At 36.1% G+C, this 72,089-nt stretch overlaps 2 protein-coding genes and 3 pseudogenes across 2 annotated transcripts; 2 read left to right on the top strand and 3 right to left on the bottom strand.

The window, feature by feature from the left end:
- The first annotated feature begins 1,376 nt into the window (after positions 1–1,376).
- Positions 1,377–2,337, top strand: LOC145804163 (uncharacterized; annotated as a pseudogene).
- Positions 2,338–29,139: 26,802 nt separating this feature from the next.
- LOC145804531 (putative ALA-interacting subunit 2 pseudogene) lies at positions 29,140–29,926 on the bottom strand (annotated as a pseudogene).
- A 4,657-nt stretch (positions 29,927–34,583) lies between these two features.
- Positions 34,584–39,514, top strand: LOC145804532 (myosin-1-like). The gene is made up of 6 exons (XM_082898771.1): positions 34,584–34,768; positions 34,950–35,075; positions 35,271–35,426; positions 37,704–37,909; positions 38,064–38,198; positions 39,096–39,514. Exons 2-5 carry the CDS (start codon positions 35,043–35,045, stop codon positions 38,107–38,109), a joined length of 441 nt encoding a protein of 146 aa, XP_082754897.1. The 5' UTR covers positions 34,584–34,768; positions 34,950–35,042; the 3' UTR covers positions 38,110–38,198; positions 39,096–39,514.
- Positions 39,515–45,563: 6,049 nt separating this feature from the next.
- On the bottom strand, positions 45,564–46,357 carry LOC145803613 (putative ALA-interacting subunit 2 pseudogene; annotated as a pseudogene).
- Positions 46,358–51,247: 4,890 nt separating this feature from the next.
- LOC145803612 (uncharacterized) lies at positions 51,248–51,902 on the bottom strand. The gene is made up of 2 exons (XM_082896930.1): positions 51,624–51,902; positions 51,248–51,376 (listed from the first exon to the last, which is right to left on the bottom strand). Exons 1-2 carry the CDS (start codon positions 51,900–51,902, stop codon positions 51,248–51,250), a joined length of 408 nt encoding a protein of 135 aa, XP_082753056.1.
- Positions 51,903–72,089: the final 20,187 nt, after the last annotated feature.

Genomic DNA, 72,089 nt, shown 5'->3' with positions numbered 1-72,089 from the left:
ATTGATCGATTATGTATATGATTCTGTGTTTATATGCATTGCTTGTGTATGGGAGGAGATGAGGGATGTACTCTACGGTTTAGGGGAAGATGGGGGATGTACCTCTAAACCGGTTAATGGTTAAGGGAAGATGGGGGATGAACCTAGGGATGCAGCTCATATGCTCTCCCATTGAAGTATTGATATAGCTCATATGCTTATCTGTTGAAGTGTTGAGATAGCTCATATGCTTATCTGTTGTAGTCTTGATATAGCTCATATGCTTATCTGTTGAAGTATTGATATAGCTCATATGCTTATCTGTTGAAGCATTGATATAGCTCATATGCTTATCTGTTGAAGTATTGATATAGCTCATATGCTTATCTGTTGTAGTATTGATATAGCTCATGTGCCTATCTGTTGTAGTAGTGATATAGCTCATATGATTATCTATTGAAAAGTTGTTTAATTTGATATAGCATTAAAATGTATATCATCGTCGTTTGTGAAGTATGGAAGTAGTTTATGTGTTATTGATACAACACCAAAATGTGTATCCACCTTGAATTTCGAAAGTGTTCTAGTGATGAACTATAATCTCATCAAAATGTTTTGGCCAGAGTACTGAACCTTGTTTTCAAACTCAAAGTTGAATAAGAAATGGAAAGTGAATTGTAACATAGGCTTGGCTGTCATGGAATTCTAATAAGATGTAAATGGAAATGTAAGTATTGACCATCTATCAGTTGCTAATCTTTTAGGCATTGTTCATAGTTGGTTTAGTATGTTTCTACTGGGCTGTGGCTCACCCTATATGGGAACATCATTTTCAGGTACAGGTAGCATGCCACCTCCAAGGACATAGCTTGGGAGGCTAGAGGCGGACAGACTTTTGTTGTCTTATTTCCTTTTGATGTATTACATGTAAATTCAAGCCAAGGGCTTAATGTGTAATTAAGTTAGCACTCTCTCTTGTAACCAAGTGTTAACTTGGAAAGCTGTAAGCCCGTAGGGTATTTGCTTTTGTTGTAAACATGTAATACTTTTGTAATGAAATACTCTGATGAATAGATGAATGTGGATCTTTTTTTTGTATCAATGCATGTCTCTATATGGATGGGTTTAATGTTATTATTTTGAGGGCATGACAATTAATATATAAAATTAATTTTTTTTAAAAAAATTTTAGTACTTTTTTAATATTATAATTATTTTTTTGAAAAAATTAGTCTAAGACCCCTCTTCCATTTTTAATAATGAAAAAGATCCATGATATTATTTTATGATGTGTAAAGTCTCTCAATCCTACACCCATATATCACAGAAGAAACTCAAATTAATCCGTAAAGCAGGAGTTGCCAAAGAGGATGAGGTGGTGAAGATGGTGATCATACCACACGATCCAAGCCATTCCCAGAGAGTACATTGGCCGCAAAGTCTCTGCCACAGATAGACACCAAGGCCGAATCCCTACCGTCGTGTTTGCCTAAGACAACGACGGCCACATCACCACCACCACCACCACCACCAGGTCAGCCTCTAGAAAACACCTCGTTACCACTGAGAGGAAGCAGATTCAAGCCATCCTTAACTTTGTTCAACTCCCATTCTTCTGCTCCACCACTTTTCCTCTCCAGATCCGCGCTGGTTCTGGTTCTGGTTCCTCCACTCTCCTCGACTCTAGTATTGTTCTTCCTATCAAGATTCATAGGGATGAGGAGAGTGTGGGAAGATTTTGAATTTGGTGTTTGCTCGGGCTGATGATGGATCAGAGTTGAAGATTGATGTGTCAGTTGTTTTCAAAGGAGAAGATGTTTGTCTTGGTCTCAAGAAAGGAGGTACTTTAAATAGGATAAGGACCACTTTAAAATATCTATACCCAGTTGAACACATCCCTTCCAAAATTGAGGTGGACATAAGCAGTCTAGACATTGAAGATAAGGTGTTCATGCACGATATTAAGGTTCACCCATCGTTGAAGCTTCTCAGTAAAGATGAGAGTATTTCCATATGCAAAGTTGTGGCAACGACATTGGAAAACTCTAAACTTGCACTGTAGGCACCAGAGCAGCACGATACAAGGAATTTGCAATTTTCACTAGCCCAAATCAAGAATTTTCAGATAATGAAATTCACTTAGCTATTGTAGTGCTTTCGGATGCCTAGTGAAAATGATTATGACTTTTGTTCACAACATAATCAAATGCAGGTTAGTTTTTTTTTTTTTTTTTTGGTTAATGACTAGATCATTTTTGCTATTATAATAAACATGTAGGGTGGTGTGAATTATTGTGAAATGTTATTGAACAATTTTAATGAGATGACTATTTTAATGGGACTCTGTAGATACACATCTTCGACCAAGCACATGTTGTGTTTTCTTGGCGGGATTGTCTTTCACTTTTGTGCATAACGATCATTGCTTTTGCTTCATGTATTGGATTGAATTTCTCTACTTTGGACTAGAGAAATTCTCTGGTATGAACTAAATTTTCTCTGGGTTGGTCCAGAGAAATTCTCTAGTTTGGACTGAAATTTCTCTGGATTGATTTAAGAGACCTTAAACATTATGAAAATATTGAATGTCCTTTATGCTATAAAATTTTAATACCAGGGACCCTAAAAAAAAATACCCTATTTTTTTTTTTTGTTTTAAAAAAAAATAATTTTGGCTTAAAAATTATTTAAAAATTCACTAATCCCCTTACTCAGTTTCTAATCTCAACCCTCCCATAGCTTTGTTAGTCTTACCATATGTGGTGATTAAGTCCAAGGAGATAGTTAATCCCCTCACTTATATTCTCAACTAAACACACTTTAGGTGAGTCTCACAGATTATTAATTCAATCCTTCTTTCAAAAGAGCCAAACAAATATGGCATTTGTGCACATCCTTATTCAATACATATATTAGAGGGACAATTCAATTTGTGTCTAGTTCTCTCTCTCTCTCTCTCCTGAAGCACCTCTCTCTCTCTCTAAAAACCTCCTCCCCAGGCCTCATTTTGGACCCTAGCTATTTCTGGCGTTTGTTTGTTAGTTATTCCCTTTGATAAACTTGATTCCTCCATTATTTTTCCACCTAGGTGTGTTTTTGTGTGCTGTTGTAGATTATTTTCTAGTGCTTCGGGGCCGTATAGCTAATTCATTGGGGTAGTGGTGTGTTGCTTTCATCAAGGGATGTCTGGAACAAGGGTCAATATAAAGGAGGTGATTGGTGTTGGACCGGCATAGAGGACGTCCAGGATCTTCATTTGAGCGCTCTTTTGCGAGTAAGAGCTTGAAGGGTAAACTTTGGTTCAGATTTATGGAGAAATATCGATGCTGTGTTTGGAGGGAAACATTGGTGTCGAAGTCGATCCAGATCTATCTGGTTTTCATTCGAGTGCTCCTCTTCAGGTGAGAGTTTGAGGGGTGAACTTCTTCCAAATGGATGGAGGTGTCCCAGCGGTTGGTCGGTGTTTGGATTGTGTGGGCATTGGGAGTGCAACAACATAGGTGATTAAGTTGTGTTCAGGTGGGTGGTTGATCGGTGGTTGGTCGGTGTTTGGATTTGCAGTGGGTGTGTTTGGAAGATTAAGTTGTGGTCAGGTGTTTTCCTTGGATGTGGAGTTTTCCGGTGTTGGCCCATGGAGCTGTTGGCTATGGAGTTTTCCGGTGTTGGCTAAGGAGTTTTCTTGGTTGGATCAGCAGCATAGGCGTGGTGTGGCCTTGGAAGTGCAGCAGCATAGGCGTGGGTCTTCGCGTGGTGATTAAGTTGTGTTCAGATGGGTGGTTGGCTGGTGGTTGGTTCCGGTGTTGGCCCATAGAGCTGTTGGCTATGGAGTTTTCCAGTGTTAGCTATGGAGTTTTCTCGGTCAGATCAGTGGCATAGGCGTGGTGTGGCCTTGGGAGTGCAGCAGCATAGGCGTGGGTGGTAGCATAGGCGTGGGTCTTGGCGTGGTGGTTGATAAGATTTTAGTTTGGGTGGTGTGGGTATTGGAAGTATAGTAGGTGAATAAAATAATTGGGTTGAATAGAGGAGTATTAGCTTGGGTGTTAGAAAAGAAAATTTTAGTTTGTTGAAAAGAGGAATGCAGGAGCAGCTTGGGTGTTTTGGTAGGTTGATTTTGTGGGGACTCATGTATTTTATTTTCTAGTTAAGTCATTCTTAACTTTTTTTGTTTAAAAAAATCATGAGGCCAAGAGGTTGGCTGTATGGATGCGGGTAGCAGTAGTAAGGGTATTTTGTACTTTCTAAATCTCTCTCGGTGCATGTCATCTTCCTGTACCTTTAATTTCATGTTGTTGATGAAATTTTTCTTGGCTGATAAAAAAAAATATTAGAGGGACAATTATAAAATAAAAAAATAAATTAGAAAAATAAGGGTTGGACCATTGTAACAAAATAAATTCTGAATTTTTAATTTTTTTTAATTTAAATCATAATTTTTTGATTTGTTTTCAATCTAAACTAGTTGCATATTTTCATTAACTAAAATTGACCCAAAAAAAAAAAGTATTTGTCATTAAACTCAATGTAAATATACATAAAATATCTAAAATACACATTTTCATTGAGTTTAAGGACTTTTTTTAAAAAAAAAAAAAAATAGACAAATGGTTTAGTTTGAAAAAAAAAATTAAAAAGTTCAGGATTTAAATTGATAAAATTAAAAATTTAGAATTTATTTTATTACAAAGGTCAAACCTTTTTTTTTTTAATTTTTTTTTTGTAATTTTCCCTACATTAAATGATTGTCAAATATCATCTTTTGCTAAATACACAACTCATTAAAGGGTTATGGGACATGTTAATGACCTATAATGGATAATCATTAGTCTTAATATACATGTAAAATGTGTATAGAAAACAAAATATATAAAAAAATGAAAAACACATTAAAATTGTTATTACTTTGATATTTTCTACAACTTAACAAGAACTCTATGTGCTGTCTATAGCGATCCCGGATTTACCCTTGTTGTACAGTGATCCGGACATGTGTCCGTGGAGGTTGGTAGTTGATTATTATCTTGTTTACATCCTTTTTACTTTGTAGTTGAGTTATGGGATGTGTTGGGCAGGTTTGTTACAGGTTGGTTGAGTTTAGAAACCAAAACTAGTTGCCCAGATTTTGACCTGTCCGCTCGAGCGGGGCTTTTGGCGCTCGAGCGGGAATTGCACCCATCCAGTATTTTCTGTGCAGTGTTGGACGCTCGAGCGTGGAGTTGGCCGCTCGAGCGGGGTTGTGTGAGTGTCGCTCGAGCGGGGAGTTGGAAGCTCGAGCGGAGACCTGGTTCTGTAAAAGTTCTGGGAGTGTGTATCCGCCGCTCGAGCGGGATTGTTGACGCTCGAGCGGGAGTCTGTGAGTGACGCTCGAGCGGGGTGTTTGACGCTCGAGCGGGTTGACTGGGTTTAAGTTCCGTGTTTGACTTTTCAAATCACTTTTTCACTTTCTCTTCTCTCTCCTACTTTTCTAAAAACACCATTGTTGAGCCTCTCACTCTAGAACTCTACCTTCTCTCTATGTTTTGATCTAGTAGGAGTGATTTGCTCACCTTTGGCCTTTACAAAAAAGTTGTTGATCGTCGAGGGCTACATTTTAATCTGAAAATTTCGGGATTTGGAGCACGTTGGGTTTTGTCATCTTCTCCCTTGGGGCTCCGAATTTGAGGTAGGGATATCCTACTCCTCTCTATGGATTTTGTCTTTAAATTTTGGTATTTTGAGATGTTGGGGTTGGTTTGGAAATTTTGTGAAAGTTTGGGGCTTTTGTGTTATTTTACAAAAGTTGGGGTTTTATTTATAATAAACCTAGATGCATGTTTGGTATAGAGAAATGGAATAAATGTTGAATCATTGATGAAAATGGAACCTAAGGGTTGAAATGGTAATTATGGAAAATGACCTAATTACATTATTTGATTAATTGGGATAATTAACTGTGACAAATGAGAAAATGAAATGGAATTGTCGAGATTGGGAATGTATGGGGTTAAAGGGTGTAGTTGAATTAATTATCACTCACCGAAATGAAATGTTGATTGAATATCCATTGTGCATTTATTTTCTGTTTAGAGATAACTGCTTTGGGCTATCGGTGGAGGATAGTCGTGATTGTTGTAGACAATGCATGATGATTAGGCAAACGAAAACTAATCAATGGAATGTGTCATGGAATTTGACGGTTGATAGAATACATTAACTGTATGTATTGAGTGATTGTATATAGAACCAATGTGTTTGTATACGTTATATGTAGAGGAGGAGATGGGGGATGTACTCCGCGGTTTAGGGGAAGATAGGGGATGTACCTCTAAACCGGATATTGTTGGGAGAAGATAGGGGATGAACTCCATAGATACAACTCATATGCTTGTCTAGAGAAGTGAGGATAGAGCTCATATGCTTATCTTTGTGAAGTGTGGATACGGCTTATATGCTAATCTGTGAATGTGGGATATTGTCGTTACACATATCTGTTGTGAAGTGTGGATACAGCTTATATGCTTATCTGTGAATGTGGGATATAGTTTTCATACATATCTGTTGAAATGATGATAGAGCTGACATGCTTATCTGTTGAAAAAGGGAAAATGAAAAGTAACTTGGACTCATAAGTTGTATGACATAAATATGTGATTTATGTGAATGTATCAGTGTTGGCCATCTATCAATTGCTAATCTTTTAGTCATTGTTCATGGTTGGTTTAGTGTATTTCTACTGGGCTGTGGCTCACCCTATATGGGAATATCATTTTCAGGTGCAGGTAGCATGCCACCTCCAAGGACATAGCTTGGGAGGCTAGAGGCGGACATACTTTTGTCGTTTTATTTCTGATGTATTACATGTAAATTCAAGCCAAGGGCTTAATGTGTAAATGAATTATTACTCTTTTGTTGTAACCAAGTGTTAACTTGGAAAGCTGTAAGCCCATAGGGCATTTTGCTTTTGTTGTTAACATGTGATACTTTTGTAATGAAACTCTGATGAATAGAAGAATGTGGTTATTTCATTTGTCAATGAATGTCTTAATTGATGGGTTTAATGTCATTATTTTGAGGGCGTTACAACTTGGTATCAGAGCGTACCGGGTTCGAATACTTTGGGTACATGGGAAGTGATTAGGATCACAATGGGTTTTTCTCGCTTGACAGAGACTTAGATGTAGTGTCATATGCTCTGTGCTTAATTGATAACATGCTTATGTGTTTATTTGGGTATGGGATTTAGTTTCTAGGATGTTGATTGGATCCTTGTGTTTCTGGGAGTCTTGTTGGAAAGGCACTTGATCAATGCTGTTTCTAACCGGAACTCTAGTAACGCCTCGGGACTGTCATTATCCGGAAATGAAATTCGTAAGTGCTTATGTGTTTATGTGCTTACGTGGAGTGAATTACAGTTATCCATGCATTAGGACGTGAGTGTTTAGTTTCGGCACATTTATGAATGTGCTAACGTTCTGCATTACCTTTATTAGGATGTCAGGACGAGGAAGAGGTGCTAGGCGTGGTAGACTTGCGAGGCAGGAAATACCGTTACCGGAGGAGGTTCCGGCAGTACAGGAGGGAGTTGGCCAGGCCAATGTGGCCGAGCCAGTGGGTCAGCAGGCCATGGGTGCCTTGGCCAGAGAGATAGCAGGAGCTTTGGGTATTCTTAGAGCTGGGAATCAGGCAGCTGAGGCAGGGCCTTCTTTCTTGAAGAGGGAGTTTTTCCGGTCTAATCCGGATGAGTTTATCGGGGATCCGAAGGAGCCACTGAAGGCTGATGAGTGGCTAGAGCAAATGAGTAAGACGTTCGAGATGCTTGGCATCGAGGACGGAGCGCTGAAAGTGACTTTGGCATCCTTCCAGCTGAAGGGAGATGCGGGTCAATGGTGGAAGTACGAGAAGGCTCGTGTTGGTGGTACTTGGGAGGCATTTGTAAATGCTTTTCAGGAGAGGTTTTTGTCTGCAGCAGCTAGGGAGAAGTTGAGGGATCAGTTTAGCCGGCTTAAACAGCAGGGCTTGTCAGTGGCCGAGTTTGAGGCTATACTTTTACCAGTTTGTCCAGGTTTGCACCTGAACTGGTGGCGTCTGAGGAACGCCCTTGCTATGAGTTTGAGCGGAAGTTGAGGCGGGGCCTCAAGTTGAGAGTTGGTGGGTCTTACATCCGAGAGTATAGACACCTGGTAGATGCTGCTGCTCATATGGAAATTATGATGCAGGAAGAGGAGGAAGAGCAGAGGGGCTCCAAGAGGGGCCAAGATGGCCAGGGTGATGGCAGGAGGCAGAGGGGTTATAACCCTCAACAGCCTCAGGGTGCAGTTTCTAGATCGACCTTTCCAGTGCCGAGTGCAGGCTCGGGGAGAGGCAATCAGGGGGAGTTTGCTTGTTACAAGTGTGGCCAGCTGGGTCACAAGGTTTCAGTTTGCCCGCAGAAGGGTGGGGGTCAGAGAGCTACTTCTTCTTCAGCTAGACCGCAGAGTCAGAGTTTGGGCAGGGGGCAGCCCTTGTCTTGTTATCAGTGTGGACAGCCTGGGCACCTGAAGAGGTTTTGCCCGCAGTTGAATGCCACTTCGGGAGCATCTGGTTCCAGGCAGACGCAGAGTTTTCAGCCAGCTCAGTCTGTGCAGGCCTCGAGGGCCAATCCGGGGGCTTCGTCGTCCCAGTCTGTGCAGCAGTCTTTTGCTCCTAGAGGTGAGCAGGTAGACCAGGGGCCTACGGGGCGCGTGTACGCTATTACCGCGCAGGATTTAGTACCAGCTCCATCGGTAGTGAGAGGTACTTTTCTGTTTTGCAACTCGGTTGCTAATGTGTTGATAGACACGGGTGCATCTCATTCTTTTGTATCTGCTGCATTTGCATCTGTTTTAGAATTGGAGTTGGCACAGTTAGCATCTCCTATTTGTGTGGTATCGCCTTTGGGTGGTGAGTTGATCCTGAAACAGGGTGTTAGAGGTTGTGAAATAGAGGTCGCCGACCATAGGCTTCCTTTTCCATTTGTTGTCATGCCCATGAAGGGTTTTGATGTTATTTTGGGTATGGACTGGCTATCGTCATACCGGGCTGTTATTGATTGCTACCGCCAGAGGGTCACGTTATGTACCTTGAGCGGGGAGTGGTTCCATTTCTTGGGAGACCGGGTTGGTAGTGTTTTGCCACCGGGGTATGATTCGCGAGGGCGAAGTGAGCTTAGTGGTCTACTTGCTAGCTTTAAGAGTGGTGAGTGTGATGAGACCCAGATTGTATTGCCGAGGGTGGTTTGTGAGTATTCGGATGTCTTTCCCGAAGATCTTGTTAGTTTGCCACCTCACCGAGAGATAGAGTTCTCTATTGATTTGGTGCTCGGCACGACGCCGATTTCTATGGCACCTTATCATTTTGCTCCAGCAGAGTTGGTTGAGTTGAAAGTTCAGCTCCAGGAATTGTTAGATAAGGGTTTTGTTCGCCCTAGTGTTTCGCCATGGGGAGCACCGGCCCTCTTTGCTAAGAAGAAAGATGGTGCCTTGAGATTGTGTATTGACTACCGGAAGTTGAATCGGGCTACGGTTAAGAATAAGTACCCTATGCCCCGTATAGATGATTTGTTTGACCAGTTGAAAGGTTCCCGTTGCTTCTCTAAGATAGACTTGAGATCGGGTTACCACCAGTTGAGGGTCAGGGAGGAGGATATTCCGAAGACGGCATTCCGTACGCGGTATGGCCATTATGAGTTTCTGGTGATGCCATTCGGGCTTACCAATGCACCGGCAGTCTTTATGGACTTGATGAACCGGATCTTCCGGGAATTCTTGGATCGATTCGTAGTCGTTTTCGTGGACGACATTCTTATCTATTCACCTTCGGAGGGGGAGCACGAGGAACACTTGAGAGTGGTGCTTGAGTTGCTTAGAGCCCATAGGCTGTATGCCAAGTTTGGGAAGTGTGAGTTCTGGCTGAGGGAAGTCAAATTCTTAGGCCACGTGGTATCTGGGGAAGGAGTGTCTGTTGATACATCCAAGGTAGAGGCAGTGCAAGATTGGGCACAGCCTAAGAGTGTGTTTGAGGTCCGCAGTTTTCTGGGATTGGCTGGGTATTGCCGCCGGTTTGTGAAAGATTTCTCCAGGTTAGCGTCACCGTTGACTAGACTGACTTGGAAGGGAGTCAAGTTTGTGTGGAGTGAGACTTGTGAAAAGTCGTTCCAAGAGTTTGAAGTATCTGTTTACACTGAGAGACTTGAATTTGAGGCAGAGGAGGTGGATGGAGTTCACTGAGGACTATGATTTTGAGTTGCACTATCATCCGGGAAAGGCCAATGTTGTGGCCGATGCCCTTAGTAGGAAATCCATTAGTGATGTAGCTAGTATAGCCATCCGAGAATGGGAGATGTTGGGAGCACTTGGCGAGTTTGATTTGCTACTGGGCGAATCCGTTGAGGCTGCGACCTTGTTTTCTGTTGTTGCGCAGCCTACACTTGTGACACGAGTGTTAGAGGCACAGAGAGGCGACCTTGAGGTAGAATCCTTCCGAGAGAAGATCTCCTTTGGGAAGGTTGAGAAGGGTTTGACGGTGTATCCCGACCTGAATGTGAGATACCGAGACCATTTGTTTGTGCTGGAGTCTTGCCGAGAGGAAGTACTCCGAGAGTTTCACCATTCGCGCCTTGCGGTGCATCCGGGAGGTACTAAGATGTATCAGGATTTGGGTCGCCAGTTTTGGTGGCGGGGTATGAAGAGAGATGTGGCTGTTTTCGTATCAAAGTGCCTTACTTGCCAGCAAGTGAAGGCCGAGCATCAGAGGCCAACGGGTTTGTTGCAACCCTTGCCTATTGCCGAGTGGAAGTGGGAGCATGTCACTATGGACTTCGTTGTAGGTCTTCCGAGGACTCAGCGGGGTAGTGATGCTATTTGGGTGGTTGTAGACCGGTTGACTAAGTCGGCGCACTTCATTCCTATGCGCGTGAGAGACTCGGTAGATCATCTTGCCGGCTTGTATATTCGGGACATATTGAGGTTGCACGGGGTCCCAGTGACGATCGTCTCAGATAGAGATCCTCGTTTTACTGCCAGGTTGTGGCAGAGTTTGCAGAGTACGTTGGGCACTAAGTTGACCTTTACTACGGCTTATCACCCTCAGACTGACGGGCAGTCCGAGCGTACTATTCAGATCCTCGAGGATATGCTTCGGGGTTGTGTCCTGGACTTCAGTGGGACGTGGGAGAGGCACTTACCCTTGGTAGAGTTTGCCTACAACAACAGTTTTCAGTCTAGCATCGGTATGGCACCGTTTGAGGCCTTGTATGGCCGACCGTGTAGGTCTCCAGTGTGTTGGGCCGAGGTGGGTGATGCACCTTTGTTGGGTCTGGAGTTGGTTAGGGAGACGATGGAGAAAGTTGAGCTTATCCGTAGGAGGCTTGTTACTGCCCAGAGTCGTCAGAAATCTTATGCTGACCGTAGGAGGAGGCCTTTGGCGTTTGAGGTAGGTGATCATGTCTTTCTAAAGATATCACCTAGGCGAGGCTTGATGAGGTTTGGGAAGAGTGGGAAGTTATCCCCTCGGTTTATTGGTCCCTTTGAGATCCTTGAGAGGATTGGCGAGGTTGCTTATCGGTTAGCCTTACCGCCGCAGTTGTCCGGAGTGCATGACGTGCTTCATGTGAGTATGCTTCGGAAGTATGAGCCAGATCCATCACATGTGTTGGATTGGACCGATTTAGAGGTAGATGAGGATGCCTCGTATGAGGAGAGACCAGTTCGGGTCTTGGATAGGCGAGATCAGGTCCTGCGTGGCAAGACCATTCCTTTGGTGAAAGTCTTGTGGAAACATCACGGAGTGGAGGAAGCCACTTGGGAACGTGAGTTGGAAGTCCGTGAGAAATATCTGAACTTGTTTGTTGATATGTAATCTTGTATTTGGATTTTGAACTATTATTGAACTTAAGAACTTTTATATATGTCTTAAGTTGTAAAACATTGAAAAATGTTTGGTTTATTGGAAGTATGTTTTGGAACTTGCCTGATATGGAAGTTGAATGTAACATTATATATGTTGAATATGTTGTTGAAATTGGAAAGGAAATGCGTAATATTGATGCATGTTGAAAGTACATATGTTGTTTACATATTGTGAAATGCCTCTTGTTAAAGGGATGGGATGACCGGTAATGGGTCGAATTGTTGAATGTTAAAGTGTAACATTGTTTAAAATGGAGGAAAACCTGTTTTGAAAACTTGTGTTTAATTTCGGGGACGAAATTCTTTAAGGGGGGGAGGTTATAGCGATCCCGGATTTACCCTTGTTGTACAGTGATCCGGACATGTGTCCGTGGAGGTTGGCAGTTGATTATTATCTTGTTTACATCCTTTTTACTTTGTAGTTGAGTTATGGGATGTGTTGGGCAGGTTTGTTACAGGTTGGTTGAGTTTAGAATCCAAAACTAGTTGCCTAGATTTTGACCTGTCCGCTCGAGCGGGGCTTTTGGCGCTCGAGCGGGAATTGCACCCATCCAGTATTTTCTGTGCAGTGTTGGACGCTCGAGCGTGGAGTTGGCCGCTCGAGCGGGGTTGTGTGAGTGTCGCTCGAGCGGGGAGTTGGAAGCTCGAGCGGAGACCTGGTTCTGTAAAAGTTCTGGGAGTGTGTATCCGCCGCTCGAGCGGGATTGTTGACGCTCGAGCGGGAGTCTGTGAGTGACGCTCGAGCGGGGTGTTTGACGCTCGAGCGGGTCGACTGGGTTTAAGTTCCGTGTTTGACTTTTCAAATCACTTTTTCACTTTCTCTTCTCTCTCCTACTTTTCTAAAAACACCATTGTTGAGCCTCTCACTCTAGAACTCTACCTTCTCTCTAGGTTTTGATCTAGTAGGAGTGATTTGCTCACCTTTGGCCTTTACAAAAAAGTTGTTGATCGTCGAGGGTTACATTTAATCTGAAAATTTCGGGATTTGGAGCACGTTGGGTTTTGTCATCTTCTCCCTTGGGGCTCTGAATTTGAGGTAGGGATATCCTACTCCTCTCTATGGATTTTGTCTTTAAATTTTGGTATTTTGAGATGTTGGGGTTGGTTTGGAAATTTTGTGAAAGTTTGGGGCTTTTTGTGTTATTTTACAAAAGTTGGGGTTTTATTTATAATAAACCTAGATGCATGTTTGGTATAGAGAAATGGAATAAATGTTGAATCATTGATGAAAATGGAACCTAAGGGTTGAAATGGTAATTATGGAAAATGACCTAATTACATTATTTGATTAATTGGGATAATTAACTGTGACAAATGAGAAAATGAAATGGAATTGTCGAGATTGGGAATGTATGGGGTTAAAGGGTGTAGTTGAATTAATTATCACTCACCGAAATGAAATGTTGATTGAATATCCATTGTGCATTTATTTTCTGTTTAGAGATAACTGCTTTGGGCTATCGGTGGAGGATAGTCGTGATTGTTGTAGACAATGCATGATGATTAGGCAAACGAAAACTAATCAATGGAATGTGTCATGGAATTTGACGGTTGATAGAATACATTAACTGTATGTATTGAGTGATTATATATAGAACCAATGTGTTTGTATACGTTATATGTAGAGGAGGAGATGGGGGATGTACTCCGCGGTTTAGGGGAAGATAGGGGATGTACCTCTAAACCGGATAGTGTTGGGAGAAGATAGGGGATGAACTCCGTAGATACAGCTCATATGCTTGTCTAGAGAAGTGAAGATAGAGCTCATATGCTTATCTTTGTGAAGTGTGGATACAGCTTATATGCTAATCTGTGAATGTGGGATATTGTCGTTATACATATCTGTTGTGAAGTGTGGATACAGCTTATATGCTTATCTGTGAATGTGGGATATAGTTTTCATACATATCTGTTGAAATGATGATAGAGCTGACATGCTTATCTGTTGAAAAAGAGAAAATAAAAAGTAACTTGGACTCATAAGTCGTATGACATAAATATGTGATTTATGTGAATGTATCAGTGTTGGCCATCTATCAATTGCTAATCTTTTAGTCATTGTTCATGGTTGGTTTAGTGTATTTCTACTGGGCTGTGGCTCACCCTATATGGGAATATCATTTTCAGGTGCAGGTAACATGCCACCTCCAAGGACATAGCTTGGGAGGCTAGAGGCGGACATACTTTTGTCGTTTTATTTCTGATGTATTACATGTAAATTCAAGCCAAGGGCTTAATGTGTAAATGAATTATTACTCTTTTGTTGTAACCAAGTGTTAACTTGGAAAGCTGTAAGCCCATAGGGCATTTTGCTTTTGTTGTTAACATGTGATACTTTTGTAATGAAACTCTGATGAATAGAAGAATGTGGTTATTTCATTTGTCAATGAATGTCTTAATTGATGGGTTTAATGTCATTATTTTGAGGGCGTTACACTGTCATTAGTATAATATTTTTTTTAAAACACGTGATTAACATGAATGAATCATTATTTCTTCTTTTGGTACCTTCTCTAAAAATTTTGATACTTTATCCAATATAATAATTATATATTTTATTAGTAAGGGTGTGATGCACTTAAACATTAAAGAATGAAGCAAATCCATGAACAAAATGGATGTAAAACGACATATATGTAATAAAAAAAACTTACATATTTTCCAATGTACCAAACACGTGGTAATAAAACCATAATTCAATCAGTAAACATTAACACTATCTAAAAATAAATTTAAGAAGAACATATGTGAATCGGTTACTCCAATTAATCTCATGAACTTTCTAATACACTGATAGGTCTTATTTGTTTTGACAATCTTACCGTGAGATCCTATTTTGAATTTTGGTATGATTTGGTAGACGTTTCCACCCTCTAAAAAAATTTCTTACTGTAATTTTTCCAAACGTAACAATGTAACACTTTAAAAAAAAATTCTTAGTATATTTTTTTCCAAACATAACACTTCAATGCAACACACTCCAATGTAACACTCAAATATAACACTTAAAAAAAACCTCTTCAGTGTACTTTTTCTAAACGTGACAATGTAATACTCTAAAAAAAATTTCTTAGTGTATTTTTCCTAAACATAACACTTCAATGTAACACTCAAATATAACACTTAAAAAAATTCTTTAATATACTTTTTCTAAACATAACAACATAACACTTCAAAAAAAATTTCTTAGTTTACTTTTTCCAAACATAACACTCCAATGTAACACATAAAAAATTACCAAAAAAAAAAAATTTACTTAGTATACTTTTTTCAAACGTAACACTCAAATGTAAGTGTACTTTTTTTAAACGTAACACTTTAAAAACGTAACAATCCAATATAACACACTAAAAACTCCTTAATGTGTTTTTCCTAAACATAACACTCCAATGTAACAATCAAATCTAACAAAAACTTCTTAGTACACTTTTTCCAAATATAACATTCTAATGTAACACTAAAAAAACATAACAATCCAATATAACAGCCTAAAACTCCTTAACGTATTTTTCTCAAACGTAACACTCTAGCAAACAACAACAATTAAGGAGATTATAATAAAAAATGAGTCATTATATACATTCAAAATAACTAAATAGATTACAAAAATAAAATTATGAAACTAAATTGAAATATAACTCCAACATATAGGATTTATCGGCAACTTTCCCTTTAAAAAAATGTGTAAACATCACCAGCTGAAAATCATGTAATAGTTACATTTGTAACAGGTTATAGATAAGATAAGAGGGTAAATTAACCAGTGAAAATCTTATATCTTTTTTCAACATTCCAAACATGTGTTAATAAAATAGTAATAATTCAATGTGTAACCATCACCAGGTGAAAATCATGCAATTATAACATTAGTAATAGGTTATAAATAATAAGATAAGTTACACTTTGTTCCCTTCAATTTTATAATTTTTCTATTTTGACTCATTAAATATTTTTCCCACTTTTTGCCTTTATACTGTGTTTGGTTAGGGGATTTGGGGAGGGATTTGGAAAGGAAAAGGGAAAAGGTGTGTGAAACTAGGTGAAATATAGGCATGTTTTATTCACATTTCACCTACCTTTTCCATTTCCCTTTCCAAATCCCTCTCCAAATCCCTCAACCAAACACAGCATTAACATTTGTAATTTTTTTTTAAAAAAAATTTGCTTCCAAAACTAACTTCCGTCTAATTTGAAATGAAAAATGCCACATTGGCATAAAAATAGGTAAATTACACTTACCCCTCACTTAAGTTTCATATTTTTTTAACTTTGGCCCTTAAAGTATTTTTTTTTTCTCACTTTACCCCTTAACATTTGTAATTTTTCTCAATTTACTCCCAAAACCATCTTCTGTCCGATTTTGGGACCAAAAACTCAAAATTTCAAATCCAAACCCAAATTCCAATCCCCTCTCTTCTGTAAAAAAAATATTTTGTTAATTTTTTTTCCAAACTAGTTTCTAATTTTTTTTTTATTTAAAAAAAATGTCACGCCCCAAATAATTAATACAAAACAAATTCACCAACCTCTAATCACATTATCCTGTTTCCAAATCAACCACTCCAATGCTTAATATATGTAGAGAATATAAAGCTTCAACATGGACATCGTCATCAATCTCTAGCATGTGTATTCATTAAACATCAAGAGATTTACAAAAAATATTTCACATGCGAGTATATATTCAACATTCCTAAAATATGAATCTATAGCATATGACATAATATGTCAAGTACAAATTAATGCCCTCAAGGGCTATAAATTCCAAGACTTAAACCCGGTTACACAAAAGTGGTTTTCAAATCCATACATATAAAGTCTTTGGCTTGTCAAAATAATTACAACAAAAATGAAAGAGCCTTGTGCTCTCAAACCACATTCCATGCCTTTAACTCGGCGGGATCACCACATCATTTCCTGTACAAAATCTCATAGGATCAGCACAAAGCCCAATAAGAAAATCTTAACAAAGTATGTACATTTTATACAATCTCTTGAGATGAATGCATATGCCATGCTATGCTCAAAAACATATATCTCTATCTTTTGACACTTTTGTGCACAATGCAATTTGAGAATTTAACAATTCAATGTAGTTTAAAGGGAGCGGTAAATACAACTTAGGTATTCTCTAGGTTGGTATTTACAAGTAGGCATAACAAGCACTAGCAATACCCACTTTACCGGTTTCTAACCGGAAGGCACATGATACCTCCTTCGTGCGTGTTTTCAATCTTTTACAATGGACACTCAGACCAACTTAACCATTATCAACTACATCCCCTATCCGGACTTACCAACGTATTTACCTCAAGACAAATCCAGAATGATTATTGTTTCAAAAACAATTTCCTTTCTCAAAACAATATTTTTCCAATGCAAGATTCAAAATCAAGTGCATTAATGATAAAATTGAATGGCAATGCAATAATAAAACAATGCATTAATATAGTCTATTTTCAATTTCACCACACAATTTTTCATTGTGATCAAATTCCCACACTACAAGAATTTACACTTTTGGCGACTAAAGGTTTAGTTGCCAAAAGTCATCTTTTAGTCACCAAAACTATTTAGCAACTAAATTTTTTGGTTGCAAGAGTAGTCGCTAAAGGATTGTCGGGAAAAGGTAATTGGTGACTAAAATTATTTTAGTCGTCAAATGTATTGAAATGCCGACTAATTTTTTAGTTGCCAAAAGAATTGGAAAAAAATTCAATATCACCTTTTCAGCGACTACAAATATTTTGTCTCAAAAAACCTTACTTATATCTAGCTACTATAAATTTAGTTGCCAAAATTGTTTTGGTTCCTCCTATTATTTTTTTTTAGCTACTAAATATATTAGTCGCCTAAAGCATGATTGTATTTTTAGCTACTAAAAGTTTAGCTGCCTAAAGTCTGACATTTTTTGCTACAAAACTTGTAGTTGGAAAAAGTGTTGTTGTTCATCAAAAAAATTTTGGCTACAAAATATTTTAGTCACCAAATGTCGGATTGTTTTTGGCTGTGAAGGTTTTAGTCGGCAAAAGTCTGGTTTTCTTTTTGGTTACTAATTTTTTAGTCACTAAAAGTTTGAGTTTTTTAGCTACTAAGCTTTTAGTAGGCAAATATTTTTTTTGTTTTGCCTACTAAACTTTTAGTGGGCAAAAGTTTGACATTTTTCACTACTAAACTTGTAGTCGGCAAATGTTTTTGTTTTTTTGGCTACAAAATATTTTAGTCTCCAAATGTCTAATTATTTTTTAAGTTTTAGTCATCTAATGTCTTCTTTTTGTTGGCACTAAGCTTTGTAATCGCCATAATTGTGTTCAGAAAATTTTTATTGGTTTTAGCTACCAACATTTTAGTCACTAAAATAAGTACTTCCCTTTTTACTACAAATTTTTTAGTCGCCAAAAAAATGTTCTTATGTTTCATTACAAAATTCTAATTTCTCCACAACCTATTGTATTCCGTATGGTGTAACTATTAAAACAAATTATAGATTATAGCTTAACAGATTATAAATTATGACTTTAATCAGAAGCTGTTAATCTGTTTGGTGTAACTGTTGGATTATAGATTTAAGTTGCTGAGTAGTGTTTGTTAAATAAGCTGTGAAGTATCTTTTTCAATTAACTTTTATTTTTGCTATTCACTACTCGTCTACATTTCTCATAAAAAATAATAATAATAATTTATAGTCCATTTGGGTCTTTTTTTATTTTAAAAAAAAAATCTAAGAGTAAAATCGTAAATTAACATGTCCACAGCAAAAACTGATAATCAGAAGCAAGAAGTGAGCAGCTTCTCAGAATCAGCTTTTTTAAGTTAAAATAAGTTGTTAGAATTAGAAGTTGTTTAAAATAAGTTTAACTAAACAGTCCAAAATAACTTTTCTAAAATTAGAAGCTATAAGTTGGCTAAAAAAAAGCCCAAACAAACACCCTCTATGTATATAATCAAAACAAAACATATTTTATCAATCATTCCACCCTGTAAAATTATCAATCATTCCACAATCCATATTACTTCCAACCATCCAAAAATGAATAACTTTAAATGTATATATTCTATACAAACCAACTATTGTCCAAACTAAAATTATATTTCCATACAAAAATTCAACCCTCCATATACAAAAAATATATTTACTATCATGCGGTATGGCCATTTGGCATGGTACAAATTACCATCGTAGTCTATACCATGACAAAAGATGATCTATATGCCACGTCAGCAACTATCCATTGGATTACAAAAGTTATATGTATCAGTAATACTAATCTACACAAAAGTAAAGGACTACATAGTTAGCAGGATTACATAAAAGTATATAGACTATCCACAAGTCCACATTAAAAGCCATCTACAAAAAACAAAAACAAAATTGCACCCATTACAAAATATCAATTGATTCAAACATAAGAAAACAGTTGTAATAACATGCATTTAAGGTAGAACAATATATAAAAGTCTTTTTTTGAAATACAATCATATGTACATATCATGAAAGATTTATTCCAAACTTGATTTCAATTTACAAAAAAAAAAAAAACAATTTTTAGGAGCATACCTCTTCATAAAATAAATGCTTATTGCTAGAATGTTTTTGTTGTAAATTTATTTTAACTCTTCTTCATTTCCATTTTCCTAGTCAAAGTAAAATAAATGAGTAATCTACGGGGTTATCTCCATAACCATATCATGCTTTCTTAATACGTTCACCACCCAAATGACCACCGTATATGACGAAACAATGGCATCATTTACAATCAAAATGTTGAACATTTATTGGATGTCAAACTCTTCCTTTTTCGAATAAGTTTATGGCGTTTTCGGTAGTAACTCCCAACCTACTCGTGCTATTTACATTTTTTCTATTGTAATAGGTCCTATTTGTCATGGGGAAGCTGGCCATGACATTCCTATGGTGGTTTTGGGTTTTTTTTTTTTGCATTTTCGCCCCCTTAATGTCATTTTTCAGTTAAGTTTTAGGCGTTTTTAACTCTAACTCCCAACCTACGTGTGCTAATGACATTCCGACTATTGTAACAGGTCCTATATGTCACGGGGAAGCTGTCTGTGAGATCCATACAGTGGTTCTGGGGATGTTTCACTTTTTCGCACCCTTAATGCCCTTTTTCGATTAAGTTTATGGTATTTTCGGCTCTAACTCCCAGCCCACACGTGCTAATTACATTCTGTTAGTTGTCACAGGCCCTATTTGTCACGGTGAAGGTGGCCATGACATCCGTACGGTGGTTTGGGGGTTGTTTCGCATTTTCGCCCTCTCAATGCCCTTTTTTGGTTAAATTTAATGCATTTTTGGCTCTAACTCCCAACCTACGTGTGCTAATTACATTCCATCTATTGTCACAGGTCCTATATGTCACGGGAAAGCTAGCCATAACATCCATACGATGGTTCTGGAGTTGTTTCACATTTTGGCACCCTTAACACCTTTTTTCGGTTAAGTTTAAGGCATTTTCAGCTCTAACTGCCAACCTACATGTGCTAATTACATTCTGTTAGTTGTCACATGTCTTATTTGTCATGGGAAAGCTGGTCGTGACAACCGTACGGTGGTTCAGGGGCCGTTTCACAGTTTCACCCCCTTAATGACTTTTTTCGATTAAGTTTAATGCGTTTTCGACTCTAACTCTTAACCTACGCCTACTAATGACATTTCTTTTATTGTCATAGGTCCTACATGTCACGGGGAAGCTGGCCGTGACATTCATACAATGGTTCTAGGGCTATTTCACATTTTCGCACCCTTAATGCCCTTTTCCGGTTAAGTTTAAGGTGTTTTCGGCTCTAACTCCCAACCTACACGTGCTAATTACATTCCGTCTATTGCCACAGGTCCTATTTTTCATAGGAAAGTTGGCCATGACATTCTTACGGTGGTTCGGGGGCTGTTTTGCAGTTTTGAACCCTTAACACCCTTTTTCGGTTAAGTTTAATGCGTTTTCGGCTCTAACTCCCAACCTACACGTGCTAATTATATTCTATCTATTGTCACAGGTCCTATTTTTCATGGGAAAGCTGGTGGTGACATTCATACAGTGGTTCAGGGGCTGTTTCGTAGTTTCACTCCCTTAACGTCCTTTGTTGGTTAAGTTTGATGTGTTTTCGGCTCTAACTTCTAACCTACACGTGCTAATTACATCTCGTCTATTGTCATAGGTCCTACTTGTCACCGGGAAGTTGGCCATGACATCCGTGTGGTGGTTCGGGAGCTGTTTTGCAGTTTTGCCCCTTCACGCTTTTTTTTCGGTTAAGTTTAAGGCACGCTAATTAAGGTGTTTTGCCACAGTTCCTACGTGTTTTTTTTTGGGTTTATCATTTAACGGAATTCCATCATTGTGATAACATGGGAAATTTGCATCATTAAATATTCTCTCTGCTCCTCTCCTTTTTTACATAATTAATGATTTAGTTAACAAATTATTGTCACATTTCTTTTCTTCTCTTATTTGTATAATGTCAAAACAATTCCAAGTTCTCCAAAACAATATTGTCAATATGTGCAGTATTTTTGTAGAACTTTTACTATCATATGAATGAAATTCTTCTTACCAAATAGGACGATAAAGCAAGTGCAGCCATACTGCTTCTCACCTATGTTTTGTGCCATTTAAGCAATCGACACACGGACAACGAATGTCATCCTATGGGCCTAAATTCTTTGTAGCAAAGTCAATAAATGACTTAACACCTTGTTGATACTCTTTACTTTTCGACCTATCTTTTATCACCATCCAACTCTTGTCCATCTTTTGAACCCTATAAATCAAGTAAAGATTAATGTAGGAATGGACACCAAATAAACAAAAATACTCAACAATGGAATTGAGTGTTTTTTTATCATCATTCAACTGTTGTCCATCTTTATCTTTTAGTTTTCACTTATTTACAACGTATATTACAATTTGAAAACACATGCCTTAGGAATTGTATTCAAAAGTTAGGGCGAAACAACTAACTATTTGGACTATACAAGTAGAACATAAACAAGGAGGGCTAAAAAAGAATGAAAAAATTCACCAAGCACAACCATCGAGTAGAAGAAACAACCAAGCTATCATCAAAGGTAGAACCATAATCGATAAATATGAATTTTAAAACCAACACTTAACTGAAGAGCATGATTTTCAAAAGGTCAAATAAGGTAGCAAATTTCAATTTGCAGGCCAAATCAAATATTTACACAAGAAGAACGATGGCTTGATTGCAAATCTTAAAGGTTCCAATGGTATATTTACATTAATATAAGCAGATGTAGAATTTATGCTCTAATCATTTAGATATTTACCACACTTCAGTACTCTCACAAATTTACACACTCAAAAAATATCAATTGAACTTTTCACAACCAGCAAAATTTAGTCCAACCAACTATAACATGATAAGGTTTTGGATTTTCAGTTTTGAGCTTGAATTTGGGATTTATGTCTAGAAATCAAACCCTATAACAAGTGTGAGAAATCAACATAAAATCGTAGAGCAAGTGTGAGAAATCAACACAAAATGAACGCAAAATTTGGCATTTTGAGTTAAGAAATCAACCCTTAATTTCCTTTTCTGCTTTCTTTATGTTGGTAGAGTAAGGACCCAAACCCTGCATAAATCAAAACAATAGAGCCAATTTAATAGACACCCAACAAGCTACAAGCAATTGGTAATGCTCAATGAGCATCATTTCCATATATTTCCCTACTTAATTTCACACATTTCCTTACTTTTAAATGATTGATTCAAGTTGCCTTATCTTTCAGTTGGTGTTTTGTTGAGAAGCCAACTTGGATCCATTTTGTGCCCATGCAGTATGAGTTTTTCTCTTTTCATATGGAGTTCTTCTTTCTACATATTTTTCTCAAGATAGCAAATCAAGAGTTATTTCCCTCCTATCATATGGAGTTCTTCTTCCTACATATTTTTCTCAAACTACTCTTCCATTTTTCCTTATTGTTGTCATCATTACTAGATCTCTTTCATTTTCTTCATAGATATATTGAATCTGATCCCACTTTCTATTTCTCATTTCTAATTATACTACTAAGTTCGCGTATGTATTTCTTCCATATCCATAAAATGTATCAACCAAACAAGTTGACAATTTTAAGTAATTAGGTATCAACAATAGCAATGCTTAAGTCTAAAAAGTCACCAACAACAAGTTGAGAATTCAGGATCCGTTACAGAGGAACATATATTTTTCAAAGCCGGAAACAAGAGCTAATTTTTTTATGGCCTCAAACTGTTATACTCTCCACATTTCAAATCACAAAATTAAAAAATATATCTAGAAAGAAAAAGCAACAACCTCCATAGTTACCCCAAATGACTGAACCCATCTAAGATTCAATCTAAAAGACCAGATCAATTAACAAGATATTGTTAATACAATGAACAATTTGAACAAAACCTAAATGAGACTATTTTATGAATAAAATAAAATTAGGACACCATTTTGTTCCTCATAATCAAATGCAAAATATCAGTAGGCCATTTCATAAGTTTAGATTATTCATGAACACTCCAATAGAATTGGCCACTGGCAGAGGGTTGATGAGTAATTACAAGTTTCATAGAGAAGTTAATGAAATGAAAAATGAAAATGAAAAGAGAAACACTTATACTGCATGGGCACAAAATGGATCCAAGTTAGCTTGTCAAAGACAAAACACCAACTGAAAGACAAGGCAACTTGAATCAATCATTTGAATATGGGGAAACATTTGACAGCATAAAGGGAAACAAACAAGCCTTACTATTGATGGAAAAGATATAAAGATCCGAAGGCCTATTATTGAATAACAAACAGGTAACAACACAACACAAACATCTACCAAAAATTGAAATATTAATCACTGTGAAACAATTCGCCTCAAAATCTGTTGCTTTTGTATATTTCAGATGGCAACATTAGGGCAAACAAAAAAAGCCCTACTATTAATGGAAAAGCATATGAAGATCTGAATAAACAAGAAATACCACACAAAAATCTACAAAAAATTTGAATAATAATCACTCTGAAATAATAGGTACAATTTATTATGTATATTTCAGTACTTGAGAACAAATCCAAATAAAGCAATGACATCTAAATACAGATTTCATTCTCTCAATTTAGTTTTCTATGTAACCAAAAAAATGATAAGAAAATAACCGACATCGAGATATGAAGTGAAATTAGGGTTTCAAAAGGGGGGAGACTGTATATAAGTTTTAAGAAGAGCGATGTCGTCTTCATCGAGAGAACGGGGGAAGACGAGAGGACGATATAAGTTTTGAGATTGAAATACATATTTTGAGTAAGAAATCAACCCACAATTAAACAAAAAAAAAAAGTCATATAAAACCCTAGAGCAAGTGTGAGAAATGGGGAAATAGGGGAAGAGAGAGAGAGAGAGAGAGAGAGAGAGAAAAAAAAAGACTGAGAGTGATAGAGAGAGAGAAAAACACTTGTGATTTAGTGGTGGTGGTGATTTACAGCGGTGGTAATGTGCGACGGTGGCGAGCGACGGTGGCGAGCGCCGGTGGTGAGCGACAGTGGTGAGTGGGGGTGAGGTTTGGTAGTGTCAACAGAGAGCCAAAAGTGTTTGATACGGGACAGAGTGTATATCGTGTGTTTGTGTGTGTGTGTGTTGGGTCGGTGGACCCTGATAAGTACTGTTCACTTTTTGGGTACTTTCATAATTCTCATGTGCTTCCATGTAACCCTAATTCTATACTTATAAATAGATGAGGGGGCGCTCCTTTTAGGTTAAGAGAGAGTTGTATTTTTTTTATTATAGTGAAAAACCGCAGCAGCTGTGGATGTAGCCCTATTCTGGGGTGAACCGCATAAATCCTTGTGTTCTTATGTGTGTGATTTGTTTGATTCTCTTTTCTTCTTTGTTTGTTTTCATATCTTAGCGATCTTGGTTAGGAAAGGTCAATTTCCTAACAACTAGTATCAGAGCATTGCTTCGAGTGGGACCGATGGCTAAAGATGAAAAGGTTAGAATCGATAAATTCAATGGCACATATTTTGGATTTTGGAAGATGTAGATTGAAGACTATCTGTATAAAAAAAAAAAAAAAAAAAAAAAAAAAAAAAAAAAAAAAAAAACTGTATGAGCCCCTTTTAGGAATGAAACTAGAAAATATGAAGGATGATGAGTGGATTCTTCTTGATTGCTAAGTGCTAGGTGTTATTCAGCTAATGTTGTCTCGTAACGTTGCTTTTAACATAACGAAGGAGAAGACTACAACGGGTCTCATGGTGGCACTCTCAAACATATATGAAAAACCCTCTGCCTCAAATAAAGTTTATTTGATGCGTAGATTGTTTAATCGAAGGACGAGAAAAGGTACTTCGGTGGCTGAGCATTTGAACGAATTCAATATTATGGTAACACAATTAAGTTCTATATCTATCGAATTTGATGATGAGGTTAGGGCTTTGATTCTTCTATCTAGTTTGCCAGAAAGTTGGAATGGTACTGTAACGGTAGTAAGTAATTCTTCGGGAAAAGAAAAGTTAAATTACAATGATATTCGAGATTTAATTCTGAGTGAAGAAATTTGTAGGAGGGAATTAGGGGAAACATCAGGTTCTGCCCTGAATATAGAAGCCAGAGGAAGATCAGTAGGAAAAAACCCGAACTACAATAGATCAAAATCCAAACACAGAAGCAAGTCAAGAACTGGAAAGGGACGGAGTTGCTGGAACTGTAAAAAGATGGGACATCTAAAAAGAGGTTTCCCAACATTGATTAAAAGCAAAGGTGATCAAAATCAGAAGTCTGCTAATGCTGCAATGGAGGAAATTTATGATGCTTTGATCTTAAGTATTGACAGCCCTCTTGAATCTTAGATTTTAAATTTTGGGGCATCATTTCATTCTACTTCACAGAGGGAAATCAAGGACAATTACGTTGGTGGTGATTTCGGGAAGGTTTATTTGGCTGATGATGAACCTTTGAAGATTGTGGGTAAAGGGGATGTAACAATCAAGTTGCTAAACAGATCTGTTTAGAAGATACAGAATGTCAGACATGTGTCTGGTTTGAAAAGAAACTTGATTTCTGTTGGACAACTTGATGATGAAGATCATGTTCAAACCTTCATGGGTGGTTTATGGAAAATCACCAAAGAAGCCATGGTTGTTGCTCGTGGTAAAAAAGAAGGCACCCTTCACATGACTACAAATAATAGGGATGCAGTAGCAGTTGCTGGTGAGAAGGAAGACTCAAATCTTTGGCACCAAAGGCTTAGGCATATGAGTAAAAAAGGGATGAAGGTATTTGCATCTAAGGGGAAACTGTCAGATTTGAAATCGGTGGACATTGACTTTTGTGAGGATTGCGTCTTTGGCAAACAAAAGAGGGTCAGTTTTTCAAAGGATGCCAGGAAATTGAAGTTGGTTCATACAGATGTGTACGGACTTGCACCAGTTTCATCTCTTGGAGGATCATCATACTATGTTACCTTTATCGACAACTCAACGAGAAAGTTATGGGTTTATTTTCTAAAACATAAATCTGAAGTTTATACTACTTTTAAGAAGTGCAAAGCCTTGGTGGAGACTGAAATAGGTCTGAAAATTAAGTGCTTGAGATCAGATAATGGAGGGGAATATGAAGACAATGAGTTCAAGAAATATTGTGCAGAAAGTGGAATTAGAATGGAGAAAACTGTTCGAAAGACACGTCAACAAAATGGCGTTGCAGAACACATGAATAGAACTTTGAATGAACGTACTAGAAGTATGAGAATACAGGCCCGATTACCAAAGATGTTTTGGGCAGATGCAGTTAACACTGCACCATATCTGATTAACCGTGGTCCATCTGTTCCATTGGATAGAGAGTTACCAGAAAAAGCTTGAAGTGGTAAAGAGGTAAATCTTTCTTTTTTGAACGTATTTGGCTATGTTTCATATGTGCATATAGATTCTGCTGATAGAAGTAAACTTGATTCGAAATCTATTAAATATACTTTTATTTGGTATGGCATTGATCAATTTGGTTGTCAGTTTTAGGATAATAAAAATTGAAAAATAATCAAAAGTAGAGATGTCATATTTAATGAGAAAGTAATGTATAAAGATAGGGATAAGTCTGCATGTGAATCTAAATCTGTTACTTGTCATGAGCATGTTGAGTTAGAGGAGATTAGTGAGAATGATTTGAATAGTAGGATTCAGAATAATCCTGAAAATCTTATTCCACAACTGAACCACATACTCCTAGTCCTAAGTTGAGACAGTCAGAAAGAGAATCTAAACCTACACAGCGTTGGTCTCTATCTTTACATTATTTGTTGTTGTCTGATGGTGGTAAACCGGAAAGTTATGATGAGGCTTTGCAGGTTAATGATTCAATTAAGTTGGAATCAACTATGCAGGATGAAATGGATTCACTCATGGCAAACTAGACATGGGAGTTGACTGGATTACTAGTGGGTAAGAAAGCTTTGCACAACAAGTGGGTTTACAAGGTCAAACAGGAACATGATAAGAGTAAACGCTACAAGACCAGATTAGTTGCAGAGGGATTTCAGCAAAAGGAAAGGGTTGACTACACTGAAATTTTCTCTCTAGTTGTGAAGTTGACCACTATCAGATTGGTGATGGGAATTGTGGCTGCTGAGGATTTGTATCTTGAGCAGATGTGTATGAAGATGGCTTTTTTCCATGGTGATTTGGAGGAGGAAATTTGCATGAAGCAACCACAAGGGTTCTTGGCACGTAGCAAAGAGGAGTTTGTATGCAAACTTCAAAAAAGCTTGTATGGTTTGAAACAGGCCCCCAAGGCAGTGGTATAAAAAGTTTGATGGGTTTATGTGTAGCAACAGTTGTAACGCCATCAAAATAATATATAATCCCATCATCTAACAGTTCTATATACATGATAGATAAATCACATTTCCATACCTACATCAGAGTTAATATTACACAAGGGGTATTTCATATAAGTTCCAAACTGTTTACAACATAATAAAGTGTCCTACGGGCTTACATCTTTCCAAGTACTAACTTAGTTACAAAAAAAAGAGTACTAACTCTTTTCATATAAAGCCCTACGCTTGAATTTATATTTAACATCAAATGAATCCACAAAATGGAGTCTCCAACTCCTAAACCTTCCAAGCTAAGACCTTAGAGGCGGCATGTCACCTGTACCTAAAAATGGTGTCCCAAGAAGGGTGAGCCAAAGCCCAGTAGAGATATGCTAAACCAAATATGAGAAATAACTAAAACGTTAGCATTCGACAAATGGTTAACATTTGTAAACCAACTTACACCTTTTTCACAGGCCAACAACAATTACATCCCTATCTCAATCCACTTCCATTCATTTACCCAAATCAATTCATAGACATGGTTCATTATCTATCCTAACAATTTAAATGAGACTACAACTCATTTCATTAATACTTCAATTATCAACAATTTAAAATGAGACTAAAACTCATATTATCAATACTTCAATCATTAACGTTATTCAAAAGTATTAAGATTTCGGAACTTTCACCCTGAACACTCTAGCCAACTTAATTGTCAATGGAGTCCATCCCCTATCTCCTCCCAAACAAAGAATACATATACATTGTATTTAAACACATTATCATATACAATGATCAATTATAGCACATATTCAATGTGTTAATCCAACCGCCAGATTCAATGACATAATTCAGTTGATTAGTTTCAATTTACCTAATCATCATGCAGTTCTACAACAATCATAACTATCCTCCACCGATAGCCCAAAACAATTATTAATAAACAGGTAAATAAATCTATCAATAGATAAATTATTACATCTTCCATAAGTGAGTGATTTATCAATCTAACTACACCATTCAATTACATTTCCACCCAATTTCATCATTTCCAATCCAATTATATATTCCCATAATTAATTTCATTATTTTGACAAACAATTCATTTAATCCCAATTAGGCATTTTTCCCTCTTTCTCAAATAACAACCCCGAGGCTCAATTTCATCAATTATACACAAATAACCCCATATTCACAATAGAGTCCAAAATCGAGAAACCTCTCTTTTATAATTTCAAATCAACCCTAACTTTTCCAAAACTCCCAAACACCACCATCTATACGAAATAACCAACATTTATGTCAAAACTCATAGAAAGGAGTAGATTATCCCTACCTCAAGCCAAGAAGCTTTCAAATTTTTCGGCAACAGAAATTAATTTTTTCTTGGAGCCAAATGACGCCTTTTCGGCCCTCTACGTTTTGATCCTAAGCACTTCAATTTACAACCTCAGCAGAACCTTCCTCTTCTTTTGTCATTATGCTTCCTTGTCGGCAAAGGAATATTTGGGTCCAAAATTCCACCACCAATCAAGGTCCCGTTCTGAAAATTGAAGGGATAGACTTGCTTTTCAAATTTGTGATCTCAATCACTCTTCCAAGCAATGTTCTTCCTGTTGACCTTCAACTCCTCTGTCCCATGAGAAAAGCTATACGTATCATTGAACAAACTCCATGCAATTAAACCACAAGGGACAATTGGGAGATCACTGTTGGACTCTTCCAATTTACAAGAACCTGTGCCATTTTACTTTAATCCATATAAGAGCAGATGATCACTTCTACTTTTGACATACCGTCGGTGGTTTTGGTAGTAGTTATCGAGCTGGTAGTAGATGTAAATTAGGGCCTTCATGTATTTGGGAACCTTCAAGAACCGAGAACAATTTTTTTTTGGAATTGAGCTATCTTTAATATGTGCCACCTTATTGCTTGTAAATGGCTCTGGTACACAATCAGCATCATATCTGTCCACAATTTCCACAACACTGTGTGACGCGTGAAGAGAAACAAGACCAACAGGAATAAAAATGACACCCATCCAAAAAATGTCGTAATGACCCATGCTAGAGTTAGGACAGGTTTACAAGCTGGGAGACTTTGTTGGGTAAATTGATATATAGCGTTTGATTGACGAGCTGGAATTGATGAGTTTCTATACGAACTGCTGAGCTACTTCCTCCATCCATATCTATCAAATTCAAGTCTTGGACACACAATCCTTCAGGGCCACTGATCTTGTAATCACATTGGGGGAGATCCATAAGGCCGAAAAATGTATGTACCAGAACTATGTGGATTGAAGTGGTGTTCCTGGCAACACTTTCTTGTTGAATGGGAATGTTTCAGCCATGTGTGTTTAATGGCCAACAAAATATATATATATATATATATATAAAACATCCACATGCTGCCCTTTTTTTTTTCGGTGCCACCAACTCAACATCATGATGTTGTTGAGCAATTTCTAAAGCATCAGCTAAGTGGTGGGTCCTATTTCTTTTTCTTTTTCTTTTTTGGTCATTACAACCTACCCTCCTTAAAGAAATTTCATCCTCAAAATTAAACTTAAGTAATGTAATACATTCTACAGTCACCCACATACTCACTCAGATACTTACCATTGCATCAGCAAAATTCTTTGACCTCTACCTGAGCCACCAACTAGTACACCAGTAACGAACCAAATCATGACTTGCACCACAATTGATCATATAAACTCTTACTAGTATAAACCATTAAGTGATTCTTCTATCCACATCGATAACCTATAGCAACGAAATAGGATCTAATCCCTTAAGTATAACACAAATTTTGACAAAACGGCTCCTCAAAATACCAAGACACCATACCTTATTAGTGATAATCCAACTTCAACGAACTATCTCCATCGCCTAATGCACATTGTATCCCAAGGCCAAAATAACTATCACTGCTCCGAGACCTTGACAAAACGAAATAATAATTCTTCAAAAGCACTAACCACCAACTCAAATAGTGACCCTCAACCATCACAAAACAGACAATACCCTACTAACACTATTCTACATCACACTAATTTTACGATAACCCACGAGATCAAACCCAAAGTAAACAATTCTTACTATACTAACTCACTTATTGACAAGTATTAATACTGCTCTTTAGGCCAGTTAACTGAATAATCAACCTCTCACTCTAGAAGTATACAAAACCAATCACAGTAAGACACATATAAAGATTAACACTGAAACACTACTACAAAAATAGTTAAAGATCACACTTTGATAAAAAAAAAAAAAATCTCACTTTTATTGAAAGTGTGATAAAAAAAAATTAGATTGATATTTTAATCACATTTAATTTGATTTAGTGTGATAATATTTATTTTTTATGTCACTTTTCAATTAAGTGTGATTATATATATATATATTTTATCACACCTTCTAATTAAAGTGTGATTATATATACACTATTACTTTTTAATCACACTTTTTAAATAAGTGTGATTATAAATATATTTTTTAATCACATATTCTAATTAAAGTGTGATTATTTATATATTTTTTAATCACACCTTCTAATTAAAGTGTGATTATATATACGTTACTACATTTTAATCACAATTTTTAAATGAGTGTGATTATATATATATATTTTTTAATCACACATTCTAATTAAAGTGTGATTATTTATATATTTTTTAATCACACCTTCTAATTAAAGTGTGATTATATATACGTTACTACATTTTAATCACACTTTTTAAATGAGTGTGATTATATATATATATATTTTTTAATCACACATTCTAATTAAAGTGTGATTATTTATATATTTTTTAATCACACCTTCTAATTAAAATGTGATTATATATACATTACTACTTTTTAATCACACTTTTTAAATTAGTGTGATTATATATATATATATATATATTTTAATCACACATTCTGATTAAAGTGTGATTATTTATATATTTTTTAATCACACCTTCTAATTAAAGTGTGATTATATATACATTACTACTTTTTAATCACACTTTTTAAATTAGTGTGATTATATATATATTTTTTAATTAAAGTGTGATTATTTATATATTTTTTAATCACACCTTCTAATTAAAGTGTGATTATATATACATTATTACTTTTTAATCATACTTTTTAAATAAGTATGATTATATATATATATATATTTTTTTTAATCACACTCCCCAAATATGTGTGTTTGCATAAAATATTCCAATTTGATTTGTATATAAAATATACAATTCCCATTTTGTTTTAAAAAAAAAAAAGCCCCAATACCAAAACACAAATTTAAAAAAAAAAATTTCAAAATACATTTAACTCTTTGGCTACTTCTAATCAAAAGAAAAGTATAAGGTTAGGGTTCATCACAAGGCACGAGAGAGAGAGAGAGAGAGAGAGAGAGAGAGAGAGAGAGAGAGAGAGAGAGAGAGAGAGAGAGAGAGAGAGAGAGAGAGAGAGAGAGAGAGAGAGAGAGAGAGAGAGAGAGATGGAGTGCGTTCAATACTGTTGGGGGCAGAGTGTTTCTTACGGTCGCCGTTTTCGGAGACCTCTCTCTTATCACCCTAAACCAACACTACAAGAAAAGTGGGCTTATGAGACGGAACTTTTTGCGACGGCACAACTTGGCGTCGCAAAAAATGTGACTTTTGGAGACGGCACAACTTCCCGTCTCAAAAAATGTGACTTTTTGAGACGGCACAACTTGTCGTCGCAAAAAAAATGTGACTTTTTGATACGGCACAACTTGCCGTCGCAAAAAAATAGAGTATTTGCGACGGCAGAAATTGCTGTCACAAAAAAAAAAATAGAGTATTTGCGACGATACCAGCTGCAGTTGCAAAAAAAAAAAAAAGGAGAGTTTTTTGCGATTGTAATACGTACCGTTGCAAAAAAAAAAAAAAAGTTAAAATATATATATATATATATTGTGGCTTTGAGACGACTTCATATATATATAGTCATAAAATGGTTTAAATAAATGCAACGGTATTTTTCTGTTACAAAAAAAAATAAAAATAAATAAAAAAGACGTTGCCTTACTCTTTTGAACATTTCTCTTTTCACCTATTTTTTCATCTTTCTATCTCTCTTCTCTTTCTCTCTCTCACTCATAACTCTTCTCTGTCTGTCTGTCTCTCTCTCTCTCTATGTGTCTCTGTCTCTCTTATCTCTCTCTCTCTCACTCATCACTCTTCTTTGTCTGTCTGTCTCTTTCTTTCTCTCTATGTCTTTGTCTCTCTTCTCTTTCTCTCTCTCACTCATCACTCTTCTCTGTCTGTCTGTCTCTGTCTCTCTCTCTCTCTGTGTCTCTCGTCCATCTTTCTTCTCTTTATCTCTCTTCTCTCTCTCTTCTCTTTATCTCTCTCGTTCTCTCGCTCATCTCTCTCTGTCTCTCTCTCGTTTATCTCTTTTCGCTCTTTTTTTTCTCTCTCTCTCTCTCTCTCTCTCTCTCTCTTTGTCTATATCTTTTCATCCATTTTTTCATATTCCTTTTTCTCTTCTCTTTCTCTCTCACACTCATCACTCATCACTCTTCTCTCTCTATCTGTTTGTCTATCTGTCTCTTACTCTCTCTCTGTGTCTCTCACTCATCTATCTCTTCTCTCATCTCTTTTCTCTCTCTGTCTCTTTCGCTCATCTCTCTTCTCTTTATCTCTCTCGTTCATCTCTCTTCTCTTTATCTTTCTCTTTATCTCTCTCGTTCATCTCTCTTATCTTTATGTCTCTCTCGCTCATCTCTCTTCTCTCTATCTCTCTCTGTCTCTCTCGTCCATCTCTCTTTTCTCTATGTCTCTTTTCTGTCTCTTACTCTCACTCTCTTTCTCTTTTTCTCTCTCTCTCTCTCTCTCTCTCTCTCCCACTGTGTTTGCGTTGCTCACTCTCTCACTCCAGTCTTCTCTATTTACTGAGCTCCCTCTCGATTTATCGATCCACTACAAGAAAATGCACTTTTAGCGACCACTTTGTCTCTCTCTCGCTCATCACTCTGTCTCTCTTTCTCATCTATCTCTCTTTCACTCATTTCTCTCTCTCACCACCCATCTCCTTTACCACCTTCACCACTACTGCAAACGTCATTCCACTACCACCACTATTTCCACCGTTGCTACTTCACATTTACGACTACCATTACTACTACTATCGCCACCACTCCACTACCACCACTACTGTCACTACTACTACCATTACTTCTCTTTCACCCCTGCCACTCCATTTATACTACCACTACCACAACTTCACCACTAATCTCTTTCGCCATCACCGTTACCACCACCATCATCTCTTATCCACCACCTTCACCACTACTGCCGCTCATTTTCATCTACCACAAAAAATTAGTTTATGATTTTTAGTAATAAAAAAAATAGGCCGTAGAAAAATATTTTTATTGACTACAAAAAATTAACTTTTATTTTGGTGGAAAATATCTTTCATTAAAATATATATTACCCATACTTCTACGAAATAAAAAATAATAATATTTTTTTTCATTAAAATAAAAATGAAACAAATAAATTTTCAATCTTAGTAACTAAAAAAAAATTTTAAAAATTCATTAACTACAAAAAAATATATATTTTAACAAAAAATAAATTTATTTATTTATTTATATTTTTTATTTTTATTTTTCATTCCCGCCTCTTTATTTTTTTACATTCCCGCTTCCCCCTTTATTTTTTTCCCACCCCCTCCCCCAACAAAAAAAATCCTCAATCTCAAACCCAAAAAATCCCTAATCTTTTCGTCCCTCTCTCTCTCTCTCTCTCTCTCTCTCTCTCGATCGATCGATCGACGGCGAGCGGCGGCAAACGACAGAGAGCGGCAGACAACGAGCGAGCGGCGGCGGATGACTGAGAGCAACAAACGAGGCTGCTGTGTGAATGGAAAGGGCTCCAGAGTGCAGGAGCAGCAGCAGCGTCGTCGTCGTCGTCGGAGCAGCGTCGTCGTCATCGGAGGAGCAGCGTTGGCTTCCTCTTCCGCCACCTCAACATCTCAAAGGAAGTCCCAAATACAGAGGGAAGAGATCCCACTTGGTCAATATCAATATCAGTAAGTAACTATAGCTAGACATTTCTGTTTTGCTTGAGACGAGTGAAATGGTCAAACCCAAAGCTGATAAGGTATTATGTTCAGCACATGAGTTTAAGGCTTGAAGTGGTGATACTTAGCTTTCTGGCTGCTGAATTTGTCGCAATAAATGTACTTAGATGAGAAGTTGCTGTCTCTGTAGGAGTTTAAGAGAATTTGGGATTTTAAGAGAGAGAAGAACGGACAAATAAATGGTGACCTAGACCCTTGGGACGAAGCATACTTCACAAGGTTGATGAAGTCTTCTGCTTACAGCTTGGACTCCTTGGTAAGCAACATGCTTATGTTTTCTGTTTTCTCACAGTCCACATAATTCTAGTGGATTTTGTGGTCGACCGATGACTTTAGGCAATTCTAAGGTTTTTCCTATGTTTAGAAGATTTCTGGGTTGTGATTGTTGAATAATTTATTTTATACTTTAGATTCAGAAATTGCAATGATTGTCCTTGATTTTTTTTTGCAGGTTGTAGCATCATATTTTCCTTTGACACAATGTATAGAGGGTTTGAAGGTGTTGGTTGAGTTATTATTTGGTGTGACATTTCGTAGTATCCCTCTTGCCCCTAGGGAGTCATGGCATACAGATGTGCTTAAAATGTCCCTTTATCACCCCGAAGAGGTACATATAAGACTTCCTTTTAAAAGTTATAGTGCTTTAATCATTTAAGAAACTACTGAGGTATAAATGAAAAGGTTATAAGTAAAATGTTTGTGGCTGGTATATAGGAAAGGAGATTTGTTAATTTAGTGAACCAAATTAATTCCTTGAAGATTTGTTGAGATATTTGGAATTAATTTTGTATGAAATGAATTTAGTGCATAAGTTTCTACCTTCAAACTTAATGTTGAGCATGGTATGATGGAGCTTTCTACCACCATGATAGTGGAATGGCTCAGTTTATTTCCCATAGGCCTTCATAGACAATCTAGTTCACATTTCGGCTTGCAAATCCATGTGAAATGTCCAGTTAGAATTAATAGTCTACAAGAATTTTCCAAAAAAGTAAACTGCTGTTAATTGTGGATGATGTTTAAAATCAAGCCATTTGCTTCTTTTTTTTTTTTTTTCTTTTACATAATAAGAAAACTGGGTTCATTATGCTTATGATTATATTGAGGTGAGCTAAATTAGTGTTGCTTCTCTTTTTTCTTCTGATATTTATAACATAGTAGAAATTCATAGAGTGTAACTGCCACAATTAAAGAAATACATAATTAATTGTAATCAAAAGACCAACAGCTAATCAATAAACTAATTATTTTATTCATAATTTTTTTTTTAATAAAAAGAGACTTTGTAAACAAACAAGTGGGTTTCTGGAGAAGAATCGTGATTTATTACACTTGGATACCATTCAACTATTATCTTCTTGCAAATGCCACCTTCCTCAGGTATTTGCATCGTCTTTGCTTGCTCAATCTGAGAAGCCTGTTGTTGGTGCACTATATAAATCAGGTGGAGCAGACTCCCAAAAGTTAAGTGTTGTAGCAAAATTTAAGGTACATTCACTTTCTAGAGTTTTGTTTGTCCCAAAGACTGATCATGGAATTTCACATTGTCGCCATTTATGCTAATTAGAATAGCATGAATGTCTGAGAGGCATTATGTGACATTTAGGGCACTTAAATTTTATTTCTTCTTTTATTTTTTTGCTTTCTGTGCGTATGTTTTTTGATTTGCAATTGAAGTAGCAAAACAAAGAAAAGGGTGTCTGGGCCATTTACATGGATAGTAATTTTCTTTAACAACCCATTCTATCAAATTAAAGAGGCACAACATGACTTATTCGAGGACATAAAATTTTTAAATACAAGATAGCGAATCAGAAATGTCACCAAGTAATGAGAGTATTAGTAGCATGGACACTTCTAGGGAGGACCTGTTTCCATTTTGACAACAGTTTTTAGAGTCTCTAATAAGACCTATGTGGTGAATCTCTTAGCATGACAAAGGTTTGACTTTCTTGGGAATGCAACCCACCACCCCAAATATATTTTGAAACATTTCTAAGAGGTGTACATTATGTATGGCATTTGTGGGATTTCGTCTTTCATATTTTGCATTTGTATGTAGAATTTTTAGATATTTATTTACATCACATTTTTCTTACATTATATGCATCAAAAGTATATGAATAGTAATATGATTTGGTGTCCTTATCGTGTGCATGTCCTAGTTTCTTAGGAGTTGCTGTGTTAGCATATTTGTGATGTTGTGTTTGTCCCATGTGTGCGCTACATTGATGAGAGAAAAACAGATAGTATTCCTAAGTTGTACTATAGTGGGTACCAATCCTGCATGGCTAAGACTTTTGGTTTCAACTCTTGTTAAGAATGCTTCAAGAATCGAAAGTGGTGTTAACTCAAAGGCATCATAAACCATAAAAGGAACTTTTTGGACAAAAGCTTAAGCAGTGGCAAGGATGGATTTGAACTTCTTAGGTGAACTTCAATCATATTGAAAGCGATATTTTACTGAAGTTTAAAGTAGTGGTGACTGATGAACCACTTATGGGGTGTATTGTTAATTAAGATCATGTACAAATTGATTACAGAGGTTTGGCCCATGTTTCTATGACTAGTCTTATTTATGATCCAGATGTAGATTCCAAAATGTAGGAATATTTCTTTATAGAATGTGAAATATGAATATTTTTCTATGTACATAAGAGTTGGAGGTTACATATGTTGTAGCCTTGAAATAAATAATCATCAAATTTGTGTCTTAAATTTGGGGTGACTCTTGGTTTTTCATATGCACATGGGTTTGTGTCTGATACAAATGATGGATTAGAAAATTGTAGAAAATTTAGGGCCAATTGTTCGAATATCAAGATCTGGCATTCAAGATGAGTTAGCTTCTTTAATTTGATTCATGTTGTTTGCTGATATTTAGGGCCAATTGTTCCAATTAATGCAACGTTTAGAGAGTACAACACCACATTCCATTCGTTGTATCAAACCCAACAACGTTCAATCTCCTGGAATGTATGAACAAGAACTTGTGCTGCAGCAACTAAGATGCTGCGGGGTCCTAGAAGTTGTTCGAATATCAAGATCTGGCTTTCCTACCAGGATGACTCATCAAAAGTTTGCCAGAAGGTAAAGAAATATGGTGTCATTTTATTTAATTTTTTTAGTTCTATTGACATGCTAAAAATTGTGTAATAAATTCTCAAGCATTTGATTTTTCTTGTCTCAATGATCCTTTTATTTTTATTTTTATAATGCCATCTTTTCATGTATCCTGCATTAGGTATGGTTTTCTTTTACTGGACAATGTTGCATCGCAAGACCACTAAGTGTTTCAGTTGCAATTCTTCATCAGTTCAATATTCTGCCTGAGATGTATCAAGTTGGCTACACAAAATTGTTTTTCCGCACTGGCCAGGTAAGATGTACACTTTCAATTGACTCTGCAATCTAGTTTATTCAATAAAGATGCAAATATTTAGTTAATCCTACTAAGGCCTTCATCCTAGCAGGGTAAAAGTTGAAAATTTTCTGTACATATGGACGGGTTGGCCCAAATTGAGTAAAAACAGCTTGAGTTGAGCTGCCTTTTTGCATAACTATAGTCAGTAGTAGCTTGATGATAAAATAGATATCACACCTTCAAAAATATCCAAATGGATACGTTGCAAAATATTGGTATTTGCTTTGGAAGACCATAGAAAAATATATAAATATCAAAGTAAAAAATCAATGAAAAAGGATATATTCAGGTCTTGAACGTACAGATATATTGCAAATTTCATGGATTGAATTTTGATTTTTTTTTTCTGATTTTTTAGATAACCAAATAAAAGTTTTAAAATTTTTTAAAAATTGAAGTCAGAATTTAAGAATCAAACATGGTGATTAGTTTTTGTTACAGTATTAAAATTTATAATTTTTTTTGTATTTGATGTTATAGTAGTTAAATTTTTATTTTTGTATTTGATTGAGATGTTTAATTATCCATCTGGGATTTGATGACTAACAAAAAAAATGTTATATTTGATGCTATAGTAGTTAAATTTTCAGAAAAGATTGGTAGCTCTAATCTGTGGCTCGAAAAATGGCTCAAATTTTATATGCACTCACATATCTTTCTACACCTCCATTGTTCATCTCAGTTTGCCTTTCACATATCTTTAATGCTATGAAATTGTACTTTGTAGTTCTAATTTAAGCTCATTTACTTGACCATGTTAGTCTCATTTATAGGGGCTGCTATGGTTTTCCATGGGTTTTAATACTTTATTGCAAGCCAGTAATGGAAATTTCAATTTTTCATTTTTTTCAGTGACAGGACAAAATATTATTTGTTGGCATCCTTTGTTCTACACATAAAGCATAGTGAGTCCAAGGATTCCACTATAAGCCCAAGAATTTTGCTGTCTGGTCCTGCAGGTGAACAAGACCATCTCCTTGTCCTAGAACATTTTACGATCTCTCTTACTCAAAATAAGTTTGAGTCTATGAGTGGAGAGGTTTTTGAGTGATTTTTACCCAAATTTAAATTTGATATAGGTTTCAGTCAAGGGTTGGAGATGCCATTTTATCACTGTGTATTCTATATTTAATTTTCGTTTTGAGACTGAATAGTTATTGTTTGTCTTTTATTTGTAAATATTTTAGATTCATCATGATATGACAGCTCATTTATCTCACTATTTTGTATATACGGGCCATAATTTGTATCTAACGGGAAATCAACTAAGGAGTGACTGTAGTGATGTCCCGATCATACAAGCATTGCAGAGAGGTGTTAGAGTATTTGAGCTGGATATCTAGCCGAGTTCCACAAAAGATAATGTCAATGTTCTTCATGGAAGGCAATGGTGCTAATTTGCAAATGGTAGTCAATTCTAATATGGGAATTTTGAACCCCCCAAGTTATACTTTAGGATTATATCTCTATGTGACTTTGTATATGATGGTATCTAGAACATTTTTTTACAAATGTGCAATTACCAGTATGTGTATACCCAAGGAGCTGAGTTGTTTTTCTTCTTTCTAAGGAAACTCTGGCCAACCTCCCAAGCGTTTAGAAGAGTTTCTAGGAGCTCAAATGGAGAAGATGATGAAGAATGGTCACTGGTATCTGAAATGCACTCAAGGTATTTGCACAATTAACATTCAATTGCATTTCTTTTGTAGAACATTAAATATTTGAGATTGGTAGAGCCTCTTAAACTAAGTTGTTGGTTATAGTAAAATTTCTGTTGAATTTGCAATTTATGTGGGTAAAGTGACATTTTATTTTTACTCGCTTCATGTCATGCTAGAGGTATTTAATGTTAAGACATTTGAAGGGGTGTGATCAGTTGGACTTTATCTTTTGTGAGACTAGAACAATCTCTACAAATAGTTAGTTTATTCATATGCTTCTAGCGGTTTCTGAATTAATTTGTGTTTTCATTTTTCAGGTTAGAAATTTCTTGGAGAGATGCAAAATATGGTCAAAGAATTCAAGAACTTAATTTTTCAAGTTTTTTCGTTTTTTAATATATGTAAGCACAGTGTAAAACTTTTTATTTAATCCCTCTATATATAATTTTGAACATATTTAATTTTCATTTATGAAATATATGACGTTATTTCATTCAATATGTGATTGTGATTCAAAGTATATTATATAGTGTGTATTACATTATTGAAATGCGCGTACAAAAATAATATTGATTATTCTTCAAATATGTCAAATTCTTTTTTTTATTGTAGATTTTATTAGTTATTAATCACACTTAAAAGATGTGATATAAATATTATTAATCACACTTAAAAGATGTGATGAAATCATTTTTAATGACACTTAAAAAGTGTGATTAAAAATGACCCCTTTTAATCACACTCCCAAAGACCACACATGTGATTTAAATGTTTTTAATCACACTTAAAAGGTGTGATCTAAATATTTTTAATCACACTTAAAAGATGTGATCTAAATGTTTTTAATCACACTTAAAAGATGTGATGTAAATATTATTAATCACACTTAAAAGATGTGATGAAATCATTTTTAATGACACTTAAAAAGTGTGATTAAAAATGACCCATTTTAATCACACTCTCAAAGACCACATTTTAATAAAACTTAAAAGGTGTGATTAAAACACATACATCACACAAAAAAAGTGTGATCTTTATCTGTATTTGTAGTAGTGAAACATTTCTAAAATTCCCAAATAGTTAAATAAAAAGACTAACCTCGCTGAATTAAAATCAATTACAACCGTAGAAACATAATCATGGTATGATAACACAGCCTCCCAATTAAACATAAGAGATTCACCCTTTTCCATAACACATACAATGTACACGCTAATATCAAAATAACATTTCTATTACAACTCTCAAACATCGATAAAAAGGTTCGAATACTTCTCACAGACTTTAGCCTCACGTTCCCAAGTCGCCTCCTCAACCCCGTGGTGTCTCCACAACATTTTCACCAAGGAACAAATACGAACAAAAGATACACACACATTTGGAGAGTATGCCGTTACTGACAAGGAATATTCTGACAATGGACGTCAGCGAGCACATGCCGTTACTGCGACGAAATCTTCCATAAGTTGACGTCATCGTGCGTAAGCAAAACACGCAAAAAGGAAATAAAACACAAATGCAGGGATACGGGGTTTCGAACCCTCGACCTTAGGCTCAACCTCTCCATCCTTAGACGCTGAACCAGACCACTTAACCATGTCACTCTTGTGACAAAAATAGTCGAATAAATGTATATAACGCGTAAATATACAATATAGATACATATATGTATACAAATTTCCCGCTTCTCTCTCTTCGTTCAAAAACTGCGTCTGACACGCGGCCTTGCTTTTGCGTCAGTTGGCCGACAAAAGCAGACCTCCTCGATTTGTAAGCTCGCCTCGGCTCTCTCTCCCTCTTGTCTTCTTCTCTTATGCATTCTTCTGAATCAATATCTTCCCTCTTCTACTTATTCACTCATTTCTCCTTCTTCTTCATCATTCTCTTCCATCTCCTTCTTCTTCATCACTCTGTTCTGTTCTTTTTCCTCAGTGAGAGAAAAAGAGACTGAACGGAGGAGAAAAATTGTCCTAAAACTCAGTCTATTCTCTGCTATTTCTCTGACTCTCCTTTCTTTCTTTTTACATCTCTCACCACACATGGCCTCATCTCACCCCTTCACGCTCTTTTCGGACCTCAATGATCCAAGCTCTCATGGACCAAGTGCCCCTGCTCCTACCCTTCCTAACCTTCCTGGACCGAGTGCCCCTGCTCCCATTCTTTTTAACTTTACCATGATGTCAATTGAGCAAATCATAGCTGCTCAATTTGACATTGAGGCCAACCACTTCACACTGAGCTCTTGCATGGAAATAGTGCTTGCGGTTACCAAATTATCTCACCGGCTGCAGAATAGGACCAGTGAAGTACAATAGTTAAACTCCCAACTTTTTCTGCTCCAGCGCATGTATAAAGATGCACGAGCAGAGATTTGCGCCCTAAAGGCGGAAAACAAGGAGTTGAAACGAAAGACCACCGTCATGACCCGATTCGGAGCACCTTCATACTTCGCCTTTGACAACCAGCAGGGAGTCAACTCTCTCGGCTATCCTGCACGCACTGAGGCAGAGCATTCAAGGGTCTCCCAAGGCGACAAAAAAAGGAAGAGCTCGGCGGGAGAGTCGAGTAAGTGAAGTCGGCATGTGGCTATTATCAAAACAAGATCTCTCTTTTTTTCTTTTTTTTTTTCTTTTTTTTTTTTTTTTGTGCCTCTGTAATCGGGGATGTCATCCCTTGATTTCAATAAAATTAGTTTTTTTTTTTTTTTCTAGTGCACTAATTTACTTATTATCCATCCAAAGTGATTATCTCCAGACTTTTAACCAATGAGAACACCCTTCCTCTAAAGCCATAAATCAATGATATATTTTGTAATTGCAACCGTCACATGACAACTAACTCATCTCAATATTAAAATGAATTCATACTCAGTTACCCAATTGAATAAAACTAACACAAACAATGACTCCAAATATTTCATCCCATGAGAACCTCCATCCGTCCCCTAGTACAATCATATTCTTCCATGAAGTATTCTGAAAACAAAATTCACTGATCACCTTAGCCTCAACTACTTCACTTGAACAAGAAGAAACACCAACCTTTACGAAACATAATGTAATCATGCCAAACACACTACTCAAAACTTCTCAGCCACAACTGTAGTTGCCCAACCAAACAATTTCTGTATTATTTTTACCTATGCACTCCATTTCTTTCACTCGACGAACCAACTAATAGTTTACGTAAACTTGTCTACATCCACCCATACAATTTCACTCCAACATAGAATTTACCAAAACGCTCTCACAATGCACTTCGAGTCCACACAGAATTCATTAAGACTAGATATACATTCTAACAATACTAAGGTACTCCCTACAAATACTCATAGTTGTAGTGACTTTGAAATCTCCTTTGAAGTCTCTAGTCAGCTCGCTTCTACCCAAATTCTAAAAGATATAACCACAAGCTATGATACCACTCATTCAGCTTTTAGTGGCTCCTTAGGATCTCCCACCAAAAATATCCGAATTGGTCCGGAAGAACTCCGTTTTTAGAAAGAGTGGTCCTGTCTCTGTAACTGGGGCAGTTGGGGCCTGTGCTAGGTTCTTAGCCCTCAGTATGTTCAGTACCCCTACTATCTCTCGTGCCAAAGCACCCATGGCCTATTGCCTAACTGGCTCAGCTACATTTGCCTGCCCTATTCCCTCCTCCTGCCCCGGAATCTCATCTGGTATTAGCATCTCGTGCCTCCTAGGCCTACCATACCTACCACTTCCCCTTTTGCGTCCTGACATCCTAATAAAGGTAACACTCAAGATTGGCACTGTCACAATTGTGCTGAAGCTAACTCACTCACGTCCTAAGATAATGGACAATTGTTAATTCATTCCACATAAGCACATAGTCACATACGCATTTACAGATTTTCTTTCTAGATAATGATTGTCCCATGACGTTGCTAGAGTTCTAATCAGAAATAGCAGTGATCAAGTGCTCTTCTTACTGGACTTCCAGAAACTCACAGACCCAATCCACATCTCATAAATCAAACCCCATACCCATATAATCACATAAGCATGTTATCACATAGCACTTTATCATACAGATATCTCTATCAAACGAGATAAACCCACTGTAGTACTAACCACTCCCCACATACCCAAAGTATTCGAACCCGGTACGCTCTGATACCAAGTTGTAACGCCCTCAAAATAATACATAATCCCATCATTTAATAGTTCTATATACATGATAGATAAATCACATTTCCATACCTACATCAGAGTTAATATTACACAAGGGGTATTTCATATAAGTTCCAAACTGTTTACAACATAATAAAGTGTCCTACGGGCTTACATCTTTCCAAGTACTAACTTAGTTACAAAAAAAAGAGTACTAACTCTTTTCATATAAAGCCCTCGGCTTGAATTTACATTTAACATCAAAATGAATCCACAAAATGGAGTCTCCAACTCCTAAACCATCCAAGCTAAGACCTTAGAGGCGGCATGTCACCTATACCTGAAAATGGTGTCCCAAGAAGGGTGAGCCAAAGCCCAGTCAAGATATGCTAAACCAAATATGAAAAATAACTAAAACATTAGCATTCGACAAATGATTAACACTTGTAAACCAACTTACACCTTTTTCACAGCCCAACAACAATTATATCCCTATCTTAATCCACTTCCATTCATTTACCCAAATCAATTCATAGACATGGTTCATTATCTATACTAACAATTTAAATGAGACTACAACTCATTTCATTAATACTTCAATTATCAACAATTTAAAACGAGACTAAAGCTCATATTATCAATACTTCAATCATCAATGTTATTCAAAAGTATTAAGATTTCGGGGCTTTCACCCTGGACACTCCGGCCAACTTAATTATCAATAGAGTCCATCCCCCATCTCCTCCCAAACAATGGAGTCCATCCCCTATCTCCTCCCAAACATTGGAGTACATCCGCTATCTCATCCCAAACAAAGAATACATATACAATGTATTTAAACACATTATCATATACAATGATCAATTATAGCACATATTCAATGTGTTAATCCAACCGTCAGATTCAATGACATAATTTAGTTGATTAGTTTCAATTTACCTAATCATCATGCAATTCTACAACAATTATGGCTATCCTCCACAGATAGCCCAAAACAATTATCACTAAACAGGTAAATAAATCTATCAACAGATAAATTATTACATCTTCCATAAGTGAGTGATTTATCAATCCAACTACACCATTCAATTACATTTCCACCCAATTTCATCATTTCCAATCCAATTATATATTTCCATAATTAATTTTATTATTTTGACAAATAATTCATTTAATCCCAATTAGGCATTTTTCCCTCTTTCTCAAATAACAACCTCAAGGCTCAATTTCAGCAATTATACACAAATAACCCCATTTCAAAACCCCATATTCACAATAGAGTCCAAAACTGAAAAACCTCTCTTTTATAATTTCAAATCAACCCTAACTTTTCCAAAACTCCCAAACACCACCATCTATACGAAATAACCAACATTTATGTCAAAATTCATAGAAAGGAGCAGATTATCCCTACCTCAAGCCAAGAAGCTTTCAAATTTTTCGGCAACAAAAATTAATTTTTTTCTTGGAGCCAAATGATGCCTTTTCGGCCCTCTACGTTTTGATCTTAAGCACTTCAATTTACAACCTCAGCAGAACCCTCCTCTTCTTTTGTCATTATGCTTCCTTGTCGGCAAAGGAATATTTGGGTCCAAAATTCCACCACCAATCATGGTCCCATTCTGAAAATTGAAGGGATAGACTTGCTTTCCAAATTTGTGATCTCAATCACTCTTCCAAGCAATGTTCTTCCTGTTGACCTTCAACTCCTCTATCTCATGCGAAAAACTATACGTATCATTGAACAAACTCCATGCAATTAAACCACAAGGGCAATTGGGAGATCACTGTTGGACTCTTCCGATTTATAGGAACCTGTGCCATTGTACTTTAATCCATATAAGAGCTGATGATCACTTCTACTTTTGACATACCGTCGGTGGTTCTGGTAGTAGTTATCGAGCTGGTAGTAGATGTAAGTTGGGACCTTCATGTCTTTGGGAACCTTCGAGAACCGAGAACAATTTTTTTTTTTGGAATTGAGCTATCTTTAATATGTGCCACCTTATTGCTTGTAAATGGCTCCGGTACACAATCAGTATCATATCTGTCCACAATTTCCACAACACTATGTGAAGCGTGAAGAGAAACAAGACCAACAGGAATAAAAATGACACCCATCCAAAAAATGTCGTAATGACCCATGCTAGAGTTAGGACAGGTTTAAAAGCTGGGAGACTTTGTTGGGTAAATTGATATAAAGCGTTTGATTGACGAGCTGGAATTGAATGAGTTTCTATGCGAACTGCTGAGCTACTTCCTCCATCCATATCTATCAAATTCAAGTCTTGGACACACAATCCTTCAGGGCCACTGATTTTGTAATCACATTTGAGCGAGATCCATAAGGCAAAAAATGTATGCACCAGAACTCTATGGATTGAAGTGGTGTTCCTGGCAACACTTTCTTGCTGAGTGGGAATGTTTCAACCATGTGTGTTTAATGGCCAACAAAAAAAAAATAAATATTACATCTACATGCTGTCTTTTTTTTTTTTTCAGTGCCACTAACTCAACATCATGATGTTGTTGAGAAATTTCTAAAGCATCAGCTAAGTGGTGGGTCCTATTTCTTTTTTTTTTTTTTTTTTTTGGTCATTACAACAGTTTTACAAGATGTCAAGCAGATCATTGCTTTTATTTCAAGAGGTTTGACAAAAGTTATACTATTTTGCTCTTATATGTTGATGATATGCTTATCGCGGGATCCAGCATTGAAGAGATAAAAAGATTAAAGAAACTTTTGTCCAACCAATTTGAGATGAAGGATCTTGGAGTTGCAAACACAATCCTTGGTATGAGGATTCACAGGGACAAGGCAAATGGTACTTTGAAGTTGTCACAGGGGGAGTATGTCAAGAAAGTTCTTAAAAGGTTTAGCATGGATGGTGCAAAACCAATGAGCACTCCATTAGCTAGCCACTTCAGACTTACCAAAGAGCAGTCTCTGAAGACCGAAGAAGAGTATGCTTATATGGAACGTGTTCTATATGCTTCAGTTATTGGTAGCATAATGTATGCTATGGTTTGTACTAGACCAGACATTGCACATGCAGTGGGAGTGGTTGGTAGGTACATGAGTAATCCAGGCAAGCAGCATTAAGAGGCAGTGAAGTGGATCCTTAGATACTTGAGTGGTACTACAGACATGGCACTTTGTTTAAGACGAACAGGCATCGGGTTACATGGTTATGTTGATGCAGACTTGGCTGGTAATATGGATAACATAAAGAGTACCACTGGTTATGCTTAGACATTAGGTGGTATAGCAGTGAGTTGGATTTCACAATTACAGAAGATCGTGGTTCTTTCTACAATGAAGGTTGAGTATGTTGCTATTACTGAAGCTGGGAAGGAGATAACTTGGCTACATAATTTCCTAACAGAGTTGGGTAAAACGCAAGAGATGAGTATTTTGCATAATGATAGTTAGAGTGCTATTCATCTTGCAAAGAATCCTGCTTTTGATTCTAGGAAGAAACACATTCAGCTGTGATACCATTTCATTCATTCACTTGTAGATGATGGAGTCTTGTCTCCTGAGAAGATCCAAGGCAGTAAAAATCCAGCAGATATGTTGACCAAGACAGTCACTATTGACAAACTGAAGTTATGTGCAACTTCAGTTGGCCTTCAAGATTGATGAAGGACAATCGAGTTGTTGCGGCGTTCCTCTATGTGATGAAGATGATAGAGAGCTTGTGTTATCAGGTTCCAAGTGGGAGATTGTTGGGTCGGTTGGCCCTGATAATTACTGTTCACCTTTTGGGTACTTTCGTAATTCCCATGTGCTTCCATGTAACCCTAATTCTATACTTATAAATAGATGAGAGAGCACCTCTTTTAGGTTAAATGAGAGTTGTATTTTTCTGATCATAGTGAAAAACCATAGTAGTCGTGGACGTAGCCCTATTCTGGGTAAACCATGTAAATCCTTGTGTTCTTGTGTGTGTGATTTGTTTGATTCGATTTTCTTCTTTGTTTGTTATTTCGTGTCTCACCGACCTTGGTTAGGAATGGTCAATTTCCTAACAGTGTGTGTGTGTGTGTGATAGAGACATAATAGAGAGCCAAAAGTGTGTGTCAACAGAGTGTGTATCGGGCGCCAAAGTTAATTCATTTCCCTCTAAAAAAGAATATTCAACCTTTAGCGACTATACTTTTTTTTTGTCGCCAAATAATAATGAAAAATGACTAAATGTTTTGTAGCCAAAGATTAAGTAATAGCGAGTAATATATTGGTAGCCAAAAGTATCGTTTAGCTATTATTTTTCTTTTTTCGTTGGCAAAAATTGAATATATGGCGACTAAATTTTTTAGTCACCAAAAGGTCTAAAAATGTCCCTATTATTTGGCGACTAAACTACCTTTTTATCGGCAAATAATTGTATACGGCGACTAAACCTAGAATTAGTAGCCTAAAATATAGACTTTTGGCAACTAATATTATTTAAGTTGCCTATTACTATATATTTAGTGACTAAATTTTTTTTTAGTCGCCAAGAAACAATATATCTCGACTAAAATGACATGGTAGCTAAACCGACAACCTTTGGTGACTAAAAAAAATTAGTCGCCAAAAGGTACATTTTTGGCAACTAAATTTGTTTTGTTCACCAAAAGTGTAATTTGTTGCAGTGACATCTCTTGTCATTATAATATCATAATACAGTTACAAGAGATAAATAACACAACATCAACCTTCATGCATTTTCCATATATTCATCATCATTTTTAGCATTTGGTCTTTCCAAAACAACAATAAGAAGCTATTCCTCAAGCTTCCCAAATCAATAATTTCTTATTTTCTCATGAAATTTATTCATTTGATGCAATTATAGAAATTTTTCCATCATTTACTCACATAACAAATTATCAAGCATCAATTTCACAATATCTCAATTTTTTTTCTCAAAATTCCCAAATTCTAGGGTTTTTACCAAAATAAGGTTTTTGTTCCATTTTTGAAAAGATTTTTCCAAAACAACTCATATTCTTAAAAGTTTTGGGAAATATAGATAAAATCAACTTCTAACATCATCTAGGGTTCAACAGCCCAAATTCATAACACAAACATGTAATAAATGCTTCAAACAAGCATAATCTTGTAAAAACATATATATAACTCAAAGATTATCCCTACCTCAAGCTTGGGAGATGAGGAGGAAGAAAACCCTAGAACTCAACGTTGACAAAAACTCGATCCAATCGATCATGAGCGTAGCCCTCGTCGCTCTCTTCAATTTGATGTAAAAGCTCCCTCAAACTCTTGAAGGTTTAAGCTAAATTTTAGAGAGAAGTTGGATTTGGGTGTGTTTGTAGAGAGAAGGGAGAGAAAATATGAGTATAGAGAGACAGAAGTGAAAATCTGTATGTCACGTTTTTTGCATTAGTTTTGAGGAAAAAAAGCATGAATTTCGAGACAGACGCGTCGAAATCTGCACGAGCGATTTCAATTCCGCATGAGCAGAATTTCCAATCTGCACAATCGAATTTTTTTGCCTCACGGGTGGTTTGCTCCAGAGAGCTACCCAGAAAATCCACCCAAAATCTGCTCGAGCAGTTTTTTGCCCAGAAAACTCTGAACAGCCTGAAAAACTTTGTGAGGATCCGCTCGAGCGGTTGCCAAATCTCCATGAGCGGTTTTTCCCAAAAGCTTAGAATTTATTTTGCAACCCAAGACAAGTTCTAATGCCCAAAACTCAAAATTTTCAACCCGAAAAAATTACGAAAGGTTAAATAAGAGTAGAAAGAAATCTCAACAGCCCAATATGATAAACAAAACACTGGAAGTGATGCACACTACCTTACTACACAATACTATTTAAGTCCAAGACCCGAGACATCGCCAAAAAAAAAAAAAATAGATTCAAGAAATAGTTTTGGGTTTGAATTTTGAGTTTTTTTTTTTTGGTTACATCGGAAGGAAAACTACAAACAAAGGGCTAAGCCCGTTCACTAGATAATCCAATCATGTCCCTCACTAGCAAGCCTCTAATTTCAACTGGCAGTTCATTCACCACCAACATGTCTTCAGGTTGTTCTACTCCAAGTTTGGCTATAGCGTTCGCACATAAGTTTCCTTTTTTCCAAATGTGTTGAGTTGTGCATTCATATCCTCTGAGTAGAATTTTGCATCATCCACCAAATTTCTGAAGGGGCAGTTGTCTACAATTTCTTCCTCCATTAGCTTCACAACTTGGGTTGCATTCATTTCTATCAATACATTGTATAGGCCCTTTTGTAAAATAACAGTGAGGCCTTTATACAATGCCCACAGCTCCGCTTTGAGGCTTGTTCCCATTTGCATTCTGCCATAGTAGCCGCTCACCCAAGCTCTTCTTTCATCACGAAGTAGCCCTCCAAAGCCTCCTTCTCCTCCAGCTTTTCTGCACCCATCCGTATTCAACCTGATCCTACCTGCAGGAGGTAAACACCAATGGATAAGTGTATAGGATGGTCTAGGATTAAGGATTAAGTTGAGGAAAGCTTGGTGGATATTTGTATAGTAATCTAAAATGAACTTGACACTTTCTTGGTAATTGGTAATTTTGACATAAAAAACAAAAGAATTTCTATTTTTCCAAATTTTCCATAAAGCCACAATAAACACAGTGTACCAAGAGATGTCTTTACTAAAATGTTTATTGTTTCTAGCATTACACTTGAGCCAATCCATCCAATGTTTCCTCACCATGTCCAAATACCAATTTCTGCCAAAAGTAGCAATCAACACTTCCTTAGCTTTATAACAATCCCTGAACAGATGGTTAATGTCCTCAGACCCACTGCAATATGGGCATGTAGGATCATTCGTAAGGCCCCTTTTCATTCTCATATGATTAGTAAGCAACTTTTCATGGAGTACAGTCCATAGGAAAGCTTTATGTTTTTGTGGGAGCCTAAGCTTCCATACCTTGGTCCAATCTTCATCTATATCAAGATTTCCTTGGATAAGTTCATAGGCAGATGAAACCGTAAACACCCTATCAGGGGCACCTTTCCACATAGGAGTATCTATGTTGGAACTACCAGGAGGAGCAATATTCAGAATTAAAGAAGCAATAGGAGATGGAAATGTGCTGTGAACACATTGTTCATCCCAATTTCCATCATCTCCCATTAAATTTCTAACCTTAACACACCTGTGCTCAACACTGGAACTGCTAAGATTAGTCCTGGGAACAGATTCTTCAAAGGATATGCCGCCATATCACCAATCTTTCCACACATCAATAGTCTTGCCATCACCCACAAACCAATTAATACTTTTTCTAAGAATGCTTTTGGTACTCATGATACCTCTCCAAAGATGAGAGGCTTGCCTTCCTTTAGGCCAATCCTGCAATGAAGTATTCTTAAGATATTTGTTCCTAGGAACCTCACACCACATGCCTTCCTGTCTGCTGACCATATTCCAGCCCAACTTAGAAAGTAGGGCCAAATTTTGGTCTCTGGCTTTTTTATACCAAGCCGCCCATTCTTTTTCATTTTGCACACTACATCCCAATTAACAAGGTGCACTTTTTCCTTTCTAGGGTGTCACCCTAAAGGAAATTACAATTCAACTTATCAATTTCATTGCTTACCTTTTTAGAAACCAACATTGTATGCATAGTGTAAGAATGAATAGCAGAGCTCACTGATTGAATCAGTGTGGCTCTACATGCCAAAGATAACACATTAGCTTTCCACCCAGCCAATCTTCTTTGCATTTTGCCAAGGATATCATTAAAATGTCTCGTGCTAACCCTCCTATGAATTAGAGGAGCACCCAAATATTTCCCTAATTCTGTAGTAAGAGGAATGCCACATTTGTTCCTCAAATCTCTGGCTTTTCTTTTTTCAATGTTAGGAGAAACATACATCTTGGACTTGTGGGAATTAATTTTACAGAGATGTCACAAAATTCATCCATAACCTGCATTATAGTGTTATAATTTGACATAGTGGCCTACCCAAATAACATGAGATCATCAGCAAAGAATAAGTATGTGATACTAGGTCCACCTCTAGTGATCTCAACCCTTTTCCAAAGCTTGTTCTCAGCTTTGAAGCTAATCATATTGGAAAGCCTCTCCATACACAACACAAAGAGGTAAGAAGAAAGAGGATTCCCTTTCTGCAACCCTATTTGAGGTTTAAACTCTTGAAGAGGTTCATTATCCCAAATAATAGCTGTGCTAACACTAGTAACACAACACATGATGTCAATAAGGTTAACATCAAATTCAAATTTAGAGGGTTTGTTTAAAGAAATCCCATGAAATGTTATCATAAGCTTTTTCCATATCAATTTTTAAAATCATACCTCCCTTTTTGCCCTTTTTGTGATTCAAAGTGTGGATGATCTCTTGGGAAATTATTATGTTGTCACTGGTGCTTCTGCCAAGGATAAAGCTACATTGATTAGGTCTAAAAATGTTGTTCAAAAAGGGTTTAATCCTGCTTACAATGATTTTAGAAATAATTTTGTAAGACACATTGCAAAGGCTGATGGGTATAAGTTGTTTAATACTCTCAAGGTTGTCAATTTTGGGTATCAAAGCAACAAGAGTTTTGTTAATATCAAAGGGAATATGGTTGTTAACAAAATAGACTTTCACAAAGTTACAAACAAAGGGTCCAATGATGGACTAGTAAAAATGGTAAAATACTGTTTGAAACCCATCCCTCCCAAGGGCCTTAAAAGCATTAATACTCTTCACAGTCCTCCAAACCTCCTCATTAGTAATACTTTTAGTAAGTTTAGAGTTGTTCTCCTAAGTCACCTTGCAAACTGGTGGTAAGCTGGAAATTTTTTTTATTCCTCTCACCTTGAGTGATCCAGTTAGATCTAGATTATTGAAACCACATAAGCTCTTCTTGGTAAAGGACTTTATTATATTGATTGTTAAGATCCAATTCAAGAGTATGGAGATTATGAGAATAGTTGTTAGCCTGAGATTTTTGAATGCCTTCTATCCACCCAAGTAACCACCTCTTCCTTCTAAAGATATTGCCAAAGACCTCTTTATTCCAGACACTAGCTTCTTGAGCTAGTTTTTGGAGGTTGCTCCTTAGGGAGACATGGTTCTTGGTCCAACTATTATCAATTGCATTTATGAAATCCTCATGAGTTATCGAAGCCGTCATGAATTTAAAGGGTTTACAAATGGGTTTAAAGGGAAACTTACCTTGAGTAAACACCATCATAAGGGAGTGATCTGAGTAGGTGCGAGGTAGATTTTGAACAGCTCCATCTGGGAAACTGGTTCTCCACTCTGTATTGCACAAAACTCTATCCAACCTTACCAAAGTATTTGCCCAACCTTTTTTATTGTTAGACCAAGTCGGTCTTGGACCTGTACACCCCAAATCCATAAGTTTGCAATTATCAACCCTTTCATTGAATTTTCTACCCCTCGTATGGTCTTGACTTAGTTTTTGGTTCTAGTTTCCTTGTAGGCTTCGTTTTTCATTAGGTGTGGTGAAGTCATTAAAGTCACCATCAACTAACCAAGGTTCAGTCATATTACGAGCAACTTCCTCCAATTGATCCCATAAATTGTCTCTCAGATTGCTATTTAGACTTACATACACAGCTGAGAGTAGCTAGTCTGGGTAGTCCTGCCTAGAGATTATTGCAGTGATTTGCTAGGAGCTGGCTTCCACCACTCTAACATTAACTATGTCTGGGTTCCAAAGCATCCAAATACCCCCACTTCAACCTATTGGATCTACATGGGTTGATGCTGTAAAGCCCATACCATTGAAGAAAAATCTCATAGCCTTGAACTCAACTTTAGTTGCCATAAGGACAACCAGTTTTGGTTTATGGATCTGAACTAATTCCCTCATATTCCTTTAAAACGTTTTGTTCCCTTCTCCTTTGCAATTCCAGGTTAACAAATCCATAAATGGTATAGCTTGTTGGGGTAGAGGTACTTGGCTATCTATTGCTAGGTAGCCTCTTATGGCTTTGAAATTGTCTTCCATCGACTTCAGTGGTGTCATTGAGAGGTAGTGCATGTCCTGGTTTGCATCCACCCACCTCCATGGTTGAAGCCTTAGCTTTACTTCCTCGTTCCACCATTTTGAGGTGATGAGGTGAAACATTTCTTTCCCTGGGGATAGACACACCAATACTCTGTTCTGGTGAAGTATGTACTTCTCCGTAAGGTAGTTCTCTCCTTCCTCCTCCATTTTTATTTGGTGGAACTCTGAATATAGGTCTGGAACTGCCTATTCTTGGATAAGAATAAGTGAAATGCTGACTGGGGTTGGTTGGTTGAGTGGATGGCTAGTTTATGGTGATAAATATATGATTTTTACTACTCAGAGGATTTGATGTCTCACTTTTCCCCATTACTGCTTCTTGATCTCGTATCATCATGTCAGTACCACCTTTATTTCCCATTCGGACTTCCTCTCCTTTCTTTTTAGTAGCCATGCCAAGGCTAGTTGTTTCATTCCTTTTTGCTGATGCTCTAGCCTTGTACTGAAAGCCCCCGTCTACTTGGGCTTTTTCTTTCCCTTTTTCCTTGCTTAATTGGGCTTTGGGGCCTTTTCGTTCCTCTTCCTCTCGTAACATCTCAAATCTATTAGTCTGTTGAGAAGTATCACCTCTGTGAACATTTAGGCCTCTTGATTTTCTTATTTGGCTTAGAACAGTCATCCATGGCCCATAATTCCTTGGGCCTAGCTCATCTTTATGTTCTTTCCTCCTTGGGTTTGGCCCAAAACTGACTTGACTTTTATTTATCTGGCTTCCATCTCCATTCATTGCCTGACCTTCTTAGAACGTCGATGAAGTAGGTTTATCACTGCATGCTTCTCTTCGGTGACCAATCCTGCCACAAGAAAAACATAATGAGTACTGTAAATGTTCATATTCAACTCCATAAATGTGTTTACCTATAGAAAAATGAGAAATTAGAGGCTTTCTGAGGTCCATCTCTATGCAAACTTGTGCATATTTGCCTCTCGCTACCATGGCTGTACTAATGTCGATCTTGAGCGTAACTCCAATAACTTTTGCGATGTGGTAAAGGATTTTCTCATTGTAGTACTCAATAGGGAGATTAGGAAATCTCACCCATATCGACGTAGTATCCTCTTCCGCTTTATCCGATTTGATATCTTCCTGCCATTTCCTCACTGTTACATAATGATCCATCACTATCCACGGTCCTCCAATGTATACTTTGGTGTAGTCATCAGCCATGTCAAACTTAACAATGAAAAACCCATTACCAATATCTAGGGCTTCAAAGTCTGCTTGTAACCCCGAAATCTTTGTCATCTTGGTCATGAACAGTTTGTACCCTATGGTTTTCCCTAGTAATCTCACGATCAAACACTTTTTCCATGGCTCATACACTTTCTTTAGGAGTCTTGATGGTATCTTTACTTTGGGTATCCCATCTCTGGCCTCATCCATTACCTCATCCTCTTTCTCAAACCTCTGATCAGTAGTTGCATCCTCCTTGTCTGAAGAGATCTCTTCAACATCGAAATCAGAATTTTTTTTCATTGCGATTTTCGTTGAATCTTGAACGGAGGAGTGCTTGCTTGAAGGATCTTGTTGATTCTTTGTTTACCTCCATGATTTCCATTTGGACTTTGGTTGAATCTTCACCTATTGGGTTGGATGTGTCCTCCTTCGATTGTTCCTTATAGTGAGTGAGGTTTTGCACATCCCTTGTTTCTTTCTCCACCGATTGACTTTCAGTCATGGTATCATCATTTGGCTGCTCTGTTGCACTTTTAATCTTCTTCTTGCTGCGGTTTAGGAGATCAATCTCCTTCGTTGAGCAACCATCATCTCGTCGTTCTTCAGATCAGAGAGCTTCATTAACGGTCATTTTCTAGAGAGAGAAAAAGTCTATTTTGAATTTTGAGTTTTAAGTCTTAATTTTTTAATGTAATGTAGTCTCATGCGAAGTAGCTACCAACGTGTCATTTTTTCATACAAAAGATGACTTTGGGAGTACACTAAGAAAAACTACACATGTTAGGGGTCAAAGTGAGAAAAAATATTTTAAAAGTCAAAGTAAAAAAATCATGAAATTTAAGGGGCAAAGTATAATTTGTCCATTTTTATGTCAACGTAGTAGGTGGCACATGGCGCCATGTGGTTGTCAACATGGCCTTTTCCGTCTACAATTGAACCAAAAATAGGTTTGGTGGTAAATTTAAAAAAATTACAAATGTTAAGGGTCAAAATGAAAAATATATATGTTTTAACAATCAAAGTGAGAAAATTATAAAACTTCATAGGGCAAAGTAAATTTAACCTAAATTATAATGATCAACAAATATAAAAGTTACTTTTATGTTCTCATTTTAAATTTTGATTTCCAAGAAACAGATCAATTAACTATATAATGTAAACACAGTAACATCATTGCTAAGGGTCGACATCGGGTTAGGCTGGCTGGCTAGCAAAAATTGAGCTCAAGATCGCTTGTGGCCTAAGACCAAGTTCTTTCTTCTTCTTCTTCTTTCTTTTTTTTTTTTTTTTTTGGGGGGGGGGGAGAGGGGCTTAGGTTGGGTCAGGAGGCTAAAATTTGTGCCCAAACCCTACTCAATTGGCTTGACCCAGACGAGCTGGCGGGCTAAACCAATGGCCAGGTCAATGGGCCTCCTTTATTAGGGCAAGAAACTGAGCTCGAGGTTATAATTATACTCATGGTCACTATAATTTGTCTCTTGTGCAAATTAGGCTCTTATAATTCCAATTTTGTCTCTTGAATTTTCATAATGTATCGATTTAGTTCAATTGATAACAATAATTAAGAAGTTTAACAAAAATCAATGACAAAATGATCTATTCAAAAAGGGAGATTCTATTTACATAAACATTTTATCTCTTTACACCACTTTTTAAATATCTTTTACTATGATCTCTCTTTAGTAAAATTACCTACACGGACTTAAAATAATATATATATTAAATAGAATTTCTCTTTACACTCTTTCCTCTTTCTTCTCATCACCCACCACCACTCTTCCCCCCCCCCCCCATCAACCTCTACCACCCAACCACCATCATTTCTCTTCCACCTACCACCACCACCCGCTCCCCTTTTTTCTCACCCTCTTATCCCCTTGCAACTCCTAGTACAACTACTAGAATAAACATAAAAACACTAACAAAAAAACTAGAAAAATAAAAAATTGATAGTTAAAACACACACACACACACACACACATGATAATTGTAAATAAGTTATATACAAAATTTTAGTATATAAAATATTTTTGGGTGTAATTTTCTATCATTTTAATATAGTTTCGTGCTATTTAAAAAAAAAAAATAGAGTCAAAACTTGTTTGGCTCTGATTCGTCAAATAAACTAAGATTGTTCAACCTTTAGTAGCTGAATATTTTAGGGTTGTTCGGACTATTAAGGTTGAACATAACTAATTTCACTTTTTTTTGGCATGTTCGGCTTGCCAAAAAGAAGAAAAACTCGAATGCAAAAAAAAAAAAAAGAAAAAAAAGAAAAAAAAAAAGAGAAGAGAGTCATCTTTCATACCAATGAAAGGATTGGAAAGGTGTTGCGATGGTGGGAGAGTGTGTAGGAGCGATAGGGAGGATAGGAAAGACGCTAGGGTGGGGTGGAGATGATGGAGGATGTGAGTTAGGGTTTAGAAGGTTAAGAGTTTAGAGAGAAGAGGAAGACAAGGGATAAGGTTATTGTTGAAATTATAAGGGTTGCGAAGAGATAAAATAAAACTTTTAAAATTTTGAATCAAGTGTAAAAAGAAAATGGGTGCAAGGAGGAGATTTTGTGGTGTAAATAAAAGCTTTCATTCAAAGGTGAATAAATTGTTTTAAATTGGATATCAACAGTTCACATATTTTGAGGAAGGTGAATGGATTATTTTGTATCTTAATTTCAATTCAATTTCTAAAGGAACGTTACTAATTAAACTAAATTGAAACAACATAAAATATTCAAGGGTAAAAATCCGATATAATTTAGAACCAAGATAACAAATTTAACACAAAAGACAATCTAGAAGAATTATGAGTTTACGAGTGTAATTGACCTTAAAATTGTTTATTCAATGTTGTATTTTAAAATATTCTACAGAGTATCTACAGAACAGAAAGCGAGGGTAGTTTTTTGGGATAAAAGCTCCACGTGATTTAAAGGAATATTTTGTGATTTTTTTTTTTTTTTAGATGCATTGAAGGTGTTAAAAGCTTCAATATTCATCAGAAGTTGAGGACATGAATTTTTTTAATTTTTTCTGTTTTTATTCTGTTTTTTTCTAATACAATGTACATAAGAGCTAAGGTGGGTTGTTAGTGCCACCCAACTCTCCGATTCTGTCCCACGCCTCTCATGCGTTAAGATAGATGATAACCGGGTGGTTAGACGTCTGTTAGTTTGTTTTTGTTAGTTTGTTTTTGTTACGAGAGTCTGAAACTTCGATATCCAATAATGTTTGTACATATATAATTTTAATAAAATTTTAAAAAAATTATAAATATATCTCTTAAGATTTATTTAAAATACATATTATTATATATTTTTGAAAATTATAAATATTCTTTTTATCAGAATTTGTCATTTAACAGAGTTGATAGAAAAAATAAAATTCTTAACTATTCTCCTATATAATAATAAATAATCATAATGGTTAATTGAAATATATTTCTGATATCATTTAAAAATTGTTATTTGACTTAATAGTTAATTAATGAAATGAATTATTTGTTATGCGATTAAAAATTTTAAAGAACAATATGTAATTTTTAAAATCATAGAAGATATAATGTATTTTAAATAAAACTCATAGAATGTACTTATAATTTATCTTAGAAATTTTAATAAATATTTTAATACATATAACATTGCTTATGAATAAAAATAAAAATAACAAGGAGTTACACCCCAATGGTGTCAGAAATAAAAATATATATACATGAAAAAGTTTACAATTTTAATTATTAATATGTATAAAATTTATGGTAATTTTTTGATAAATTTTCTTTTTAAGTGTTTCATTTCATCTAACTCATATTCTTTTTGAGTATTTCATTAAGTCTTGTTCAATGTAATATGACCAAATCATCATTTTTAATTTTTTGCACATGTTTTTATTTTGAAACTAATACATAACAATAGTCTCTCATTTTATGGAGAAAATCCCTTCCTCATTCTAAAAAGAAAATCTTTCCCTTATTCCATAGAGAAATTTTTTTCCTCATTCTAAGGAGAAAATCTCTCTTGCATTCCATGGAGAAAATCTTAAATTATAAATTTTGAACCTTTTATAATTTGAAAATTTTAAAACTAACGCAACAAAAAATCTAAATGAAATCAGAATGCCATGTGAATATTCACAGTGAATAACAAACATACAACTAACTTTTGAAAAAACAAAATACATACTAAAGTATAATATGAATGTTCACAATAAATAACAAATATACAGTTAACTTTCAAAAAAATAAAATTTATACTAAAATATGATGTGAATGTTCACAATTTATAATTGAGATACAACTAACCTTAAAAAAAAATAACTCATATCAATGGAAACATTTATACTAAAACGTGAAAATATAAAACAAAATTAAAAAAAGTGAAAATCGACTATTTCAATTATTCAATGATAACAAAAATGATTGTTCAACTAACAAACATGGTAACAAAAATAAAAAAACATACAATCAACTTTTGAAAAATAAAATTTATACCAAAATACAATATGAATGCTCACAATTTACAATTAAAATATAACTAGTTAATAAAATAAAATAAACTCATACCAATGTGAACATTTACATTGCAACTTGAAAACATAAAACAAAATTAAAAAAAAGTGAAAATTGACTATTTTGATTGTTCAATGATAACAAAAATCAACCAGCAAGCATAGTTCAAAAAAAAAAAAAAAAAAAAACTCATATCAAAATACAATGTGAATGTTCACAATTTACAATTAACATACAACTAATCTTAGAAAAACTAAATTCATACCAATGTAAGCATTCACACTGCAACATGAAATAAAATTGAAAAAAAAATGACTATTTCACACCATAATATTATTTCACACCATGTATAAACTAAAGTTTCGATACCATACCAAATAGAGAGTTTCAAAACCCTAGCACAATGAAACAATACTATAAATGTGAATGAAATTGATCAAAAAGAAAAACGTGAATAATGGTAACTACCAAAATAAATGTAGTAACAAAAAGGAAATGTATATATCATTTTTCTATGTAATACTTATCAACAATAGTCATAAGGGTATAATAGTCCAACAAACAATATAAATCAAGAAAAAAAAAAGACCTCATGTAATAAAAATATAAATACATTGAACTAATTAGGTTATAATTTTTCTTGGTAGACTTATCGGGTTAGAACACCTCTAAATATGATTTATCAATAAAAAATCCAAATCACTAATTTTTAATTATTTTTTAAAACCCACTGATGTGATATTTTCCTATAAAAAAAATATGAAGTTGACTAAGGGGTGATTTGCAATGTTCTAAATAAATATACCTTTTGACTTTTTATAAATAAAAAAATATGTAAAAAAATAAAGAAAGTAGGTAGAAAAATAGAGAGAAAATATTGATAAATGTTAATTGATATAACCTAAATAAATACATATATACAAAAAAAAATATATTTTTCTAATACATGCCAAATACCTACTAAGTGAATCTTGATCTTTAAAAAGAAATTTCAAAGGAAGAATCAAACCTCAACCTTTCCTTTAATAACCTACTAGCTTATCACCCGTGCTATGCACGTGATAATTATAGATATTTATATTTTTTTAATATATAATTATGTTTTTTAAGATTTTTTATAAAAATAATTTAACAATCTTATCACTAACCATAGTGTATGAGAGAAGTTGAAAAGGGTACTGCATTAATTATACATAGATTGTATCTATAATTATTTATATGAGGGGATTTTAAATGCTGATTTGCAATAGGTATGTGAAAAGTTAAAAAGAGTCTGTGTATTGAAGAAGTTAAAAAGACTTGGAAGAATTTAATAAGTGTTAAGTTTTTTTTTTCAAAAAAAATCAAAAAAATTAAGAAATTAAGGTTCAAATATTGGAACTCCCACAAAACTTGTGGGTTAGAGATAGATATAAATAAATAGATAGATATAGATATAGATATTTATATTTGTTTTAAATTTTTTTTAATATACAAATTATTTGTTTTGGAAAAGGTACTGCAGTAATTATGAGAGAAGTCAAAAAGTTTTGTGGGTTGAGAGAAGTTAATAAATGCTAAGGTTAATTTTTTTAAAAAAAAAACAAAAAATTAAAAAATTAGGATTGATATATTGAAGCTCCCACTGGCCTTGGGGGTTAAAAATCCCCTTTTACTTAATATATAGTATAGATAGATTATAAAGCTCCAATATTTTATTTTGTAAATGAAAAATCTAGAAATCCCCTAGATGTTGATTTGTGATTATGTATCAATTTTAAGCAGAATATAACAATCCCAATCAAACAATCAAGACAAAGAGACACAACGATTTTACGTGGAAAAAACCACAATTGGACACCTCCAACTGTGATAAAAAAACCACGGGCAACAGCCACAAAAACAATCCACTAAGAAGATTTAAAGGAATTACACAGGTATACTCTCAATTACCTAGCGAATCCACGCCTAATTGAACCAACCTCTATGTGCCTCTTCCAACCCGTCTTCACCTCAGAATTGTCTTTACGATGAGCCACCCCGGAATCCACCAAAGCTTCAGGCTCGAATTCTTCAGAATCCACCGAAGAACAACTCTCTCTTTTGTAGAACAAAACACAACCTTTGATGTACTCTCTTTAAACCATGAGTTGAATACTCAATAAAAACATCAAAGAAAACTCACAAAGTATCCCCAGATATAAACCCTAGAACCCCAAAAGAAGATCTGGAGTAGTAATCCTAAAATCTGACCCAACACGCGAATTTATAGAATCTGTCTCACGATCTCCGCTCGAGCGCCCAACAGCCCACTCGAGCGGCTTCAGCAAAATCTGCGCGAAATATAACAGAGGTCCGCTCGAGCGCTATAGAACCCGCTCGAGCGCGAAATCACACATCTCAGTACTTTTGCAGGCGACCAAAACTGCTGGAACCAGGGATTCTCCGCTCGAGCGCGGGTATGTCCGCTCGAGCGGACAGGCAACTTGGAATGCATTTTTGCATTTTGCTTCGGGGGCGCTGCCCCTCGACCCCGCCGTGGCGCTGCCCCGGACCCGCCAAGGGGCGCTGCCCCTCGACCCCCGTGAGCTAACCGGGCAGCTCGATCCCCGTCATAATCAGCGAAGTGGCAATCTTGAAAGCTTTATCATCACAAACTTCTCTGAAAGGCACAATTCGGGTTGGATTCGCATCTAAACACTCATAGCCTCACTGAAATAAAAATGCGAATAAAATTACAACTCAAAGGAGTTTTGTCAAACGGGATTGCCAAGAAATAAAACCTAACAGTAAATACTATAATAGAACATTTTTGGATTTGAAATCTTTCCTTTCCATAAAAAATAATACAGCAGTGCTAGAGCCTCGAATCTCTATTTTTTCATTTTTTATTTTTTTTATGTTTTTGAAGAGTGTACATCTCGCACCTATTCAGTCTGGGTTAGACTGGTTGAGTGATAAAATTAATTGATCAGTTAGACTGTTGGTTAAAATTTTTTAATTTTGTTTAATTTGTACGAGTCTCTGCTATATTTTTATTCCTAATTGATCAGTCAATTTTATAATCCATTATCACCATCATTTTTTTTTAATTCAAATTATCACCATCATTTCTACTCTAGAAGGGCGAATTACATTAACAGTCCCTATAATTTGAAACTTGTGTCACTTTGATTCTTGACCTTTCAATTGTGACACATTTGATCATGAATTTTGAATCTTGTTTCAAATAAGAACAATTGAAGATATAATTGTTCAATTTTAAGGGCAAAGTCGTCAATTTAATAAAATATAAACTAATTTGACAAAAATAAATGTCAAAAAAATATTTTTGATTTTTTAAAAATTATTTTTACCTAACAAAGATAAAATTATGTAAAATTGATAAATCTTTTACACATTTATTTATTTTTTTACCGAATTAATTTTCTTTATGTGTTTGGATGATAATCATATAATGGATGGTTGGTAAACCTTTAATATGTAATCGATATATTTAATATATAAAAATATTTTTAGTTTTAAATTTTTTGATTTAATGGATTGGTTAAATAATGGTATCAAAGTTGCCGATCAAAAAACTAATAATAATGATATCAAAGTTGTAGCCATATTTGACTTTTGAAAAAATAGAAACTAATTTAATAAAAATAAAAACAACCATCTATTACATGATCATCATCCAAACATATAATAAAAATTAATTTATTAAAAAAAATAAATGTGTAAAAGATTTATCAATTTTACATAATTTTATCATTGGTGGGCAGAAACAATTTTTAAAAATTTAAAAATATTTTTTGAAATTTATTTTTGTCAAATTAGTTTATATTTTATTAAATTGACAACTTTACCCTTGAAATTGATAAATAGTATGTTCAATTGTCCTTATTTAAAATAAGATTCAAAATTTAAGATCAAATGTGTCACAATTGAGAAATCAGAAATCAAAGTAATACAAACCTTAAACTATAGAGAACTTTAGTATAATTCGCCCAAACTATAAGCCCCCGTTTGTTTGGGGTTATAGGGAGGTGACTGAGATTACTAATCCCTTGATATTACTAATAGGGTGTTTGTTTTGAGAGATGAGAGGGGACTATTAATCCCTTGGTATTAGTAGTCCCCTTGGAAAGGGGGATTGGTAAGAAGGAAATAGGGATGGTATTAGAAAAATAGTAAGGAGATTAGAAATTTTTATTTTTATTTTTTATATATTGAGATTTTTTTTTTAAATATTAATGTTTAATTTTTTATATTTTTTTATTTATTTACTATTTTACATAAAAATAATTTAACAATTTCTTACTATTAATCCCCTCACTATCAATCTTTTTACTATTAATTCTTTCATTATAAATCCATTTTATTCGATCTCTGAAAACAAACCGGCCTAATAGTTCATTTTCTCTTATAAACTAATATTATACTGATCCATTATTAGACTAAAGTGATTCCATTCTTATAACATCTTTTCTACTATTAGATTTTTTGGGATTTTCAAAATAATGTACCTTTTCACTTATAAACTATTATTTCTACTAACACTATAATTGTACCTTTTCTCTTATAAACTAATATTATACTGGTCCATTATTAGAATAAAGTGATTCCATTATTATCACCGTCATTTCTGCTATTAGATTTTTTGGGATTTTCATCATAAGAGTACCTTTTCACTTATAAACTATTATTATAATGGTCCATTAGTAAACTAAATCCTCGTTTGAGAAGAATAAATTTAAAGTTTTTTTTTATTAAAATAGTTATAAAAAAAATAAAATTAATTAAAAACTTAATAAAAAAAATATTATATTTAAATCATAATCATTTTATTTTTTCTCTTATAAAAATAAAAAAAATCAAAAAACTTATCTTAAATAAAAATTTTTAACCTCAAATTAAAATAGACAAAAAAAATTAAAAGTCTAAAAAATCAACACGCATCCAAATGAAATTTATTTTTTACTGTTTTACGCAAGTAAATGTTTACTTGAAATAATTATTACACTATTGGGCAATCCACTTGTTGGACCACAAGTATTATATTTGCAAAGAAGGACTTCCAATATCGCATATTTATAAAACTACAAATATTATAATTTACTTATAAGGAAGCTCATCTTTAAATTCGAATTATTTTTCATACCCTACTTCTTTGTCTTCTACGAATAATTTTCAAGTCTTTTAAAGTGCAAACAGTAAACATAACCCCTCACACTAAATCTATCAATAAACAAATTATCAATACATTAATTCAACGTGCAAAATAGTAAACAAATAATAACAATTCTATCATTACTCTCAAACTTCTACAATATTAAAAACAACAAAAAGAAAAATTTATGAAAATAAAAAACAAAAAAAACACACACACATATTTTTATGGGATTTTTATTGATAAATCCCATTTAAAAGTGTCTTGACCTAAAAAGTCCATGAAGAAATTTATTAACCCATTTAATCCCATATATGTATAGTTTTATTTCATAAAATATTTTTTCTTGATTTACACTCTTTTTTTAGACTCTTATGCCCTTATATTTAATTTTGATACCCTTACAAATATTTTTTGAACGGTTATCAATTTTATGATGTAAATATTCATATTTTAACATTCACATTGGTAAGAATGTAAAATTGGCCCGTGGCCCATGGGCGGTCCGAAGATCGCCCCCTAGCCGGGGCGGGCCCGGTCCGTTGACAATGTGAATATTCACATTGACATGTTAACATTCACATTAATAGAAGTGTAAAATTGGCCCGCGACCCATGAGCGACCCGAAACCCACCCGTGGCCCGTGGGCTGCTCGGGGAAGGCCCGGCCCGGCCCATTGACAATGTGAATATTCACATTAACATATTAACATTCACGTTGATAGGAGTGTAAAATTGACCCACGACCCGTAGGCGGCCCGAAACCCGCCCGTTTACAATGTGAATATTCACATTGATATGATAACATTCATATTGATAGGAATGTAAAATTGGCCCGCAACCCGCGGCCCGTGGACGGCCCGAAACCCGCCCGTTGCCCGAGGTGGAGCAGGCTGTAAATATTCATATTTTAACATTCACATTGGTAAGAATGTAAAATTGGCCCGTGACCCGTGGGCGGTCCGAAACTCGCCCCCGAGCAGGGGCGGGCCCAGTCCATTGACAATGTGAATATTCACATTGACATATTAACATTCACATTGATAGAAGTGTAAAATTGGCCTATGGTCCGTAGCCCGTGGGCTGCCTGGGGCGGGCCCGGCCCGTTGACAATGTGAATATTCACATTAATATGTTAACATTCACGTTGATAGGAGTGTAAAATTGACCCACGGGCCATACGCGGCCCGAAACCGGCGCCGCGGGCCCAACCCATTTACAATGTGAATATTTATATTGACATGTTAACATTCACATTGATAGGAGTGTAAAATTGGCCCGCGGCTCGTGGGCGGCCCGAAACCCGCCCGCGGGCCCGGCCCGACCCGTTTACAATGTGAATATTCACATTAACATGTTAACATTCACGTTGATAGGAGTGTAAAATTGGCCCGCGACCCGTGGGCTGCCCGAAACCCGGCCGTTGCCTGGGGCGGGGCAGGCTGTAAATATTTATATTTTAACATTCACATTGGTAAGAATGTAAAATTGGCCCGTGGCCCGTGGGCAGTCCGAAGCTCCCCTCTGGGCCGGGGCGGTCCTGGTCCGTTGACAATGTGAATATTTACATTGACATATTAACATTCACATTGATAGAAGTGTAAAATTAAAACACGGTCCATAGGCGTCCCGAAACCTGCCCGCGACCCGTGGGCTGCCTGGGGCGGGCCTGGCCCGACTCGTTGATAATGTGAATATTTACATTAACATATTAACATTCACGTTGATAGGAGTGTAAAATTGACCAGCGGCCCGTAAGCGGCCCAAAACCCGCCCGCGGGCCTGGCCCAGCCCGTCCCGTCCCGTCCCGTCCCGTTTACAATGTGAATATTCACATTGACATGTTAACATTAACATTGATAGGAGTGTAAAATTGACCCGCGGCCCGGAGCGGGTTCGACCTATTGACAATGTGAATATTTACATTGACATGTTAATATTCACATTGATAGGAGTGTAAAATTGGCCCGCGGCCCGGGGCAAGTTCGTTTGGGCCCGGGCCCGAGCCCAGCCCGAGAACTTGGGCTAGAACCTGAGCCATCACTTTGAAGCTCGGTCTACATAAGGCCCATTTAAGGCTCGGCTCGAGGCCCAGCTCGCCAAAGGCCCGATGTCTTTTTTGTGAAAAATAATAAAATTTTGAGAGAAAAAATTAAAAAAAATGGCGAGGCTCACCCAAGCTCGACCCAAGCCCAAGTCTAGGCCCAAGCCCCTTGGCTCGACCCACTGGGGCACCCAAAGCCTGAATACCTTTGTGCCATGGATAGGGCCTAGGCCTAATTTTTTGGCCCGTGGGCCGGTTCAGCCCGGCCCAAATTTTGGCAAGCACCCATGAGGCTTTAAATGGGTTGGCCCCAGCCCGGACTGGGCCGAGCCCCTACACATTGATGATATGAACATTCACATTGACGGTGTGAACATTTACATTGACAGTGTGAACATTCACATTGACGATATGAACATTCACATTAGGGGTATTTTGGTAATTATGTCACCCATAGGATGTGAACATTCACATTAGGGGTATTTTGGTAATTATGTCACCCATAGGACTTCTTGAAACATAAGAAAATAATGTGGACTAAATGGAACATAAGTAGATGACAAGGGTATTTTGGTCTTCTTACCTCAAATAGGAACATTCACATTGACGGTGTGAACATTTACATTGACAGTGTGAACATTCACATTGACGATGTGAACATTCATATTAGGGGTATTTTGGTAATTATGTCACCCATAGGATGTGAACATTCACATTTACATTAGGGGTATTTTGGTAATTATGTCACCCATAGGACTTATTAAAACATAAGAAAATAATGTGGACCAAATGGAACATAAGTAGATGAAAATGGTATTTTGGTCTTCTTACCTCAAATAGGAACATTCACATTGACGGTGTAAACATGCACATTGACGGCGTGAACATTCACATTAGGGGTATTTTGGTAATTATGTCACCCATAGGATGTGAATATTCACATTAGGGGTATTTTGGTAATCATGTCACCCATAGGACTTATTGAAACATAAGAAAATAATGTGGACTAAATGGAATATAAGTAGATGAAAATGGTATTTTGGTCTTCTTACCTCAAATAGGAACATTCACATTGACGGTGTAAACATTTACATTGACAATGTGAAGATTAACATTAGGGGTATTTTGGTAATTATGTCACCCATAGGACTTATTGAAATATAAGAAAATAATGTGGACTAAATGGAACATAAGTAGATGGAAAGGATATTTTGGTCTTCTTACCTCAAATAGGAACATTCACATTGACGGTGTGAACATTCACATTGACGATGTAAACATTCATATTAGGGGTATTTTGGTAATTATGTCACCCATAGGACTTATTGAAACATAAGAAAATAATGTGGACTAAATGGAACATAAGTAGATGAAAAGGGTATTTTGGTCTTCTTACCTCAAATAGGACCTAATGGAATAGTCAAAAAGAATATGGGTTGGATGAAATAAAACTCTTAGAAAAAGGATTTATCAAAAAAGCTCCCTTGAAAAATTACAAAATACTTGCAAGATGACTACTTTTGCTCATTTCTTCTCTCTATAAGACTGCATTTACCAAATGCAATTCACACTCTTTTACAGACAAATAGCAGATTTTAACTTAGAATTTGAAATATACAGAAATGAAAGATAAATTAAGATTCTTGCAACAAGATAATAAATCTTTTATAAATTTGAATTATTGAAATTAAAAGACAACAAAAAAACCTAGTGGTATCTCTACTAGGTATGATCCATTGTTAGTGTGTATTCCAATCACTTTAGTTTTAGTTATCTTGTAAATCACAGTGTTATGTCTTCAACTTGCAAGATACCTATCCTATTTTTTAGAGATGCAAATGTCCATTTTTTTTTTCATTGAATTTTGATGAATTCGGGCCTCTCGCTTGATCTCATACCGTTCCCAAATAGTAGAAGAGAAATCTAGCACTTTAATTATTTATTCTTCAAGCATTTGGAGCATTTCCAATACTTTGTCATATACCAATTTGGAGGTTTTCATAATTTACTGTTACAATTATATCATTTTTATAGCGATCCCGGGTTTACCCTTGTTGTACAGTGATCCGAACATGTGTCCGTGGATGTTGGTAGTTGTTTATTATCTTGTTTGCATCCTTTTTACTTTGTATATTAAGTTATAGGATGTGTTGGGCAGGTTGTTACAGGTTGGTTGTGTTTGGGAGCCTAGTGTTGCTGCCCAGATTTTTGGACCTTCGCTCGAGCGAGGAGTTTGTCGCTCGAGCGAGAGTGAGGTTCGTGTCTGGTGGGTCGAGCCAGGGTGGCTTCGCTCGAGCGAGTGTTGCGTCTGGTTCTGGACCTGAGAGTTGCCTTTCTTGGCTCGAGCGAGCTTTTCTTGGCTCGAGCGGTCTGGGTTTTTCTTCGCTCGATCGAGAACTTCTTGGCTCGAGCGAGAGTTTCTGTGTCTGGTCGCTCGAGCGACAAATGCTTCGCTCGAGCGAGCGTGTTTTATATCAGCGGACAGTAGCGATTTTGAACTTCAGTTTTGAACTTCTTTTTTTGATCAAACCCTAAATCTGAGACTCTCTCTCTCTAAACTTACACCCTCTCTAAGATTTGATCTCCCTAGAGTGTGAATCTAGCCTAGAGCCTTTGTTAAAAAGATAGAGGGCGTTGAGAGCTTTGATTTAATTTGAAAAAGTTTGGATTTGGAGCAAGTTGATCTTCGAGTCTTCATCTCCTTTTTGGCTCAAACTTCGAGGTAGGGATACCCTACTCCTCTCTATGGATTTTGTCTTTAAATTTTGGTATTTTGAGATGTTGGGCTTGGCTTGGTAATTTTGTAAAGGTTTGGGGCTTTTGTGTAATTTTACAAAAGTTGGGGTTTTATTCATAATAAACCTAGATGCATGTTTGGCATGGAGAAATGGAATTGATGTTAAATCATTGATGAAAATGGGACCTAAGGGTTGAAATGGTAATTATGGAAAATGGCCTAATTACATTGTTTGATTAATTGGGATAATTAATGGTGAGAAATGAGGAAATGAAATGTTGATTGAATATCCATTTGTGCATTTATTTTCTGTTTAGAAATACCTGCTTTGGGCTATCGGTGGAGGATAGTCGTGATTGTTGTAGACAATGCATGATGATTAGGCAAACTAAAACTAATCAATGAAATGTGTCATTGAACTTGACGGTTGATAGAATACATTAATTGTATGTATTGGGTGATTGTATATAGAACCAATGTGTTTATATACGTTATGTGTAGAGGAGGAGATGGGGGATGTACTCCGCGGTTTAGGGGAAGATAGGGGATGTACCTCTAAACCGGATAGTGTTGGGAGAAGATAGGGGATGAACTCCGTAGATACAGCTCATATGCTTGTCTAAAGAAATGAAGATAGAGCTTATATGCTTATCTTGGTAAAGTGTGGATACAGCTTATATGCTTATCTGTGAATGTGGGATATTGTTGTTATACATATCTGTTGAGAATGTGGATATAGCTTATATGCTTATCTGTGAATGTGGGATATTGTTGTTATACATATCTGTTGAGAATGTGGATATAGCTTATATGCTTATCTGAATGTGGGATATAGTTTTTATACATATCTGTGGAAATGATGATAGAGCTAGCATGCTTATCTGTTGAAAAAGGGAAAATGAAAGGTAACTTAGACCCATAAGTTGTATGACATAAATGTGTAATTTATGTGAATGTATCTGTGTTAGCCATCTATCAATTGCTAATCTTTTCGTCATTGTTCATGGTTGGTTTAGTGTATTTCTACTGGGCTGTGGCTCACCCTATATGGGAATATCATTTTCAGGTGCAGGAAGCATGCCACCCCCAAGGACATAGCTAGGAGGCTAGAGGCGGACATACTTTTGTCGCTTAACTTTTGATGTATTACGTGTAACTTCAAGCCAAGGGCTTAATGTGTACGAGTTAGTACTCTTTTGTTGTAACCAAGTGTTAACTTGGAAAGCTGTAAGCCCGTAGGGCATTTTGTTTTGATGTTAACATGTAATACTTATGTAATGGAACTCTAATGTATAAAAGAATGTGGTTAGTTTATATGTAAATGCATGTCTTATCTGATGGGTTTAATGTTGTTATTTTTGAGGGCGTTACAACTTGGTATCAGAGCGTACCGGGTTCGAATACTTTGGGTACGTGGGAAGTGATTAGTATCACAATGGGTTTGTCTCGCTTGATAGAGACTTAGATGTAGTGTTATATGCTACGTGCTTAATTGATAACATGCTTATGTGACAATGTGGGTATGGGATTTAATTTCTGGGATGTTGATTGGATCCTTGAGTTTCTGGGAGTCTTGTTGGAAAAGCACTTGATCAATGCTATTTCTAACCGGAACTCTAGTAACGTCTCGGGACTATCATTATCCGGAAATGAAATTCGTAAGTGCTTATGTGTTTATGTGGAGTGAATTACAGTTGTCCATGCATTAGGACGTGAGTGTTTAGTTTCGGCACATTTGTGAATGTGCTAATGTTCTGTGTTACCTTTATTAGGATGTCAGGACGAGGAAGAGGTGCTAGGCGTGGTAGACCTGCGAGGCAGGAAGCACCGTTACCTGGTGAGATTCCGGCAGTGCAGGAGGGAGTTGGCCAGGCCAATGTGGCCGAGCCAGTGGGTCAGCAGGCTATGAGTGCCTTGGCCAGAGAGATAGCAGGAGCTTTGGGTATTCTTAGAGCTGGGAATCAGGCCGCTGAGGCAGGGCCTTCTTTCTTGAAAAGGGAGTTCTTCCAGTCTAATCCGGATGAGTTTATTGGGGATCCGAAGGAGCCACTGAAGGCTGATGAGTGGCTAGAGCAAATGAGTAAGACGTTCGAGATGCTTGGCATCGAGGACGGAGCATTGAAAGTGACCTTGGCATCCTTCCAACTGAAGGGAGATGCGGGTCAATGGTGGAAGTACGAGAAGGCTCGTGTTGGTGGTACTTGGGAGGCGTTTATAAATGCTTTTCAAGAGAGGTTTTTGTCTGCAGCAGCTAGGGAGAAGCTGAGGGATCAGTTCAGCCGGCTTAATCAGCAGGGCTTGTCAGTGGCCGAGTTTGAGGCTAGTTTTACCAATCTGTCCAGGTTTGCACCGGAACTGGTGGCGTCTGAGGAACGCCGTTGCTATGAGTTTGAGCGGAAGTTGAGGCGGGGCCTCAAGTT

The sequence above is a fragment of the Camellia sinensis genome, chromosome 12 (genome assembly GCF_055761805.1).
Source record: "Camellia sinensis isolate YWXY chromosome 12, ASM5576180v1, whole genome shotgun sequence".
NCBI lineage: Eukaryota > Viridiplantae > Streptophyta > Magnoliopsida > Ericales > Theaceae > Camellia > Camellia sinensis.
This window is presented reverse-complemented; position numbering and strand designations above follow the sequence as displayed.

Coding starts and splice junctions, on each gene's coding strand:
- LOC145803612 (XM_082896930.1), bottom strand. CDS start 51,902: ATGTATGTTTCTCCTAACATTGAAAAAAGAAAAGCCAGAGATTTGAGG. Junction 51,377..51,623: donor CAATGTTGGTTTCTAAAAAG/GTAAGCAATGAA, acceptor ACTTCATTGCAG/GATTGGCCTAAAGGAAGGCA.
- LOC145804532 (XM_082898771.1), top strand. CDS start 35,043: ATGAAGTCTTCTGCTTACAGCTTGGACTCCTTG. Junction 35,427..37,703: donor CCCTTTATCACCCCGAAGAG/GTACATATAAGA, acceptor GCTGATATTTAG/GGCCAATTGTTCCAATTAAT. Junction 37,910..38,063: donor CATCAAAAGTTTGCCAGAAG/GTAAAGAAATAT, acceptor ATCCTGCATTAG/GTATGGTTTTCTTTTACTGG.